We start from the raw sequence: 72,089 nt of genomic DNA on the forward strand, positions 1-72,089 counted from the left end.
GAGGCTCCGCCCCTGCCCAAGTCCACGTCCAGTCCAGGTCCTGTCTTCAGGTAGACCCGCCCCAGAGCAAGTCCACATCCAATACAGGTCCTGTCTTCAGGTAGACCCGCCCCAGAGCAAGTCCACGTCCAGTCCAGGTCCTGTCTTCAGGTAGACCCGCCCCAGAGCAAGTCTACATCCAATACAGGTCCTGTCTTCAGGTAGACCCGCCCCCAGAGCAAGTCCACGTCCAATACAGGTCCTGTCTTCCTGTAGACCCGCCCCAGAGCAAGTCCACGTCCAGTCCAGGTCCTGTCTTCAGGTAGAGCCGCCCCAGAGCAAGTCCACGTCCAGTCCAGGTCCTGTTTTCCTGTAGACCCGCCCCAGAGCAAGTCCACGTCCAGTCCAGGTCCTGTCTTCAGGTAGACCCGCCCCAGAGCAAGTCCGCGTCCAGTACATGTCCTGTCTTCATGTAGACCCGCCCCAGAGCAAGTCCAAGTCCAGTCCAGGTCCTGTCTTCGGGTTGACCCTCCCCAAGGCCCCAGCAGAAGCCCACGCCCACTTATCGGTCCTGCCTTTCAGTGACCCCAGGAGTGGCTGGCAGCTCCCTGAGGTGAATTTTGGGCACAGGTGATTTCCCTCACTGCATCGGGAATTTGCAGCCCTAGATGATCTGGTTCCTCCCTGGGTGCTGAACAGCCCACCTGGGACACACAGCCAATGGTGGGAGTGGCCGGTTTCAAGGTGGAGCAGCAGCTGCTGCCTCCAGACATGTCTCCCTCAGGTGGTCTTGTGACCCATCTTCCTCTGCCCTCTCCTCTGCCTGTCATTGTTTGTTTTCTTCTCCGTTTTGATTTCAGTCTCCCAAAACATTCATCCTTTCCTGCACACATCTGGGTTGTACTAGCACCACAAGTAACCAATGCTCTTGTATTCAACAGGGTGTAGCCCTGGAGTCATCCCTACCAAAGGCTCTGATTCCCATGGGAAGAGTATTTGTAAATTCACTCTAGGGGGTGCTCCTGAGTGGACTCAGAAGCTCAGAGTAATTCAATTCTAGGTAAACTTGTTCTGTTATCTACTATTTCTCTCCATTTTTCTGTTTTCTATTTCTTCATCTCTTCTCTCCACTCCCTGCTGCTACTCCTCCTCCCCCCTCTGTCCTGCCCCTACCCTTAACTCTTATCCCCTCCTAATCACCAGAACTTGTACTTTCTCTTTCTTTTTCTCTTATTTGGGGATCAACCACTTGAGTGACACATCATCTTCTAGATTTTGGTGCTTATTCCTGAGAAGAGTTTCTAATATCATTGCTCCAGCTCGCTTCAAGGGATGATCCTCATATCTCAGCCTCCTATCTTGGATTAGAGGTGTGAACCTCTTTACCAAGCTCTGCTCTCTTCTTGCAAAAACATTTACTCTCATCATGTGTCGTTTGGATACTTCATTCCCCTTCCCTCTTCTACTTTGTTTCTTTTTTAATTTACTATTTGGAAGGCGAAACAGTTAACAAGTAATTAAACTAGTAAATGAAGAAAGACAGAAGTAAAGGAAGGAAGAGTGGGAGTGAGGGAGGGACACAGGCCAGAAAGAAATAACTAGTGGTTCTTTTCTTTGTCATAGGCTTCTTTTTTTATATTTTTATTGTAATGTATGGAGGAGTTACAGTTACATTTGCCAGATAGTAGGCACATGACTTCTCATATTGATACGCCTTCTCATGTTTTGTCTCCATTTCCCTCCCCACCCTTCCAAATCATCTTCTTTTCCCCCCTTCTCTTTCTTATTTCAAATAATCAAATAGATGTATATACAATATTCCAGGTAACAAAATCAGATACAGTAACAATATGAGATTAACCAAAGAGCAATAAAGAGAAATAACATGGTACAGTAAGAAAAAAACAATCACACAAGATAAAGCTCTTGTTTCCATATCCTGGAGATCCTTTCATTTCACCTCATTCTATATGACATTATGTATCTAGGTTTTGCAATATTGTTAGTCTCTGCTAGGAGAGTACTAGATGTGTACTAATTATTACAAAGGAGGGGAACCATTGAGGCTATTTTCCTTTGGGTTTGGCTTACTTCACTTAGTATGATTTTTCCCTAGTTGTTCCATGTCCTTACAAATGGGACCATATCATTCTTCTGATAGCAGCAGAGAATTCCATTGTGTATAAATACCATCTCTTGTTGATCCAATCATATTCTGAGGGACATCTGGATTGGTTCCAAATCTTTGCTATGGTAAATAGTGCTTCAATGAACATTATGGAGTTAGTGGTTTTCGTATGAAACATAGAGCTCTCCTGTGAGGAAGCAATTCCACTCTTTGGCATTTACCCAAATGTCACAGGCTTCTTTACACACATTGGAAGTGAACATTTAGGAACTACCAAAACTTTCTTTACCTCTGTTATGGTGCTTAATACATGTTGTAAATTTAAAGATGGTTTAATGCTAACAATAAATTATTTACATCTATTATTAATAACATTTATTGACAATATGATGTAATAATTTAATAATAATAACCAACAGTTTAGTAAGGTTCCATTTCCCTTCATTTGTTTTGTATTCATTGCTACTCATATTCGTGAATTTGGCCAATCTTACTGGAGTGAAATGCAATGTCAGTGTTGGATTGATTTTCATTTCCTTTATGACTAGAGATGTTTAGCATTTACTCGTGTGTTTATTGACCAGTGTTATATGTGCATCACATTTGTCCATTTGTTGAGTTGGTTTGAAGGGGGTTTAGATTCTTGAGCTCATTGTGTATTCTTGATATTAGGTCCTCATTCGGTGTATAATGGGTAAACATTTTCTCCCATTCTGTGGGCTGTCTTTTGAGTAGCCATGTTTGTAGCCTTGCTCAGTGTGTCGAGGCCCTGCTGAGGAAAGGAAGTGTGAGCACGAGGTGTGAAGAGGGGTCAGATTAGTCATGCTGGCCCATGCTGGGGCAGCTCACTCTCACTTACCTGACTCCTCTGTCTGCAGGGTGAGGACAGGCGGAGATGGAGTCCCAGGCAGATGCTTCCCAGAAACAACTGCACTGCAGAGGGTTTACGGTAGCTCTGGAAAGTGCCCGACAGTGTATGAGTCAAGTTGTCCACTTTACTAAGATGAGATCCATCATGCTTTCCCTTCCCCAAATCAGGCTTAGAAGATACTGGTTCAAGGCTAGGTTCATTTCCCCGAAGCAGAGTTTTCTTCTCTCACTGTCTTGCTTGGGAACTCCCAGGATCTTCCTGTTGTTGCCCCAAGGCATCCCCTCCTCTGTGACCTCGATGGCCCTGTCCATTGATGAAGAATCAGTCCATCCATCAGGTAACTAGCTATGATCACAGTCTGTTCATCTTCCACACTACGTAGCTTTGATGCCCACCCAGGCTCCCCAGCAGTACATGGCCTCCCCAGCCCTGTTGTTCCTGTTCTTCTGCTCTTGATGGTCAGGGCTCACATACAGTTCTTCAGGTTCCTTCCTTTGCTTACTAGCTGGCGACAGGCTGCTCCTGTGAGTCCCAGCTTATGCCTCTAAACCACTTGTATTCCTAATGTTTAACCCCCACCCTTTGGCATGGTAGACAAGAATTCTTATAGGATGTCACACAACAGCCCTCCCACCTGCCCCACCCCTGCCTCACCTTTACATCTATAAACCCATAGTTCAGTGGTTGCTAGTGACTCACACCTGTAACTCTAGTTACTCAGGAAGCTGAAATTTAGGATTATTGTATGAAGCCCATCCTGGCAAGAGGATTACAAGACTGTTATTTCCAATTAATTATCTCCCTTGCCCACACCCCAAAGAAATAATCTGTTAGCTGTAGCTAAAGTTGGGGCATGCCTACACTGTGAGTTCAACCCCTCCACCAGGAATACATGCGCGCGCGCACACACACACACACACACACACACACACACACACACACACACACACACAGTTTTTTGAGTCCTTGAGCAGGCTGGAAGGAGCATGCACAATAGTTCATGAGCATATCACCATCTAGCGACAATGTCAGGTAACTGCAGGGCAGCCTGAAATGTTTAAACAATTATGGACCAGAGTGGCAACTCAGGAATTTATTGGGACCCATGACCGAGTACTTTATAGTTTTTGTTCTTTTTGAAAGTCCTGGAGCTTGAACTCTAGATCTGGGCACTATCCTTGGACACTTCTTGCTCATGTCTACTGCTCTGCCATTGAGCTACAGTACCACTTCTGGCTTTTTTATGTGTATGTGCTACAGAGGGACTGAATGCGGCCTATCTGTATTCTAGGCAAATACTCTACCACCAGGCCACTCTACCGACCCCAGAGTATTTTCTTCAGCAATAATAACATTTTAGCCAGGAAAAGATGCATTTCTTTCCTTGTACCCTTCCCCATCCCAACCCCTCAGTGTCTACTGCTTGCTACATTCTTGCTGGCTATTTGGTTTTCCACTTCATCTCAGCTACCCAATTGTTGTGATTTTTAGGCAAAATTTCCTTCTATGAGACTCCAACAGACTGGGCAGAGCTACCCAAACCATTATGTCTACTAGAGAGAGAGAGGAAAGACATACAGCCATTTGGCATGACCTCATTGAGAAAATGAGATAAATTGACCCCGTCAATTTTCCAGAAACTGACATGAACTATTTATGATTTCTACAAAAGGAAGACAAAGTACTAGGACATATGTGGTTGAGAGAGCATAAACCCTGATCAGGCCAATGGGCTGTCTGATCATTAACTCAGTTGTGGCTTTCTGGAGGTTTGGAGACACTCTCAATGCCATCACCAACTTAAGAAGGCAATCTAGTCCCCAAAACTTAACTTGAGTAATAGGATTTCTAGGGAGGGCCAAGTGCAGTTTTGCTGGGAGAGAGAACTAAGGGGAAGGAGTCTTGGTGCAGTTTGTCAAGGAGAGACGACTCAGGCAAGGGGCCATTTTCCAGGACAACCTAACATCCCAGCCTTTTGATCATTATAAAGGAGCACAGACTCTCTCTGTCTACTTCCCGCTGACAAGGGGCATCCACCTCAGGGGTAGAAGGCAGAAATGTAATCCCATCCAGAGAAGGCCACAGTAACAGTTCCTCTGTGGTGAACGCCCCTATTTGTCTCTGGATGAAATCGAAAGGACAAGGCAGGAGTCATACAGTTAGAAAAAAAAAAGACCAAGCATAATTAGCGCACTCATAAATGGCAGAAGAAAGGGGAGTCATCGATTCAGGCTAGAAAAGAATTGAATGTCTTGGCTGGTTCCTGTCTCCTATGTTGTAGGTGGTCCTGTCTTGGTAGATCATGTCCCTAACTACTCCTGACTGACATGTGGCCACTGGCTAGAGGACAGCATGGTGGACTTGGTAAGAATAACCAGTCAGAATCTGTGACTGGATTAGAATGGTAAGGGCCCGGTGGGAGGCCTTGGTCATTTTCTGGAGTAAAGAATATGGATGGTAGACTCAGTATAAATAGAACTAATAGGTAGTAGATATGTGTTCCTTCCCAGTTAAAAGACAGATAGGAATGAGTATTAGATAGGCATGCTCATGAAGTCTGTACTTTTGATATCTGGACTCTGGTTAATTTTGAAATGGGAAGCACTAACTGACTCTGTATGGAATGTAACATCCCCTCTTACCTGGCCAGTTCTCCCCAGCTTCCTCTGGGGGAAACTTGTGGCAGCAGTAGTTCTGTGGAGGGGTGTGTGGGAACTCCCTTTTCCCTCTTCTTGCACACCATCTTCACTAACTTTACTAATAAGCTCTACCTTCTCAAACCAGGACATACTCATACCAGCTGCTCCTTCCTCAACCCAGTAGTCTTCATTTCCTCCTTTCTCTCCTTGGAAACATTTTAAGCCAATTCTTACTTCCCAAATCCTTTCTTCCTTGCTTCCTTTCCCAAGGCTTCCTTTATTAACTTCCCTCCGTTTCTTTACATTCCTAATCTCCTTCCTATTTTCTTTACCATGACTTTTGAACACCTTGGTTGGTGAAGGAGAAAGATGGGAAGAAGAATGTTGGTCACAAGAATACCTACCACATGACCTTTCTCTTTTCCTAGGTGGGGAGCAGTCTCCAGGACCTGCAAAGAGGATTGGGGAAAGTGCCCTGAACAGATTTTCAAGGAAAGGAGGCAGCCCTTCTCTTACATTCTATTAGCTTACATTTTATTTCTTTTCCTGCAGCATGAAGGTACACAGAGCTGAGACTGAATGTTTGGTGCTAGGGGAATATCAATACCAAACTTCAGACTCCATTACACAGCTATAGTAATCAAAACAACATGGTATTGGTACCAGAACCGGCCAGAGGACCAATGGACTAGGACTGAAGACCCAGAAATTAACGCACATACACATGGCCCCTAATCTGTGATAAGGGAGCAAAAATATGAATGGAAGAAAGATAGCCTGTTCAACAAATGGTGCTGGCAGAATTGATTAAGCACCTGTACAAAGCCAAAATTGGATCTTTATGTATCACCCTGCACCAGAATTAATTCCCAATGGATCAAAGACCTTGAGGTAAAGGCCGACACCCTGGAAACTTTACAGGAATAAATGAGAGACACACTAGGGCTCCTCAGCACAGGTTAATAAAGGCCCAGAAATACAACATAATAAAGAATGTTTGGACAAATGGGACTGCAGTAACTGGGTTGGTTATATATGCAAAGCATATAGCTAGAAGTCAAATAAAAAGCCCAGAGAATGGGAGAATTTCACTAGCCATCCAATAGACAAGGACCTCATATCAAAAATATACTAATGGCTCAAAATATTGATTCTCTTAAAAACAAATCCTCAAAAAAAATGATTCCATTTAAAGGTGGGTCATAGACTTAAAGAGAAACTTTTCTGAAGAGGAAATAAAAATGGCCATCAGTAAAAACCTTGGGCTCTCCTAGCAGAGATTTGCAATAGAGCAAAACCTTGATACAAAAGGTCATAGAGTAGGACGCTAAATGAAAAGATCTCTAGGATATAGAAACATAAGCCATATAATGAATGATTATTGTTCTTAAGGTACTATGTTATCTCTCATCTCTTTTGGTGTCCCTTGGTTATCTCATAGTGTTACAGTATCTCACTTTGTTACCTGTTATATCAGATATATTTATATTTGGTTATTTGAAATTGGATAGGAAACGGGGGAAAACAAGATGAGGGGTGGGGATGGGGGGAGGGAAATGGGGACCAAGACGTGTGAAAGGGTATCAATGTATGGGAATTAAGGCACCATCTATCTGGCAAATATCATGTAACCCTTCTATTAATTACAATAAAAAATATATGAATAAAATGGCCAATAGACACATGAAGAAATGCTCAATATCTCTTATCAAAAAAGAAATGTAGGGCTCAGGAGATTGGCCTAGTGGTAGAGTGTTTGCCTGGCATGCATGAAGACCTTGGTTTGATTCCTCGGTACCACATACATAGAAAAAAAAAGCCGGAAGTGGTGCTGAGGCCCAAGTAGTAGAGCGCTAGACTTGAGAGATTCCAAAGGACAGTTCTCTGCCCCGAGCTCAAGCCCAAGAGTAGCAAAAAAGAAAAAAAGAAGGAAATGTAAATCCAAACAATTGAGATTCCTCCACACTCCAGTTAGAAAGGCCATTATCAAGAAATCAAATAGTAACCGTTGCCAGTAGGGATGTGGCCAGAAGTGATGTCTACTGCATTGTGAGTGGGAATGCAAACTTGTTCAACCACTCTGGAAAACAGTGTGGCAATTCCTCAAAAAACTTAATGTTCAGTTCCATTATCACCTAGCAATCCCACTCCTGGGCATTTTCCCAAATGTCCATAAAAAGGACATGTTAAACCTAGTACCATCACCATGTTCATTGCAGCATTACTTAACATACATAAGATATGGAACCAATCCAGATGTCCCTCAGTTGAAGACTGGATCAAGATATTGTGGTATATATACACAATGGAATTCTCTGCTGCCATCAGAAAGAATGACATCACCCCGTTTTTTAAGGCAATGGAAAGACTTGGAAAAAATCATATTGAGTGAAGTAAGCCAGACCCAAGGTGTGCCTCATTTGTAATCATTAGTATACGTCTAGGTTTTCCTAGCAGAGAATCACATTAGCTCAAAAGCAATGAACATATGACCATACAGGGTGAGGTTAAAGAAATGAGTGTGGTGAGGATGTGCAGGGAATCCAGTAAAGACACAGAGGGAGTCTACAAGGACATATGATTCTTGAGGTCAAAGAGGGAATGAGGAAGTGGATGGAAGGCATCCCAGTGTGCTCCAGCTCTCTCCAGCTGACTGTCAAATTCTGATTCATACATCTTCAGAGGGGGAAGAGACTAGCCAGAAGGTGTAGAGTTTCCTTGGGTGTGGCACCACGTCAAAAACAGAGACAGATGAACAGAGGGCTCAGAGTCAGGAGTTACACACCAGCAAGACATAGAGAGGAGATGATGTGGTGCATGCAGGGCCAGCATGGGAAAGGCTAGAGTCCTGAGGTATTTCTGTGTGTGCCCATGTGTCTGTATTCTTCCACTATAAATTCTTCCCTAGGGCATTGCAGATATCCTACCTTCTACCTCATGGCTGATGCATTAAATCAGGCACCATGCTTCCAGGCACCATTTTGCTGAAGAATTGGATTTGTATGCTGACACATGCCTACCCTGAGTTTCCTTCAAAATTGTTTCCCCTGGCCTCAGGCATAAGAGTAGAAACTATTTTAGATGTCAGACAGCAGGATGCTCAAGATTAAATTATGGGGAAAGCACAAAGGGGATCATTGAAGAATCAAGCACGTATGAAATAGTGACTATCTTGAGAGCATGTCTATTACAGGCCCCTGAATTGCCATCTCAGTACCCAAGAAAAACAGTGGTGGGGAGGAGGAGCTACAGATGGATATCAAGTGGCAGTGCACATACCAAACATGCTCAAGGCCATGGGTACACTACTGTGGACAATACACTATGGACAGACGTACGATTTCTTCCATAATTACTTCCAGATTCTTTTTTCATGTATGTGTTGAATTTGTTCATGGTGAAAACAGCTTGTTAGCAGCCATTGTGACTTCCTCAACTGGATATGACCATTGTTGAGTTGACTTGTCATTTGTGTTAAATCATTTTGGAATATGTAAGAATAACATAACAGCTCATAAATACCTGCATGCAAATATTTTCAGATGTCAAAATTAAATAAAGAGACTGGCTCTCCACACCATCACCTTGTTCTCTCATCCATCCTGGCACCTAGCTGGGTGATAAGAGCTTTTCATCCAGCTACAAAACCTTCAAAGTGAAACAAGCCATTTTTAGGAGAGCTTGTCTTCAGAAAATATGGAGATCTCATGCTGTTTGGCTTTAAGGAAGATTGGCTCCAGAGAATGACTGCTCCTCACCCAAATCACGTGGTTTTTGTCTTTAAAAGCTTTGTGCAAGCTGTGTGCTGGGTTGCAGGTCTTTGAGACAGAAGTCTTCCTAGAGTCACTGGCTCTCCAATGAAGACTCCCAATTGTGCCTCTCAAAATCTGGCTTCTCTGTTTTTCTCTGACTGAGTTCCCATACAACAAAAATAAATGGAAAACAACTGAAGAGGACAACGGATAAGTGCTTATGGTCTGTTGTGAAATCAACTACTAGCAAACACAATGCTTAGTAAGATTGCCACAATGGATATATGGAAGTCACAAGCCACTGAAGTGAGAAGGCCCTAAGAAAGAAAGGAGCAAACAAACCCAGGATCAACACTTAATACCAAAGAATTCTCCTCCTCTGACTGCCCCATTCAATGAGAGTTCTGCTTCTAACCTGCAGTTCCTTTTCTCTATCAGATAGGCAGGTCAGACAGGAAGCATTAGCACAGCAAGGAGTGACAAGAGGGAACATGCAAGCAGAATTTTAGAGGTAGAGCAAGGGCATAAGTTCCTACGAAGTATGTTAGCTTTCAAATGATTTAAACAAGAGGACATGAAACATTGGTTTGGTTCCCCTGGAAAGAAATATTCATCAATATAGCATAAAACTTTGCTTTTTTTAGAGTTTCATGTCTATGAAAAAAACAGGAAATATCCTTTTCCATACACATCATATAAAATGGTGCTTAGATAAACTGAAGTAAATGTGAGTGCAAAAAGCAAGTCAAATGAATTTACATGGTACTTGACTATGTATAATTTCATTCTTTAGTATGAATAATGTGGACAATTATGTGAACAACAGCTATGTCAAGAAAAATTGTTGATTATAGTTTTGTGACTGGTTATTCTATTGAAATCACATTCTCAAAGAAATTATAATGGGTGTGTGTTGAGTGCTTGTGTATATGCATGCATGCACATTGCTTTTATGGCATTATGCCCCATGACTCTGTATTCCTTGCTGATGCTTGAAGTCTGTTTGTTTGTTTGTTTGTTTGTTTTAATTTATTTATTTTTTGATATTTTTTATTGTAATTAATAAAAGGGTTACATGATATTTGCCAGATAGAAGGTGCATTAATTCACATACATTGATACCCTTTCAAATGTCTTGGTCCCCATTACCCTGCCCCCCACCCCCCATCTTATTTTCCCCCCTTAACCTATCCAATTTCAAATAACCAAATACAAATATATCCAACATATCAGATAACAGAGTGAGATAATGTAACAATATGAGATAACCAAGTGATAGCAAGAGATCTGAGAGCTAACTTAGTACCTTAGGACAACAATCATTCATTATATGGCTTTTGTTTTTATATCCTAGAGGTCCTTTCAATTAGCTTCATACTCTATGGCCTTATGTATCAAGGTTTTGCTCTATTGCAAATCTCTGCTAGGAGAGCCCAAGGTTTCTACTGATTATGACAAATGAGGGAAACCATTGAGCCTCTGTGCTTTTGAGTCTGCCTTACTTCCCTTAAAATGATTTTTCCTAAGTCTTTCCATTTCCTAACAAATGGGGCGATGACGTTCTTTCTGACAGCAGCATAGAATTCCATCGTGTACAAATACCACATCTTGTTGATCCATTCATCAACTGAGGGACATCTATGTTGGTTCCATATGTTGTTATTAGATTTCCTGATCATGGCAATTCTAACTGCAGTGAGGTCGAATCTTAGAGATGATTTCTTTTATGGCAGAGATGTCGAGCATTTCCCCATGTGTCCATAGGCCATTCTTATTTCTTCGTCAGAGAAGACTCTAAGTCTTTGACCCATCTTTTAAATGGATGGTTGTTTCTTTGGAGATTAGTTTTGGAGTGATTCAATGTTTTGAGCTGTTGATATATTTTAGATATGAGGCCTTTACCTGTTGTATGGTTAGTGAAGATCTTCTCCCACTCTGTAGGTTGTCTAGTTAATTTTCTACTTATGTCCTTTGCCATACAGAAGCTCTGCATTTTAACGCAGTCCTACTTATCTAGACTTAGAGCTCCACTATGAACCAGCAATTCCACAACTTGGCATCGACCCAATTGTCCAGAAACAAGGAAATACTAAAGCCACTAGCACAACTATGTTCATTGCAGCACTATTTACCATAGCAAAGATATGGAAAACCAGATGTCCTTCAGTTGATGAGTGGATCAACAAGATGTGGTATTTATACACAATGGAATTCTAGGCTGCTGTCAGGAAGAACAACATCACCCCATTTGGAAGGAAATGGAAACACTTAGAAAAAATCATATTAATTGGAGTAAGTCAGACTCAAAGGAACATAGGCTCTATGTTTGTCATAATCAGTAGAAACCTTGAGCTCTCCTACCAGAGATATACAATAGAACAAAACCTAGATACATAAGCCCATATAATATGATACTAAAGGAAAGGATCTCCAGGATATAGAAACAAAAGCCATATAATGAGTGATTGTTGTTCTTAATGTACTGTTACCTCTCATCGCTTTTGATGTCCCTTGGTTTTCTCATATTGTTACAGTATTTCACCTTGCTATCTGATATATTGTTTATATGTATATTTGGTTATTTGAATTCAGATAGGGAAGGGGGGAAACAAGATAATGGGCAGGGATGAGGGGAGGGAAATGGGGATCAAGACATGAGATAGGGTATCAATGTATGTGAAGTAATGCACCTTCTACATGGTGAATATAATGTAACTGTTCTGTTAATTACAATAAAAATATATGGAAAAAAAGAAATGATTGTATTACTGCATGCTACCATCCCATGATGGAATTCCAGTAGCAGAAATAGACAGCAAGATAAACTACAGAGCATATTGAAATACTTAGAAGTAGAACAAAATATTTTTGAACAGTTGGTTGCTAGTTATTGGAGAAATATGGGGGGATATGTAATCAAGTCTAGAAGATATCTGACAATGTGCTTTGTTTTCATCCTGTAGCGATATCTTGTCTGATATCACAACAAAACGTGATGAACTTAACAACAATGAAAGGTATGTTCTGAACATATATGCACCACTCACCTAGGCATACTTATAGATATTAACATGAATGTAGGTACAGACACACATAAAAGAATAGCCACAGAAAGGAAAGTGATTTAGATTAGAGAATTTTATTTGAAGTATTGATGACAATACAGGATTTTTGATATTTTTCTAAGATGCATTGGATATAATATCTGCAGGTACCTTTCTAAAACCTTAGCCATCTTAAGAAGAAATATCAAGAATTCTTCTTATTCCTAATCTATTGTAGTGGCCAAAGCCAACTCAGTGTTTTGATGGAAGCCCCAGCAGGGTAAGAAACTACTCTGCAGGTGCTCCATTATCTCCAGCTAGAGGATACAACACCAGCATTTATCCTCCTCCTCCTCCTCCTCCTCCTCCTTCTTGTTCTTCCCCCCCCTCTCTCTTTCTCTCTCCCCCTCCCTCCCTCTGTCCCTACCTCAGTCTCCTTCTCTGTCTCTCTCTCTCTCCCTCTCTCTCTCTCTCTCTCCCCCTCTCTCTCTCTCTCTCTCTCTCTCTCTCTCTCTCTCTCTCTCTCTCTCTCTCTCTCTCTCTCTCTCTCTCTCTGAAGTGAAAAGTATCTAAGAAATTCCAAACTGAGCAACAAGAGTTTCTACTGTTAAGATGTTGAAAAATCACACGTGTGTGCCTTCATACTGTAAAACAGTTGATCTTGGAAAATTGTCTTAAGCTGATGTTTTAACTCAGAAAAAAAATGACATTTAACCAAGTTTGTGTAATGACATATGGCTATGTGTTTTCCTACTTATGACAGTAAATATAAGTTGAGTGCTGGTGACCCACATCTGTAATCCAGGCTGAAAGCTGAGGATTACCACTGGAAGCCAGCTTGGACAGGAAAGTTCTTGAGATTCTTATCTCGAATAAATGACCCAGAAAAAGCCAGAAGTAGCATTTTGGCTCAAGTGAGTTTGCTAGTCTTGAGCAAAAGCAGCTCATGGACAGCACCTAGAGTACAAGGCTCAGGAACGGAAAAGGAAGAAGGAAAGACAGAAATACTGGAAGAATGAGAGGAGGGGTGTGAGGGAGAGGGAGAGGGAGATTGCGAGGGGGAGGGTGTGGGAGAGGGAGAGGGAGTGCAAGGAAGGAAGGAGGGAAGCAAGGAAGGAAGGAAAGTAGGAAAGAAGAAAACAGGGAAAAGTATGGAGGGAGTGAGGAAAGAAGGAAAGTAAAAATAAAGGAAAGAATAACAACGAAGTGTTAAACTTTTGGAAGTATAGGTTGTATTCTAATAACTCCCTTATTTATGTGATTCCTCCATTCTGGAAACACGTTCCTTAGGCTTCCACTCTACATATGAGAATAATTTTATACTGTGCCTTAGAGTACATAAAAATTAATAGTATTTTCATTTGAGTTTCAGTTCTAAAAGACTGAAATCTTCTCAATTCATTGTCATAACTACATAAACGATACAATCAACCAATGGGTAGTTTGTTTAAAATATATGATAGAAAGGCTTCAAAGCACTTAGAGTTCAATTCCATAAATATGTATGGAATTGAATTCTTTTTCATGTGTCCATAGTTGCGCAAGGAGTACCCCCAAATAAATAATCATATACATGTTAAAATCCTCAATAAAAATCTTAGGATCCAAGTGGGCATTAGTCATTTTAGGGCCTCATGCTTCCTGGACAGGCATTTTACTGACTGAACTAGACTTCTAGCCCTTCCTACTTTCTTATTTCTGAGATAAGGTTTGGCTTTTTGCTCTGACTGACCTGGACTTCAGTAGGAAGACTGAAGTTGCCTTATTGACCTGGCTGGGACAAGAGGCTCACATCATCACACGTAGCTTGTCTTGTTGAAGTGGGTTTGTGGAATTTCTTTGCTGGGGCTGGCCTTGACCTGGTATCCTCCTCAGTCTCATGAGTAGCTAATATCATAGCTATGAACCACCGCACACAGGCAGGTGGTCCTTCAAGTGCTTAGGTCAGTTATGCCTTCACTGAGCTTTAACTATTACAGTCTGACAAAGATTCAGATTGATGACTTTTTATGTGCTAAAAGAAACTGATAGATTCATCTTCAGAATTTATCAATATTTAAAGAGATTATACTGACAGACTGGTCATTTCATTTCCATTTTTGTTCTAGCTTGCAGTTATTGTGTGGTTTCTACATACCCTCCAGTATATTGTTTGGGAGCGAATGTTGTTCACTATTCAGTGCTTCTTTTGGATAAAAAACTGAACAATGTTTTTAGATAATAATGCACTAATTCTTCATACCACTGGTCACTGTAATCTTAAAAATGACATTTTAGCGTCTGACATATAGTTTAAGTAATTGTTTATCTGTGGTGACAAACTCTCTTTGTCTTTATTTATTTTAGGATTTTGAGAACACTACTGATTTTTGTTGATCTTGTTCTAATGGTCACAGATATTATACTTATGACCAGCAAACTACATATTCCATTAGAGTACAGAACAATTTCCCTTGTGATTGCTATATTTTTCCTTTTGGATGTTGTTCTACAAGTATTCGTGAAAGGGTAAGTTTTATTCTCTCTGAAGCCTAAATCTGAAGAACCCTACAGAGACTGGCTCTTCCACCAAGCAGCACTGTCCTTGGACATTTCTCAAGGCTAAAAAACTACCACTTGAGCCACAGCACCACTCCCAGTGTTTTTCTATATATGTGGTGCCAAGGAATTGCACCAGGGTCTTGGTGCATGATAGCAAACATTCTACTAGGACAAACTCCCAGCCAAATTTTTTTCAGGATACTAAATTAATTAGAAGATCAATCCAAACAAATGTGTGCCTCTTGAAAAGCATTCTTGAAGCCAAGGCCCAAACCCAGATTTTCATTGAGTAGCTTTAATTAGTTTTATATTGCTTGAGACACTCTCATGGAGTAGTTAAGAAAAGTCTTTGAACAGATAAAGCTTAAAGGGATTTACCAAAAGGGGCTAGGCAATTAATATGTCAATGTGTACGTTAAGAAGGAGAAGTATGAGTGCCAGGAGTCTGTCTTAATGGTGGAATGCCTGCCAAGCATGCAGAAAGACCCAAGTTCAATTCCTCGGTTCCACATATAGAAAAAGCCAGATGTGGTGCTGTGGCTCAAGTAGTAAACCTCTAACCTTGAGAAAGTGCAAGGACAGTGTTCAGGCCCTGAGTTGAAGCACCAGGACTTGAGAAAAAAAAAGAAGAAGAATCTGGGCCCAGTGTCTCATGCCTGTAATCCTAGCTACTCAGGAAACTGAGATCTGTGAATCACAGTTCCAAGCCAGCCCAGGTGCTAAAGTCTGTGAGATTCCTATCTCCAGTTAACTACTAGAAAACCAGAAGTGTTTCTCTGGCTCAAGTGTTGCATGGTATCTTTGAGCTAAATAGCTCAGGGACAGTACCCAGTCCCAGAGTTCAAGCCCCATGACTGTTAAAAAATAGAAGGAGAAGTATATACTTGAGGTCTATAGATCAATACTTTGATTCTGACAGGAATTTCAAGTAACGTTTGATAGTATGTGAAATACTAGATACTGCACTCTATATAGTCCTGAGTTCATTGAAAGGAAAAGTTTCAATGAAAGCATCTGCAGGTGATGTGGAGATTGCTTATCTCATTAGTGAGATGTAGCAAGAAAGAAATAGATTGCTTCCCTTTCCTGCTTGCTGGTTTCTGAAAAGTAGGATGGGTGAGGCAAGCCTTGGGGATGGGCTGCTGGGGGAGTCAGGCACTGGGTTTCCTAGACTCCCTTTCTCCAAGTCATTTCAGAAGGCAGTGTATGTTCTTTCCTGATGACTTGTTCTCCTTTTTCTCTTGAGCTAAGCAGAGTTATTCACTGCCAGGTTAGTCTGATCCTGACAGACTGCCTCAGAGTGTGAAGATGCTTTCCCTGGAGGACTAGTGCTCACCTCTGCAGGAGTCAGTGGTGGAAAGGAGTCTGGTAGATGGATGTCTGTCTTTGTCCTTTTAAGGACACAGCAGCCCCTTGGGATTCCATTGTGGGTACAAGGACAGATTATGAGGTCAGAAGCGCAGTTCATACCCATCTCATGTACTACTCACATATTTATCTGGGGATAGTAAGATGTACTGAAATTGTTGCTCAACAGAACTGTACACTTGTGTTTGTCTTCTTCCAACTCCATGGGAGAAGGCAGTGCGTGCCTCTTGTCCAATGGCTGGGGTAGATGGCTTATGCATTAAGCTTTGATTTTCATCCTGTATGCAAGTATGTAATAATACAAATTTACTACTTGAATATCTTCCACTAGTATTATATTTTCCCTTTGCCAAATCTAGTCCATGCATTTTATACAATCTGTAATAAGTATAAATGTACTACTTGAATACCTTCCACTAATATTATATTTTCCCTTTGCCAAATCTAGTCCATACATTTTATAGAATCTATTACAATACCAATTTTAATGAAGTTGAGTCAATTAATTTTTTGCTCTAAAGATTTTCCTCTAACCTCTCAGAGAAGATAACCATTTTTTCATTTTCTCTTCCAGAAAAAGCATGATATTTCAGATTTCCTTAATGTTACAGATGCTGCCATCACTGTCATTATTTTATTTATGAACATCACATGCATATCCCTTAAGGCTGAATATTTTAAAGATATCCAAAGGTAGGAAACCCATGACTTAACTGTCACACTTTCCTTTATTTTGTTCCTTAATTTGTACTTTTTCTTATTCTTGTCTTAAATTGTGTATATTGAACTGATTTCTGTTTAAGTTCTGAACCTGATATATTTTTTGAAAATAAAATATTAGGGATGATGACATGGATTGAGTGGTAAAGGCCTACTTAGCAAGTGTAAGGACCTGATTTCAAGGGACTGTAACACAAAAATGGAAGAACAAATGAAGGGAAAATGATACATTTTCATACCCTTGGGAACTAAATAAAGACAGCATTTAAGGCCAGTTACCGGTATCTTCACTAAAGTACTTCCATTGGATATAGGAACTGGAAAATCATTTTGAAATTCTCCCCTTGCTTTTCCTAATATTGCAAGTGTATTGACTTGACCATGTATGGAGTTTCAGTGGCTCTAGTTATAATTCTCTAAAAAGTAACCGATGGAAACCAGGAAATCCCGTATATGGCAACCCAGATAATGGATATTTGCAATGGCAATTGGGTAAAATGAAGAATGTTAAGGAAAAGTTAAAGCAGTAAGGGATTAGTAAGTAAATATGTATGGGTGTGGCTGTCTGTCTGTATCTTTGTCTCTGTGTCTACCCCTTCTCTACCACTTTCCATAAATGAGATAGAAAAATAGCAATGTACATTGGAAGGCTGATGTTAGGGGGCCTTTAGCAATATTCTTTAGAAGTCAAAGAAATAGATTCTTTCTTAACAAAGTTTCTCAAAGGTCCAGTGTGATCCCCAAGTAAACATTGCTTTGGCTAGGGTTTGGATCTTGAAAATAACCTCAATCCATATGGTCCTTCAATGGGCAACCTCAACACCACTTGAGACCTTGCTAGCAAGAAACGCTTGAGGTAGCAGCTACAGCAGCTGAATCAAGATGGATCGGAGTCAGAGTCGTGGTCATGGCCAGGGGTAGCAAGAAGGATGATAAGGACAAGAAAAGGATATATGAAGCACCTATACCAACTAGAGTGGGGAAAAAGAAGAAGAAAACGAAGTGACCAGATGCTGCCAGCAAACTGCCACTGGTGACACCTTACACTCAGTGTTCCTTGAAATAACTCAAGTTAGAGAGAATTAAAGATTATCTTCTCATGGAAGAAGAATTTCTTAGAAATCAGGAACAAATGAAGCTATTAGAAGCAAAGCAAGAGGAGGAAAGATGGAAGATGGATGACCTGGGGGGGACCCTGATGTCAGTAGGCATCTTGGAAGAACACTGATGACATTCGTGCCACAGTGTCCACATCTGTGGGCTCTGAGCACTGTGTCAGCATCCTTTCCTTCCTGGACAAGGATCTGCTGGAACCAGGCTGCTCAGTCCTACCTCACCCACAAGGTGCATGTGGTGATAAGGGTGCTGATGGATGACAGGGACCCCTTGGTCACAGTGATGAAGGTGGAGAAGGCTCCCCAGGAGACATATGCAGTTATGGGCAGCTTAGACAACCAAATCCAGAATATTAAGGAATCTGAGGAGTTGCCGCTCACTCATCCTGAATATTATGAACAGATGGGTATAAAACACCCATCATTCTCTATAGGCCACCAGGCACAGGTAAAACCGTTGGGTAAAGCAGTACAAATCAAACATTGGCCACTTTCTTGAGAGTGGTGGGCTCACAACTTATTCAAAAGTACCTAGGCAACGGGCCCCAACTTGTATGGGAATTGTTTCGTGTTGAGGAAGAACATGCACCATTCATTGTGTTTATTGATTAAATTGATGTCATTGGGACCAAAATGTATGATTCAAACACAGGACGTGAGAGAGAAGTTCAGAGAACCATGTTGGAGCTGTTAAACCAGTTGAATCGCTTTGAAAGTGATCATGGCCCCAAACCAGATAGAAACTTTGGATCCAGCACTGATCAGACCAGGCTGCATTGACAGGAAAATTGAGTTCCCCCTGCCAGATGAGAAAAAAAAATAAGCTCACCTTCCACATTCATAAAAGCATGACTGTCCTGGCAGACAACGTGACTAGATGACTTGATCAGGGCAAAGATGATCTCTCTGGGGCCAACAATGAGGCAATCTGTACAGAAGCTGAGCTGATGGCCTTGAGGGAACGCAGAGTGAAAGTAACAAATGAAGACTTCAAAAAATCTAAAGAAAACCTTGTTTATTAAAAACAAGAAGGCACACCTGAGGGGCTCTATCTCTAGGAACCACAACTGCCTCAGGAAAGTGATGGGAGTGTTCCTGGCTCTCCACTGGGAAGCCATGAGTGCCTGCCCAGTGGAAACCATGGGTCAGATGATTTTACTAAAAATTCCCCTTTGTCTTAGGAAATGTGGCTTATAGGTCGCGCATCTGGCAATTTCTATTTTCTCTGCTGTGCAGCAGTCTGCTTCCCAATAAAGTGTGCTTTTCACAAAGAAACAAAGAGCAAAGAAAGAACAAAAGAAAGAAAAGAAGAAAGAAAGAAAGAAAGAAAGAAAGAAAGAAAGAAAGAAAAAGAAAAAATAAGAAAGAAAGAACACTTCAGGCTCCACCCTAGACCACTGAATTGGTAGCTCTGGGATCTGCGAACCATGGTTGAAGCAGTTCTGCCAAATGAATCTTGTTGGACATGTCCACACCTTTGTGTTTCTGAATGGAGGAGAAACACCAGCCAGTATGGTTGGAAAGTATTGCAACCTGTTTCCTGCCTGATATGCATGTACTAGCTGTAGGGAGCCTCTGTTACTAAAAGGAATAACACCAATGTACAAACAATCAAAGTTCATTTGCGGGGAAGATGAAAACCAAAATAGTCTATTAATCTGAATGAACTTGTTACTGTTTCTCCAGACAGTAATTTCTCAACCGTAGCATTACTGACATTTTGAGAAGATAGTTATTACTTGGGTAGGGAAGAGAGGACAAAAACATCCTAACATTCTTCCTAGATTCATATTTACTGTAGGGTGTTTAGCAGCCGTCCTAGATGTGATTAGCACCTGCATCCATTTGGTTGTGACCACCAAGTATGTCCATATGTTACCCAGGGTCCTCTGGGATGAGGGGTATAGCTGACTGTTAGAGCACTAGAGCAGAACATGGAGGCCATGGGGGTGGTGCAGAGCAATGTGATATATGTACACAGATTTAAACGTATGTATTGATGAACTCTTCTCTTTCTGAACTAAAAGTATGTATCTATAAATTTTTACAATGATTGTATTCTTTCGGCTTCTGAGGCTGATAACACTTATGAGGATCTTTCACCTTGCAACTCAGAAAAGACATCTAGAAAAATTAATCAGAAGACTGGTAAGTGGGCAGGACATGTTTGCTTCCCATCCTGGTAAAAGTTTTAGGTAGCAATATCAAATTCTTTGTGGTTGACTTCTGTTCTACAGCTTCATCATTTTTGTTCCTCCCAGGTGTCTGGCAATAAGAGACGATATGCCAAGGATGGATTTGACCTAGATTTAACTTACATCACTGGTTTGTGAAACTTAACTGTTGATTGACTTCTCTTAATTATAGTACTGTTTTTTGAAACTTGTCATGTGATTGACTTATGTTTAATCCACATTTTCCTTTGAAGTAAGAATATTCTCTTTGATTTTCCCAAACTACAATATTTTGTGTCTAAGGCACATTGGTTTGTGCTTTTTGTTTTTGATTTGTTACTACGTTGGCTTCTTTGGTGGTTCTGGGAAAAGAACTCAGTCTCTTGCTTGCTTGGGAGGCTCTCCTACTTCTGCCACACCACTAGTACTTTTTATGTAATTGTTATTTTCAAGGTAGGCTCTTACTTTCTGTCCCAGCTTTTCTGAGCTACATTACTTCTACTTGTATGCCATTGTACCAAGCCATTTATTTAGATGAAGTCTTTCCATGTTCCTCAGATCTTTGCCTCCTGAATAGCTGATTTCCAAGATTGAGCCAAAAATGCCTAGCTTTTTTGCTTTCTCTCTCTTCTTTTTTGTTTCTCTTCTTTCTTCCTTTCTTTGTCTCACTTACCTTCTCTTCTTTCTTCTTTCCTTCCTTCCTTTCCATACTCTCAAAGTATTTTTCTCAATGATTTCATAGGCTACTGTGTTATGGTAATAGATTGGTAGATTACATCTGGGCACAGATAATCTCATTCATTTCAAACCAAGACTCCCTGGTGGTTAGACAGTAAATGCGATGCAATTTCAAGTGGCTCCATTAAAATTTCACTTATTATTTATTCAGTTTTGTTAGCTATCTAAGCATCCAAGAGAAAGAGACCTTAATCTTCTAAAATCCCAGAGAACAAGTTCATTATCCATGAGGTCAGGTTTGCTAAGGGAAGAGGGCTTCAAACACTAAGTTCCTGTTGAGCCTAAGGATATTATGATATTGCATAGCTTATTTATTTACTTTTGTATTGTATTGTCAGTCCTGGGGCTTGAACTCAGAACTTGGTAACTGTTCTTGAGCTTCTTTTGCTCAAGGCTAGCACTTTACCAGTAGAGCCACACTGCCACTTCTGGTGTTTTCTGTTTATGTTGTCCTGAGGAATCCAACTCAGAGTGTTTTTGCATGCAAGTCAAACGCTCTGCCACAAAATCACTCCTTAGACCTCTATTGCTTCATCTTAATGCATCATCTTCGTTATGTCATTATCATATCAACTCTTCTTGTACTCTGAGAAAAGAACCTGGATAGATGTACAAATAATTTTTGTTGTTATTGTTGTTCCCATCTGTACTGACTTTCCTAATAGGGATTCTTTTGCTTTCCAGACCGTCTTGTTGCCATGTCATTTCCATCCTCTGGGATACATACATTCTATAGGAATCCAATGCAGGTAAGCATATGTGGTGCAGCACAGAGTTAACTCTATAGACTCAAGAGCTTAGTGTTGACCCAGGCAAAGCAGTGTTCTACCATTTTATTCTTTCTGGTGAAAAATCATAAAAGCATGGTATCAACTTGCTTTTGTTTATGCGAAGCCCTGGAGGTCCTACTGATTAGTAAGAGCACCCATTTATTTATCTCAAGATAGAGTGGTTTGAACATTTGGATGGGGCTTAATGGAGTGGTTCCAATGATTAGATACAGGACTGGCTACTTCACTGGGCTGATCTGGGCATCTCTGATGAGTTGCCGCTCATCTGAGGACTAGCTAATCTGAATTGGCTTTTCTGATTGCCTCTCTGTTATTATGTCTCTTCTCCCAGACAGCTAGATCTTGGGGACCATTGAAATGGACTCAGAAAAAGCAAGCAAATGAATGTAATTACATTAAGAATAAGTCTTCAAGTGAGCATGGGTGGCCTTTAATTCATTCACTGAGACAAAATGAATTACAAAAGCTGTCTGGATTCAAGGATCAGAAAATAGGCTCCATCACATGATGAGGGGAATTGTGTCCCCATATGTAGTCTTTCAGGGAGAAGAAAGCCATGTCTAAAAATATATATGTTCTTTCACATAGATTCCCTGATATTTAAATAAGGGAAATCCCAATTTGGGTCTGTAAGTGACTAACTGAATTTTAAGCTCCTTGAAGCTCCTTACTAAGAAAGTACATAAAATTTTGGGTTAGGGATGTATGTATATTTGTATTCGCATACAGTGAATTCCTGTAGTAATTCTCACTGTTTTTCCTTAATGAAATGTAATTGGTATCTGTGTATGGGTGCATATATAATGTGTTTGCATTCAGTAGTCAGTGACAGGAATTGCTTGATGGGTGATCACTCAGTGTGTGAACATCAATGAATGTACTTGAAGTAAGTTCCTGGAATTCTCAGCAGCTTCATCCCATAAGAGTACTGTTGTGTAAGCTGGGAATCAGTTATCCAAACAGCCTCATGACTAAAGGTCTCTTTCCCCACACAAGTCAAATAATAAATGCTCCACAACTCTTATGAGACAAGCAAGAAAGGCCTAGTAGTAGAGTGCTTTCCTAGCATGCATGAAGCCCTTGGTTCCATTCCTTGGTATCACATTCACAGAAAAATCCAGAAGTGGTGCTGTAGCACAAGTGGTAGAGCACTAGCCTTGAGAAAACCCAAGGACAGTTCCTGGCACTGAACTCAAGCCCCAGGATTGGTTAAAAAAAAAAACATAGTGTAAGAGAAAATATGGAACCTCACGCATCATCAGAAAAAGGCAGGTGGAAACCACAATGTGATAGCACTGCAACATTCCAACAAGCATGGCAGTTACTGAATAGATAAGAGGTAACACATGCTAGTAAACCTGTGGAGAAAGATGGCCCGTGACATGCTATTGATGGGGATATCAATTAGCATAGCCATTCTAGAAAACTGTGTGAAGATTCTCAAACAAATCAGACTTCAGTGATCCTGGGATCCAATCATACCTCGAGTGGGTATTGATGCGACTTAAAGAGATCATTATGTGGCAGAGACATATGCACCCCTGGTTAATAGCTCACTGCTCAGCAGTGAATAGCCAAGGAATGAAATCCACCTCTTAAGTGTCCATCCAAAGTGAATGGTGTGGCACCTCTACATGGTAGTGCATTGTTTACTCCTGCAAACAACAATCTTTGTCAACAACACAAAAGGAGAAGTTAAATGTTAAAAAAATAAGCCAAATGGCAAGTATGGAATATGCGAAATAGCAAAGCATTGATTTCAAAGAAGGTGAGCCTACACTAGTGAATACCAGAAACTTGGGTGAGTCAGAAGGAGGAAGGTTTGGAAAAAGGTTGATCAATGAGCAAGAGATTGTAATGACATAAGAGGTAACTTTTCACTCAGCTGTTGCACAGTAGATTAATTACACACAACAGCATTGTGTTATATATTAATAAAGAAGAAAGGATTTTAAAGTTTCACTATGATGTTATCTAATGCTTGACATAATAGTTGTATTTAACCTGATTTATGTACATGTATGTGTGTGTTTTTGTGTGTGTATATGTATATACATGTGTGTGTCTCAAAATCTCATGTGGTACTTATTAATATGCATGACATTTTTTCTTCTGTACGTATCAATAAATAACAATACGGTACCACATACCTAGAAAAAAGGCGGAAGTGGTAGTGAGGCTGAACTGGTAGAGCTCTAGCCTTGAGAAAGTACTAAGACAGTGCTCAGTCCCTGAGCTCAATCCCAGGACTGGCAAAAAACAACAACAACAAGAACAAAATAATGGGTGCCTAATTGAAAAACCATCATTATGTAATGCATGCTTATATAATAAACCTTTACTGATGCAGACTCCACATTGCCCTCATCTTACATTTTTCTGTTAACGCAATTATGTATGAGGGCATGCAATGAACACCACTATCAAATTGTTGACAATGTTCTGGCATTTATAATCACTTTCCAAACACTGAAAGTGTTCTTTTGAGTATTGATTACCATAGACCAGTTTTAATGTTTCTTGAGTTCTCATAGTAGAATCATATGGTAGCTCTTTTGTAACTGTGTTTCTATCAGCAAAATAAATTCTAGGTTTGTGCCCTGGTTGTTCTATTAAAAATAGGATTAATATTTATGGATCTGTGGAAAATGCACACACAGAAAATATAGTGTTATATACTGCCCCAAAGTGTCATGAAATGCATTATATTCTGCAAATCCATTTGGTAGAAAGGAAAATATGATAAAATAAACCAAGAGGAAGTGTAAATTTGGCAGCTGGAAGTTTTTCAGTGGCTATTTTATAGCTCATATGACTTTATATATTTGAGTTTGAAAACAATGAGGGTAAACATTGTACTTTGTGTTGATGTGTACATCATGAACATAACACTGAACAAACTTAATTCCTGAGGAGGCTAAGCAGGTCATATGCTCCTGCTTGTCCTTCAAAGGGAAGAAGGTTTCAGCATTGTATTTTGCACAACACTGAATATAGAAAAAGGGTCAGAGTGCAGATGCGTGGGACACAGCCACAGTTACTGGAGAAACAAACACAGTGAGGAAGCATCAACAAGTCTGGCCACTTCTGTATGCAGTCAGGCCATGTCCCTTTGCCCCTAAGCCAAGTAAAAGCTACTTTTGCTGGAAAATACAATGTGTTCTTGATCTTAGCCATGCTCCCTTGCAGTCACTTCATAGATATCTAGGGATCCAGGAAGAACAGGATTTATAAAACTGCAAAAGGCAGACTGCTTTCCAAACACAATGCCTTTTCTTGTCATCTTGAAGAGAAAAATCCAGAACTATAAACACTGGCCAGGCCTCCAGAGACAAAGGCTAAGGGCAGGTCATTCAGACTGAGACTTGGACAGATTTAACATGCCTACCTTAATGCCTCTAGCACCTTCCTGTTTAATATGAGGGTCTATATGGAGATAGACAAGAATTAGAAGGCATGAATGCTTGGCTGCTTTGTCCATCAGAACAAGGGGGGAGTTAGTGTATACTCTTAGGTCAAAAGAAGCATTTCGCAGACTTGAAGAAGAAGAAAATCAGAAGATTAAAGCTGTGACAAAAGCGTTTTCAAAAGTAGACAGCATGTTTTAGTAGTATCTTTAAGTAGTTGTACAAAGGAGCCACCTTCAACAATATAGTTTATGAATGTATTTATCTTTTTTAGGAAGTGGCTCGTTTCTTCAACACCAGACATCCTGAGCATTATTTTGTATACAACCTTTGTAGTATGTATATCACTTTAATATATTTGCTACTGTAGATATGTAAGAAAGTCACCTTGGGTATCTTTCATTTAATTGTAAATATTACGTAGTAAGAAGTCAGATCAGAAATCTCTGTAATGCGCTGTTGCTGTGTGGTAGGAAAAGTGAGCTTGGCAGCACAACATTCCCTAAGAGAGAGATGGGCCACTGAGACCGAAGAGGCAGACTTGCAGAGGAAGTGCTCAGGAAAGATCTGATCGTGCTCTTATGCTCAATCAACTCTTCCTGCCTTTCATGCCAGATTGTATCACAGACAATTCAGCAAGTATGTTTTATGATCCACCAGAAAGGGTTGGTGATGAGAACAAGGCGCGTGATGAGAAACAACAAAAGAAAACAGAAGAGAAGAATGTGCCCCCAGTTTCTCTGCTGTGTCTGTCTTCAGTTTTTCTCCTGTCTAGACATTAACAGCTGTCTAGATTTTTTTATGGTGGTGTGGGGTTTTTTTTGTACTTTATTTAGGGTTAATGTATAGAGGGGTTACAGTTAGATTTTTTTAGGTAATGGTTACATTACTTCTCAAACCGTGATACCCCTTCTCATGTTTTTGTCTCCCTTTCACTGTCCCCTGATTTCCCAATCATGATTTTTATGTACATTTTTATTGCATTTTATTGTCAGAATAAACATTTAATAATATTTTCACGGACTGAGCATTTAGACAGCACCATTAACCTCTGCTTAGTGGTACCTATGTACCACTAAGTAGTATGATAGAATAAGCAGTCTAGAAGATAGAATAAGCAGAATGCAGGATGATAGGATACACAGTCTAGAAAATAGAATTAGCACTCTGTTAGAAGGTTAAAGGTAAGGAATATGAAGCATGAGCTGATTTTAGATTACTTGGGATGAAAAAGTCTTTAAGGACAAGAATCTGTCCCTAACGTCCTTCATGTCTCTTTGGCTCTTTGGTCCACTGGTCTCCCTGTGTTCCTCTCAGGACCTTTGTGCTGGTGATATTAAAAATCCTTTTACAACAATGGAAAGGAGATAAGAATTCCTATCAGAAAATTTAAACTTCATTCCTAACTTTCATGTCAGTAGGCATACAACCCTGATATCTATCTCATTTTTCCAGGCAAATGGCCTTATGACCCCAAGTATTTTCATCACCGAGTACATAGAATAATGATAGATGATCACAATGTCCCCACTCTTGAGTAAGTCTGATGCCACACTGATGGTCAGAAAAGCACTAAATTCACTGGGCTTGAAATTTGGGAATGAATTTTAATTAACTAAAAATCCTTATTAAACCAGAGAGATGGTTTCATTCTCTAAAGAAGTCATTGCCTGGTTATCCAAGGCTCCTGCCAACATCATTGTAATTCACTGCAAAGGTGGGAAAGGTAATGATGCTTTCCTTTCTGTCTCCTTTGTAAAAAGATAGTTGAAAATAAATATTGAAGGACTGTAGGAAGATACCTACTGCTCTTCCTCAGATAAGGAATTCCTATAGATTCATCATTGCTAACATATTAATCTTGTGTTTAAAGGATGAAAGAAGCAAAGAATAGTACAAGGAAATTAGAGAATGGGAGGGAAGAACAAATGAAAAACCCTGCCTAGGAATCCTAATACTATGTTAAAGAGAAGTGGAGAGAGTGGGCATCCGTGTCTCATGCCTGAATTAAGTGGAAATGACTTTAGGTTTTCACCACTAAGTATAATGTTAGCTGTGGGTTTGTCATACACAGCCTTTATTATACTGAGGAATGTTCCATGGATTCCTACTTTCTCCAGAGCTTTTAGCATAAAGGGGTGTTATGTCTTGTCAAATGCCTTTTCTGCATCTGTTGAGATAATCATGTGATTCTTGTCCTTGCTCCTGTTGATGTGTTGAATCTTATTGACCTGCATCTATTGAACCAGCTTTGCAACCCTGAGATGAATCCTGTTTGGTCATAGTGTATAATTTTTTTTTCATAGTGTATAAGTTTTTGAGGAGTTGCTGAAGATGGTTGGCCAGTATTTGTTGAGCAGTTTTGCATCAATATTCATCAAAGAGATGAGTCTATAGTTTTCTTTCTTTGATGAGTCCCTATCTGGTTTTGGGATGAGGGTTATGGTAGCTCTGTACAATGAGTTTGGTAGAAGAATGTTCACTTTCAATTTCATTGAAGAGCTTGAGAAGTATTGGTATGAGTTCTGCTCTGATGGCCTCATAGTATTCAGCTGTGAATTCATCTGGCTCTGGACTTTTCTTGGATGGGAAGTCTTTTATTGCCATTTCTATTTCAGGACTTGAAATAGGTCTGTTTATTTGGATTAGTTCTTCTTGGTTCTGCTTAGTTATGTTAATATTGGCTAGAAATTCATCCATCTCTTCTAGATCCTCAAATTTGTTGGCATAAAGTTCGAAATGTATTCCTTTATGATGTTCTGTATCTTGGTAATTTCTGCTGTGATATTTCCATATTTGTCCATGGTTTTTTTTGGGGGGGTTGGGGAGGGACGTGCTCTCTTCTTTTTTTTTGGTAAGGTTTTCTAAGAACCTATTATTTTTATTCAAAGAACCAACTCCTTGTTTTGATGATTCTTCCCATGGTTTTTTTTGGACTCCAATTCATTTAATTCTGCTTTGACTTTAATAATTTGCTTCCTTCTACTGGAATTGGGATTTATTTGTTGTTCTTTTTTCCATATATTTTTATTGCAATTGTAATTAATACAAGTGTTACATTATAGTCACCAGATAGAAGGTGCATTACTCCACGAACATTGATACCCTTTCTCGTGTCTTGGTCCCCATTTCTCTTCGCACTCCCACCCGTCATGTTCTTCTTTTACTAGGAGTTTAATGTGAGCCATTAAATCGTTAGTTTGTGATTTTTCCAATTTGTTAATGTAGGCACTCAGAGCTATAAATTTTCCACTGGGTACTGCCTTTGCTCTGTCCCAAAGGTGCTGGTATTTTGTGTGCTCCTTTTTGTAAATTTCCACACACTGTTGAAATTCTGTTCTGAAATCCATGACACAGTCATGACTCAACAATGTGTTTTTCAATCTCCATGAGTTACAGGGCTTTCTTTGGTGGAGATTGGTGTTCAGTTCCAATTTGATGCCCTTGTGGTCTGAGAGAATGCAGGGAATAATTTCAGTGTTTCTGAATCTGCACAGGTGTGCTTTATGCCCTAAAATGTGGTCTATTTTAGAAAAATTTCCAGGTGTTGCTGAAAAATTGTATATTCTCTTGTTTCTGGGTGAAATAATATGCAGATGTCTGTTAAGTCTAATGCTTCTATACTGTTGTTCAATTCAGATGATTATCTATTTTTCTGTGAAGAAGCATTTTGCATTCCTCTAATGTCATGTATTTATTGTTTTACTTTACTGACTGTATTTTTGTAGTTCTAGTCACAAATTATTTGCCCAAAGCAGTGTTACAATTCCTTTTCTTTTTGAGTGACACTATATTGGTTAAATCTCTAGCCTTTTGAAGTTGTTGGGTACTGGGTGAGGGTGAGGGAGATAGGTTTCATTTTCATCCTTGTTATCATGATTGTTCATGATATTGATGAGTATGGCACTGAATTTGTGGATGGCCCTTGGCAGGATTGCCATTTTCATGATGTTTATTCTTCCAATTCACAGGCATGGGAGATTTTTCATTTCCTTATTTCTGCTTTGATTTCCTTCTTCAGGATTTTAAAGGTCCCCGTTTTATCCTAAAGCTCCTTTATATCTTTAGTTAATTGCTAAATATTTTATTTTCCTTGAAGCTATTGCAAAAGGAGTTTCTTTCCTGATTTCTGCCTCTGTCTTCTACTTGTTGCCATACAAGAAAGCCATTGCTTTTAAGGGTTAATTTGATAACCTGCTACTTTGCCAAAGTTTTGAATCAGCACAAGTAACTTAGGAGTGGCAATTATAGGATTCTTTAAGTACAGAATCATGTCATCTGCAAAATGCCTCATATCTAAAATATATCAACTGCTCAAACAATTGAATCACTCCACAACTAATCTAAAAAGAAACAACCATCCCATTAAAAGCTGGGCCAAAGATTAAAAGAGAGTCTTCTCTGAAGAAGAAATAAGAATGGGCTATAGACACATGAAGAAATGCTCCACATCTCTGCTCATAAAAGAAATGCAAATCAAAAGAATTCTAAGATTCCACCTCACTCCAGTTATAATGGCCAGGATCAAGAAATCTAACAACAACCAATGCTAGGAGGGATCACTACTACACTATTATTGGGAGTGCAAACTTGTTGAAACACTATGGAAAGCAGTTTGGCAGTTCCTCAAAAGAGTAAACATAGATCACCCCATGATCCAGCAATTCTACTTGGCATTTACCCAATTGGCCAGAAACAAGGGCATACTAAATCCTCTAGCACAATGATATTCATTGCAGCACTATTTACCATAGCAAAGATATGGAACCAATCCAGATGACACTCAGGTGATGAGTGGATCAACAAGATGTGGTCTTTATACACAATGGAATTCTATGCTGCAGTCAGAAAGAATGACATTGTCCCACTTGTAAGGAAATGGAAAGACTTAGAAAAAAATCATATTAAGTGAAGTAAGCTAGACTCAAAGGAACATATGCTCAACGGTTTCCCTCATTTATCATAATCATATGCTCATTTGCTCATAATCAGTAGAAACCTTGGGCTCTTCTAGCAGAGATTTACAATAGAACAAAATCTAGTAACCACCTCCAGGTTATAGAAACAAAAGCCATATAATGATTGTTGTCCTTAATGTACCATATTATCTCTTATCTCTTTTGCTGTCCCTTGGTTATCTCATATTATTACAATATTTCGCCTTGTTATCTGATATATTTCATATATGCTTAATTGGTTATTTGAAATTGGATAGGGAAGGGAGGATGAACAGGGGGGAAGGGGGAGGGAAATGGGGACTATGACATGAGAAAAGTATCAAAGTTTGTGAAGTAATGCACCTTCTATCTGGTGAATATTATGCAACCCTTCTATTAATTACAATTAAATATGTATGGAAAAAAGAATCATGTCATCTGCAAAGAGAGAAAGTTTCATTTCCTCCTTCCCTATTTCAACTTTCTTTATGTTTGGCTCATGCCTTATAGTTCTATCTAGGAAATCTAATACTATATTGAATAGGAGTGGAGAAAGTGGGCATCCTTGTATCATTCCTGATTTCAGAGGAAATGGCTTTACCTTTTCCCCATTTACTTTAATGCTAGTTGTAGGGTTGTCGTGTACAATCTTTATTATACTGAAGAATGTTCCATGATTCCTACTTTCTCCAGAACTTTTTGCATCAAGGGGTGTTGGATCTTGTTAAATGCCTTGTCTACATCTATTCAGATGATCATGTGATTGTTGTCCTTGCTACTTTTGATGTGATGAATTATATTAACCCACTTGCATGTATTGAACCAGCTTTGGATCCCGGTGATCAGTCCTGTTTGATCACAGTGTATAATTTTTTGATGAGTTGTTGAAGTTGATCGGCCAATATTTTGTTGAGCAGTTTTGCATCAATATTCATTAAAGTACTAGGTCTCTGGTTCTCTTTCTTTGATGAGTTCCTGTCTCATTTTGGCATGTGGGTTAATCTGGTTTCATAGAATGAGTTTGGTAGAGAGCCTTCAATTTAACTTCATTGAAGAGTTTGGGGAGTATTGGTGTGAGCTCTTCTTTGAAGGCCTTGTAGATTTCAGCTGTGAATCCTTCAGGTCCTGGGCTTTTCTTGGATGAGAGGTCTCTTATTGCCTTTTCTATTTCATTGCTTGAAGTGGGTCTGTTTAGTAGGCTTAGATCTTCATGGTTCAGTTTGGTTATTTCAATATTTACTGGATATTCATACATCTCTCCTAGATTTTCAAATTTGTTAACATGCAGGTTTGAAAAGTAATCCCATGGGATGCTGTGGATCTTGATAATTTCTTCTGTGATAGTGCCCTTCTTGTCTATGATTTTGCTTATTTGGGTGTTCTCCCTTCCTCTTTTGATCTGATTTGTTAAGGGTCTGTCAGTTTTGTTAATTTTTGCCAAGAACCAACTCCTTGTTTTGTTAATTCTGGTTTTTTTTGGATTCTTAATTCATTTGATTCTGCTTTAATTTTAATAATGTGTTTCCTTCTACTAGATTTTGCTTAGGTTTGGTACTCTTTTTCCAGCATCTTAAGTTGTACCATTAAATTATTGGTTTAAGATTTTTCCATAGTAAACCGTATGAAACACACACACACACACACACACACACACACACATACATACACACACACACACACACACACAGGCAGCTCACCACATCCAAAATCACAAACAAGATATTCTATAAAATGAGAAGTTACCTTGTAAATTATGAGACCTATAAAACTGACAAGTAAATCTACGATTAGTGTTTTGAAGAAAACACTCTATACTGATTTCCGTAGTGGATATACTAATTTCAAACCCAACCAAAAGGGCCTGGAATTTGGCCTAGTGGAGGAGTGCTTGCCTAGCATGCACGGAGACTCGGGTTCGATTTCTTGGTACCACTATTTAGATAAAGCCAGAAGTGGTGCTGAGGCTCAAGTGGTAGAGTTCTAGCCTTGAGAAAACTCCAAGGACAGTCCTCTGGCCCTGAGCTTAAGCCTAGGACTGGCAAAAAAAACCCTAAAAACAGTATACTAATATAGTTCATTCTCATCTTTCTGCTCCATCTTTCCAGCCTTTGCTGTTGTTTTCTTAATGACTTCCATTCTGCCTTGGTCAGCACGGATTCTATTTGTATTTTCTTTATCATTAAAGAAGTTCAAAATTTCTTTATGTATCAATTAGCCAGTTGCATATCTTCTGATAACCAGGCCTCAACATGAATGACTTCTCACTTGGCATTTAAAATACTTTGTGTTTGACTATGTGAAAGTTTCACCCAGGCATATACTCACATATACTCACGATGAGATCCATCCTCACTGGGGAGGCAACGTCCTCAGTCCAAAATCTGTGACTCAAATTGGCAAGCTGGAAAAGGCAAAGGCTAAGCAACTGGCTACTAAGCTGGGTTACATGTGCAATGTTCATTTCTCTGTACGTGAAGATAATAAAACTGTTCTTCTTCCAGTTGAAAAAATGTTTAAAGAATAGATGAAAAACATGTCTTTTTTCTGGTGAAACGGTATGTTAAAAATTAGATTATAAGGATAAATATAGTAAGAGAAAACGTATTTTCAAACTTAAATTTTTTAGGACAAAACTAAGATATAAATGGAAGGTAACAGAAGAGACTTAGAGGATGCGTGATTTGAAGCAGGAAGAAGTCAAGGATTTGCTATAGTTGTCAAATATTTGCTACAAAACACTATGACACATACACACACACTAACACACACACAGGCAGGGGCAAAGAGAGAGGGAGAAGAGAGAAAAGTAGGCATGCAAGCTGAGGTAGAAAGTAAGCAAGAACACTACAGCAAAATACTTAGAATTACATAATCTGAGGAATAGAAATATGCATATTCATTATGCTTGTCTCTCTACATTTTTATTTTTGCAAATGTTCACAATACAATTCAAATAATACAATTACATAGGGACTACAAGTTCTAATTGGTAATGTGGGTTCCTGCTTGCATTTGCATTCAGCACCTGACACGTGCTTGGCAAGCATTCTCCCACTTCAGGTATATGCCCAGCTCTGTTTTGCCCCTAAGATTTTTTTAGATACAGTATCCTGCATTTTCCTGAGCTGCCATCTGTCTGAAACCCTCTTCTATGTCTCCCACACAATGAGGGTTGTAGATGTGAAGCACCCGGCCCATCTTGCTGGTTGAGAATAGGGTCCTGCTTATTTTGCCTAAGCTGGTTGGAATCACAACCATCCTGATCTTCCCACCTGGGAATCTGGGATTATACATGAGGACCAGCATGCATGGCCCTATTTATTATTTTCATTACATTAATGAAAAAGAAAGTCTTAACATTTCTCAAATGGCAATTTTGAGACAGCAACACTTCAGAAGAAACAGTACCAATACCAAATGAGTATTTGTGAGTGTATTTTTACACTGGAACAAAGGTTTCTTGAACTCATTTCTCCTCTTTTCTAGGACACACAGGGACAGTGACCTGTGTCTGTCTTCTTGTAACTGGCACATTTTTGACTGCAAAGGTAGGAACAAGGTTATGATACCTAGTCTTTTATATGTATTGATTTTGCCGGTTCTGAAACATTCATGGTAAAATATTAAGGAAATGCTTAGCTCATGGTGATTAAGTGAAAATGAAAGCCTGGCTTAATACAGCCTTGTTTAATGTACAGTTATTTACTGGCCTTGTAACCTTGTATTCTTGTTCTGGGCCAAGCCTATAGTGAGAGCAGGGAGACACAAATGGGTGGGAATGCCCAAATTCAGAATTACTATGATGAACAGCATTTTAAGTTCTATTTTTACTATCTGTAAGTCGTTGCCATTCAAAAAGGCAGTTTGAGAATTCAGTGCATTGTGAGTAAGGTCACACTTTCAACATTCTCCTCCCTCCGTGCCAACCCACTCCTACCTTCCTTCCATTTCCTTAATGTTGTAGGATATAGGCACGAGTGTGTAACTCTGTATTTAAGAAATAAGAATCAATATTTTCAAAAAGCTCTATCCTTCTGACTTATGTAATTGTACCTCTCTGTACAACACCTTTATAATGAGTTTTTAAAAATAATAATAAAATAATTTTAAAGGAATCTAAGGAAAGGTGGGCATTGTGGAGGCATGCCTGTAATCTCAGCTACTTGAAAATCTGAGATGTAAGAAAGTTCCCGGCCAGATATGCACTGTGATTGTATTAACCCCTTCCCTTTTCTGTAGGATAGCCTGAATTACTTCGGAGAATGAGGAACTGATACAAATTTGAGCAATAAATTTCAAGGAGTAGAAAGTCCTCCCAAGTAAATTTTCTCTTGTCACAAAAAGTTATTTATGGGGAGATGTTAGTGGCACATTTAGCCTGGTTGCATCTGTAACCCTTCTTTAACAATCAATGATGGCAGAGGACTTGTGACTCCTAACCATTTCCTGATCTTTGGAGGCCCACATCTGTAGCCTCATAGGCTATTGGCTTGGTTCTCAGCAGAGCATGACACATTCCATTTCGTATTCTTTATTCCCTACAGCTTCTGGAATTGAGTCTACTCCCCAAAAGGAAGGTCAAATATCTGAGGTTTTCTGATGCCTGAAGATGATCTCTGGCTGGTAGATGATCTACTAGCCATAGATTTCCCTAGAAAGAGGAATTGGAGTCTTCACCAACTTTCACTAAGGCAATGAGCAATTCAAGGTCTCTAGAACATTGCCAGAATGGTTTCGTGATGACCCTCATGTAGGGGAAAGAGGAGTTCAGAGAAGAGAAAGAATGAGATATTCTAAGACCAAGAATGAGAGATAAAGACACACAGAAGAAAACAGAATGAACTGGGATAATAAGTACTTTATGAATCTTGTTCCAGCAGACATTATCATATACTTACTCTCATTCCATATTCTTAACGTTCTTTAAACTATCTACTGTATGAAAAATCCCAATTATATTGGATTGGAGTGTTGATCACTATAAAAAAGGTACCTGACCAAAGAACTTCAAGTGGGGAAAGATTAATTTGGCCTCACAGTTTCAGGCTTTACATCATGGCCATTTGATCCCATTTCTTTGGTCCTACAGTGACACTGAACAATTATGTCAAGGAGGCGGGTGTTGTGGAGAAGACTGCTCACCTCAAGGTACCCAGGAAGCTGAGGAGAAGGAAGGGTCAGTGACTTCTTTGGTTTCATGAGTCCACAACTCCTAACATTTTCCCCACCTCCTACTAATGCTTTAAATTTAGGAAGCCCTCAAAGAATGAATCTGTGGATAAAGTCAAAAGCCTCATAATATAATTACTTCCCCATACCCACCTCTGAACGCTGCTGGTATACTGGGGATCAAGCCTTCCACCTATGAGCCTTTTAAGTGCACATTTCATATCCAGACTCTAACACACAAAGATGGAACCATACAGTGCATGGTTCAGCCCAACCTACAGTCATGCTTTGTTTATTCCTTCCCCACTCTTCTCAAACCCTGGGTCACCCTTCCTACTCTTCTTTCCTCAACCAGGAAGGAAATTCTATTCATCAGGTCCTTTTACCTCACAAGAAGTTTGGCATGACACCCAACATATGCACTCTTAAAAAAATCCCATCTAGCCCAACACTGGTGACTGGCACCCGTCTGTATTTCTAGATATGGGCTGCGATTGGAGAATGGTGTTTCAAAGCCAGCCCTGGCAGGAAATCCTTTCATTCTTAGCTCTAACTAAGAACCAAAACAGCCTGAGTTGGAGATGTGAAGTGGTACAGCACTGCCCTATTGCATCTTGCATTGCCCTATTGCATTTTCAGGCATCTTTCTCACTATTGCCCTTTCATTGTTTGCCCATCCTGGGGCTTAAACTCAGTGGCCTGGTGCTCAGTAGGCTTGAACTCTTCACAAGTGGCACTTTACCAGGTGAGCTAGATCTCTAGCTCAACTTCTGGCTAAGTATATAGAATGGATTATCTCAAAGTTTTCAGCCCTGGCTGGCATTATTCTTCAGTCCTCTCAGCTTCTGCCTCCTGAGTAGCTTGGATTACAGATATCAGCCACTCGCATGCAGTACAAGTGCTTTTGCTAATTGGAAATGTGGCAGTTCACTTTATGAGCTCTTCTCAGTTGGTTCATCATCAGACATCTGGAGTTTCTCAAAGAGAATTCTAAGAAATCCTGTTTGAGCAACTTGCTAGGAGCCAAACAGTATTGAAAGGTTCCCTTACCAAAAAAAAAAAAAACATATTGGAGAAAAAGGCAGATAAAGAATCTCTTCTCTGTAGAGGACCCCTCACTAATGGTACAGAATCATCTAGTGCAGCTATCTGGAGATGTCATTCCTCCTGATGAGGAACTATCTCCCAAACCACAGTCCTTTCTCTAGTGCATGACAACAGATTGTGTCATCGCTGTTTCAGCACCTTCACTGTTCTCATGGTCATAAGCAAGCCTAGAAGCAAGGGCTTGTTCTTTCCATGTTACTGTCTGCAAGTCTCAGCTGGGCTCTTTTTCCATGGTAAGTAATTAGTCACAATGAGGAAAATACCAAAGAATTTTGATAATGTAAGGACTCATTCTAAATGTTGCCTTCATTTCTTACTGCTGTTAAGAAGCTAAAAAAAGAGAAAGAGATTAGGATACTGACTATACATCTGTCATCCCCCCTAAAGTGGAGGCTTTTGTTGCTTTACAGAGTCTCCATGTTGGCTATTTTGAAATAGTGAAAAATGTGTTTAACTGAGAAATAACAGTTAAGAAAACTCAAAATTATGAAGATTGTCATTTGCTCCATCCAAACCCTTAGGAACTCTTACCAAAAAAGAAGGGAGGGACTAGGAGTTTGGCCTAGTGTTAGAGTGCTTGCCTAGCATGCACGAAGACCCAGGTTCAATTCCTCAGAACCACATACATAGAAAAAAACCTGGAAGTGGTGCTGAGGCTCAAGTGGTAGAGGTCTAGCCTTGAGAAAGTGCAAGGACAGTGCTCAGGCCCTAAGCTCATGCCCAGGACTGGCAAAAAATAAAGAAGAAGAAGAAGAAGAAGAAGGAAGCATACTGAAATAAACAAAATCACAGACGAAAATGGTGATATCATGACTGAAATTACCAAGATCCAGAGTATCATGAGGGAATTCTTCTCAAACCTTTACGTCAACAAATTTGAGAATCTAGAAGAAATGGATGAATTCCTAGCCAATATTAACATACCCACACTGAACCAAGAAGAACTAACCCAAGTAAACAGGGCTATTTCAAGCACTGAAATAGAAATGGGAATAAGAGACCTTCCACCTAAGAGAAACCCAGGGCCAGATGGATTCACAACTGAATTCGATAAAGTCTTCAAAACAGAGCTCACACCAATACTCCTCAAGCTCTTCAACGAAATTGAAAATGAAGGTTCTTTACCAAACTCATTCTATGAAGCCAGTATAACCGTCATCCCCAAACCAGACAGAGATTCATCAAAGAAAGAGAACTGTAGACCTATTTCTTTGATGAACATCGATGCAAAACTTCTCAACAAAATACCGGCCAACCATCGACAACAACTCATCAAAAAATTATACACTATGATCAAACAGGATTCATCACAGAAAGGCAAAGCTGGTTCAACATACGCAAACCAATTAATATAATTCAACACATCAGCAGGAGCAGGGGCAAAAATCACATGATTGTCTCAATAGATGCAGAAAAGGCATTTGACAAGATCCAACACCCCTTTATTTTGTTAAAAGCTCTGGAGAAACTAGGAATCCATGGAACATTCCTCAATATAATAAAGGCTGTGTATGACAAACCCACAGCTAGTACTATACTTAATGGCGAAAAGCTAAAGCCATTCCCTCTAAAATCAGGAATGAGACAAGGATGCCCATTCTCTCCACTCCTCTTTAACATAGTATTAGAATTCCTAGCCAGTGCAATAAGGCAAGAAGCAAGCATAAAGGGGATCCAAATAGGGAAAGAGGAAGTAAAACTATCCCTTTTTGCAGATGACATGATTCTATATTTAAAGAATCCTAGAGACTCTACTCCCAAGCTCCTTGAGCTGATTCAAAACTTTGGAAGGGTAGCAGGGTATAAAATTAATCCTCAAAAATCAACTGCCTTCCTCTACGCCAACAGTGAGAAGAATGAGGCAACAATCAGGAAAGCAACTCCTCAATGAAAATAAAGTACCTAGGAATTACCTTAACTAAGAACGTAAAGGATCTTTTTGATGAAAACTTTAAAACCCTGAAAAAGGAAATTAATGCTTGAAGTCTTGAACTGTATCCCACATAGCAAGTGAACTAGAAAATAACCCACAAAACCACAGGAAACACTGGTGTAGATTCATAAGGCATGAACTCTTGTTCATCCTTTCATAAAACCTTTGTTTAGCAGAGGTGAACACTTAAATGAAGCAAGAAAACTCATTTCTAGGAAAAGGCAGGAAATACAGCCTTGTAGAGTCAGTTTTTGGTGAATTATAGGTATTTGGGAAGGACAAGTAGGTGTAGAAATTCACATAGTATTTGACTGTGTAGAATTCAACAATTCAGTGCTGATAATAAGGAGCAGAGTACACATACATCCAGAGGAGTCAGCCAAAAAAGTTCAGACACCCGAATATAGATAGAATGTGTATAAAGATGTACTGAAAACAAGCACTAAGTTTGTGAGGAACTAGTTTGAAGGCCACAGCAGTGCAGCTTTTGTCTGTGCCATTCTGCCCTTTGACAAGTTGGGTGAATGACTGAGACACCAGTGAGGAGATGCAGTTCTTCTTCTACTGAGCAGAGAAGAGAACTCTTAAAAAATCCTCATCAAACCACCTGTGTATGAAACCCAATTCGAGGGGTTGTATGCATTTTCTAGAGTACAAGAACAAATAATCACCAAGTAAGAGCCTATGCACTAACAATTTACATCACAGCACTGGGGGATACGGGTCTCCAAGGAGTAATGTCCTCAGTTGGTGTCTGGACCTAAACACCTGATGAGTCCATGTCCTTGTCATCTGAGTGCTTTAGAATATTGTGACAATACCAGTATACAAGACAGAGTATTGGTATCACTATGTCCTCGTGTTCTATTTTGAAACTTAATTGGAAAGTTCAAGGCTCTGAGTTCATATCTCACCACCGGAGAGAAGTGGTAGAGGGGAAACCTAAGCTGGAGATGTAGCTCAACTGGCAGACCACATGCCAACATGCACAAGGCCATGCTTTCAATACCCAGCACTGTAGACAAAAAGTGTGATTTCTCTGATATTGTCCAAATTAACGTTTTGTGTATTTGCAATGTTGAAAATGTGGACAATATACTAACAAATATTATCATATACTGGACTGCCCAGCCAAATACCTGGCATATCCATGTACTTGTCCTCTGAGTGTTAAGCCATTCTGGAATATAACAATACATAGTATACTCGAAAGCCTGTCCATATCTTGCTCAGGGATGCAATTATGTTCAATTTTGAAATGAAACAGAAACAGTAGACAAAGTCAAAGACATTTTCCGTTGTGATGTCAAGTACTTGCAACCACAATGCTTAGTCAGATAATCACAGTCTGTGTACGCCACTCACAATAAGTCCTGGGACGTGACAAAGATTTCAGATGAGGAAGAGCTATTTGACCTTGCGTCAATCCCTCATACCCCAGGACTCTGCAGCTTGAAATGCTAAGCATCACTTTGGATGGAGTCCTGCATTCCACCTGCAGATGCTTTTATCCATCAGAGCGGCAGGACAGACAGCCAACACTAGAGCAAACAAGAAATAGAGAAGACATAGAAGCAGAAATTTAGATGTTATATCATATTGAACTCCAATTAGTACATGAAATACAAAATACATGAAACAACAAAAGCACAATGAACACTGAATTAGGTTAGCTAGGAAAGTAATGTCTCAATCTTGCATAAAAGCTTTGTTATGGAGAGTTTACATTTTAACTTTTGCTAGAAGAAGCTTCATTTGTAGACAAAAGCAGGAAATACCTTTTGCATTTACAGTATGTGAAGTTGGTATTAGGTGAATTATTGCTAACATCAATGAAAAACTAAGTCTATGAATTCACATGGTCCTTGACTGAGTATAGTTTAATCATTTAGCACAGACAAAAATGAACAGCCGGGCACTGATGGCTCATGACTGCACTCCTATCTACTCAGGAGCCTAAGCTCTGAGGATCAGAGTTCAAAGCAACCCAGGCAAGAAATCTGAGAGACTCTTTTCTCCAGTAAACCATCAGAAAACTTAAAATGATGCTGAGGTTCAAAGCAATAGAGTACTATCCTTGAGCTGATGAACTGAGACAACACCCAGGCCATGAGTTCAAGGCCCATGACTTAATCAAACAAAAATGAACCATACTTGTGAAGTCTTCCATCAAAGGCTAGATATCTGCATATAAATACACATGTGTATAAAGATATGTAGAGACCAAGGAGCTATTTTCAAAGTCATAGCAGTGCAGCTGTTGTGAATGAATGAGAAACAGTGAGCAGACACTTCTCAGAGGAAGAGGTAAGAATGACAAAGAAACAGAGGACGTGCAATCCACCATCCCTAGCCATAAAGCAAATGCAAATCAAAATGTCTCTAAGATTCCATCTTATTCCAGTTACATTGCCCAACATTAGGAGTTAGAACAACAAATGCTGGGGGGATTTGAGGGAAAAGGAATCCTATTTCACTGTAAACTAATACAACCACTTTGGACAGCAGTCTAGAGGTTCCTCAAAAAATCCCTTAACTGTGACCTAGCCATATCATTTCAGGGCATCTATCCAGAAAAACACAAGCCAGAACCCTGTAAATACAGTTGCGCCTCTATGTTCATTTCTGTAATATTCATAATAGCCCAGTTATAGGAACAGTCCAGATGGCCTACAGTGGTGAGTGGATCCAAGTGATGCAATACTGATACACAATGTAGTTTTACACTGCCATTAAAAATTATGTAATTTGGGGTCGGGTGTTTGGCCTAGTGGTAGAATGCTTGCCCAGGACGCACAAAGACCTGGGTTCAATTCCTTGGTACTACATATATGGAAAAGCCAGAAGTGGTGCTATGGCTCAAGTGGTAGAGCACTATCTTTGATTAAAAAGCCAAAGGACAATGCTCAGGCCCTGCGTTCAAACCCAGGACTGACCAAAAAATAAAATAAAAGAATGTAATTTGGGAGCCTGGAGTGTGGCCTAGTGGTAGAGTGTTCACCTACCATGTACGAAGCCCTGAGTTCAATTCCTTAGTATCTCATATTGGAAAAAAGCTGGAAGTGGTGCTGTGGCTCTAGTGGTAGCGTGCTAGCCTCAAAAATCCCAAGGACACTGCCCAGGCTCTGAACTGAAGCTCCAGGAATGGCAAAAAAAAAAAAAATCTGTCATTTGCGAGTTAATGGATGGGCCCAGAACAAATCATATTAAGTGAAGATAAGTCAAGTTCAGAAAGACAAATGACACATAGGCAGAGAATAAATCTAAAATACATGGTGACATGATAAGTCATAGAGGACTCTGGTCAATCATACATCGTTAGACCAAAGCAGGCACTCTTGGAGGGGGAACAAAGAGCCTCTCTGCTTCTGTCTATGGGGAGGATAAGGGAGGTACACAAAAGTGGAAGGACAGAGAGTGAACAAATGAAGTAGTGATATTCAGTAGAAATCATGTAGAAAATGAACTACATAACTCGTGGAAGGGAACAGGGGTGAAATATGGGAGAGAATAAAGGAGGGGATGTCATTATCTAAAGACAAATATATTCATTACCTGACTGGTGATATGGTAACCCCTCTGTATATCACCTATATAATAAAAAGAAAATTGCAGAAGCAGCAAGAAAGCACAACACAAAAAGCTGCCACTCTAAACACTTAAACAGAAAGGTTCCATTGTTGAACTGATGTTGCAAAACTAAATGGGTCTATCACAAATCTGTCAAACTCAAAGACATAGAAAAATGATGAAAAAATTATAAGCAACTACTTTATATGAGAACAAATCGCACTAATCATTTAGCTGTAGAGAAATACTAACCAGAATGTATGATCTAGGAAGTCATATAATGTCAAGAGTCATATGTACTTTTTAATTACATAACAATATTGCATTCTTATATTTTTGAATGGGATAGATTGGATAGTAATATTCACAAAAGACATGTGGAAAATAATGATGGGCAAGTAGAAATCCATACTACCTGTAAAGAGGCTTGTGTGTGTATATGCATATGTACATGCACATGTGTATATATGTATATATGTATGTATATATACGTATATATGTGTATATATGTAGGCAAGTATGTCTGTGGCCCACTGAATACACACAAAGAAAGCCAGAAGTTGGCATGTAGGAAGATCATAATGAGGACTAATCTTACACAGAGTGTCACTGTCTATATTTCTGCATAGTCATATTGTAGTATATGCTTGCACTATTGTATCTTTAGGAGTTCTCTGAAAAAAAGTGTAAAAGGTTATTAGTCAAATCTTTACTTTTCCCAGTAAAATGAAAGGTTGGAGATAAATGAGCACCTAATATGCATAGATACAAGGGGATAAATACTAATTTGTTGTAATCACATATATATGAAATATGTGTGGACATATGTATCTTGGTGTTTTTCTTTGGATATGTATGTACATTTTCATACATGAACCTCTATCTATGTATATATTATACATATTATACCCACAACACAGATTACAGTATTATATAAGATATGCTATATGTAATACCTAATATAAACCAGATTTACTATATATACAGTACATATAAGCATATATAGTATATATTCACACACAAAATACTCAGAATGTGGAATTTGCATTGAGGAAGTTCATATATAAAAACTGCAGTACAGATATCACTGTCACCATTTTTGCATGTTCATTGTAGCATGAGATGTACCTTTCTGATTTATTTGGATAAATGTATAACATGTTAAAAGAGAGCATTATCTTTCTTCTAGTTTTTTAGCTACATTATGCTTTTTGACCATTGCAAATTAAGTGTAGTGATCTGAATGTATCGTTGGCATTTCTATGTGAGCTTAGTCACATGTCACTGATTGCTATTAAAAAAACATTCAGAATTATACCTACTTTCTGTTTCAAAATTATCTGATTAGTTCAAATAAGTTGCCTTACTTCTACTTCATTATTTTGTGGAAGCTGCTTTAAAGCATTAAGGGCTATTGCATCTGACGCAGCTTCCACAGAAAGTTAAAATATTTCAATTTCCAATATACTTATGGGGTCAAGAAACACAAAAATGTATCTTTTCTCATTGTACCTTTGTGCTTATATTAGCACTATTCAAAAGAGCTGAAGCTGGGCACTGGTGACTCACACCTACCATGCTAGCTACTCAGGAGACTGAGATCTGAGGATCACGATGCAAAGCCAGCCTAGGCAGGAAATCCATGAGACTCTGATCTCCAATTAATCACCAGAAAAACGGAAGTGGCACTGAAACTCAAAGTGCTAGAGCCCTAGCCTTGAGCAGAACAGCTCAGGGAAAGAGCCCAGGCCCAGAGTTAAAACCCCATGACCCACAAAAAAACAAAAGCTACCTATTCACCAATGAGTACATATAAAACTGCTGTGTGTGGACAAAATGAGGAACGAGTCTGCTCTAAAAATGGAATGATATCATTATCAGGAAAATGGATAGGAGATCTCAGCACGCTAAGCCAAATACATCACACTGAGAGCTAAATGTCACATTTTTCTCTCCATTTGTAAATTTAGATTTAAAGATGAATAATGGGAAAGCACAAGAGGACCTTTTGGGGGAAGGACAGCAGTGGGGAGTGAGGACATGACAGGAGAAGGTATGGGACATATATAAAATGCTCTTCAGTATACTATCTGATAAAGTCAGAGCAACGGTTGAAATTATTCCGAGAGTGGAGAGCACATGTATGGAGGATACTGGAAGCACCACTGTAAACAACAAAGGTATTCCAATAAAAACAACCCCAAATCTGTAGACATTCAGAATGAGAGCTTGAAGTTTAAAAAAAATACCCAGATCTCCAATTCTATTATGAACACTGAATGATAGCAATATTAACTGAACACAAGGCAGTCAAACAAGTCAGGATGTCAAAAAATGAAGCGTAATCATTCAAACTTTGCAAACCAGTGGAACATATTGAAATGCAACTGACCCTGCTCAGGTACTACTGGTCCAGGCTCTCAACTGAAGTGTATGCATTTGAGGAAGAAGTCACATGGTTTTCTCCAGGAGGGAAACTTCCCTTCAATTCTGCATCATGTGGAAGACCCCTCGCTGGTAGGATTTGTGACAGGAGTATGGGCAAGAGACTGAGAGTGTGCAATCAACAAGGAAATTCCTTCAATGGCCTCCTTCACGCTGTCCACAGTCCTGTGAAGTTTGCCAAGGACAAATACCAGCATTTTCTTAGTCAATAAAGAACTCCTTAGATGTATTCAGTGGTATTTTCCATGAAGAAATGCTCATCATGAGGCAAGGCAGACTCCTCTGAGACCAATTCAGACAACTGAGAGAAGACATTAGAATCATCTGCTCCATTTATTTGGTGTGTGATCTATAAATTAAATAACAGTATTTCAAAATGTATATGTATTTCAGAAAATACCTTCAATCCCATACATCAAATATACAAATGAGATAATTATTCATTACCACACCTGGAGTTCTTTTTGCTTCTTAAAGGTTAGAGGAAAAATTTAAAAGCAAATGCATAAGATAAAGATGTAAAGATCCTATTTCAGCTATAATTCATGGCTACTATTCCTTAATTAGTATTCAAAATTAATTAAGTAAAAATGTTTGAATTCGTAAAAAATTAACTTTGTTGTTTTCAGTGTCTTTATCACTGAGCTCTTTTCTTCTGATTTTCACGTGAAACCACTGTTGTTGCGGCCATGGTTGTTGTCAGGTCATTGTTCATGTCATTCAAGCATGTGACTATAGAAAAACCTTACAGATATACAGAAGTACGGCTGGTGAGAATATTTCAGCAAGCAATTAACTCAAGAACACAGAAAGCAACCTTGCACATCCCATAGGCTTTGGAGGACAGGATATCAAATACATATTTTTTAAAGTACTAATATTTTCACTAGGAGAGTAATAAAATACAGAAACACTTTCCAGGAGAGAATTTGCTTATTTTTCAAAAGATGATATTTGTATGATAAGAAGGATCCTAATACTGAATTAAGCAAAAGAAAAGGTAATGGTCGGCTGGGCTCTACTAGCTTGCATCTGTAATCTTAACTTCTCAGGAGGCTGAGATCTCAGAATCCATATTTGAAATCTGCTTAGGAATCAAAGTCTAACAGACTTATCTCTAATAAACCTTCAAATATACAGTAGTGGAGCTGTGGCTCAAATGGGTGAGTGGTAACCAAGAGCAAAAACACCTCAGTGGGCCGGAAGCATGGCCTAGTGGTAGAGTGTTTGTCCAGCATGCACGAAACCCTGGGTTCAATTCCTAGGTACCACATACATAGAAAAAGCTGAAAGTGGTGCTGTACCTTAAGTGGTAGAGCACTAGCCTGTGGAAATGCAAGGACAATGCCTCTTTCTTTCTTTCTTTCTTTCTTTCTTTCTTTCTTTCTTTCTATCTTTCTTTATTTCTCTCTCTTTTTTTTTTTTTTGCTAGTCTTGGGGCCTGAGCTCGGGGCCCCAGTTATGAATACAAGCCTTGGAACTGGCACAGAAAAAAAGAAAGAAGAAAAAAAAAAAAAAGAAAAACATCTCAGTGCCCAGGCCCTCAATTGAAATCCTAGGATCAACAGCAATAGAAAAAGAAAGAGTATTTTCCTTGATGCACAAGGACACAAGAGCATATCGATCTATGCGTTAAGAAAAAGCATTCACTAACAAGAAAACTCAATGGAATTATATTCAGTGTGTTAGTTTTAAATACTGAAAGTTTTACCACAATGTAAAATTCTCCTTAGGAAGAAAAAAGTATAATAAGCTTAAAGAAATTAAAAGGACAATTTCTTACTGCTTGTGCGCTCCCCCCCCTCTCTCTCTCGATTTCAGATTCTGACCATGTCAACTTTTAAACTTAGGGCTTCTCTTCACTCTTGCTCAACTTTCTACACCATGTCTGGCTTCGACCTCATCTCATAAGGCACACTGCCTGCCTCCTTTAATGCTACTTATTGTGAACAGGGAGTCTCCCAGAATTTCGTGATGGGTTGGCTTTGAACATGGACCTACCAAATCCCAGGCTTCTGATTACCTAAAGGAGAAGTTTCTGGTAAGAAGAGCTATTTGTTTTTTTCATATACTTTTATTGTAATTATTAGAAATGTTACATTTTATTCACCAGATAGAAGATGCATTACTTCACAAACATTGATACCCTTTCTTATGTCTTGGTCCCCATTTCCCTCCCTCTGCTCTGCCCCTCATCTTGTTTTTCCCCCTTTCCTAGCAGTAATGGGACAGGAAAATGTGAGAAACATGTATATGACATGAAAGATCATGAATACAGGGGCTGATACACGACTTGTATGGCCAGTATGTCTTTTTAAGATGTAGAGCCATTGACCAGGAATCCAAACTCCTATGTCCAGTCACAACTTCCTGACACACAGAGTGATAGCTAGGGTGCATAGTTCCACCAGGATTTTATTGGGAATAAAAGCAGGAGGACAAGTCCTGAGTTCAAGCCCCAATTCCAATACCAGGAAGTACATAAATGACAGATAGAAAAGACAGACTTATAGATGATAGATTGTATAATCATATCTGCACATAGGTACTTGTATTCAGGGAGGAATTATCTGAACATATTAATATTCAAAGACATCAGCAAACTAAATGGTTATGGAAGTCTAGGAGATAATTTTGAAACTTTTTGTGTGGTGACGGTTTCTATGACTAGTTTTTATCTTTATATTCATCACTATTCATCACTTCAGAATTTTTCTGTGAAATGCTGTGTAACAATTAAAAGAAAAAATAAATAGTTGACCTTTCTAACCCAGAGTCTATAAAACTAGCCTCATGTATCTTCAGCTAATCACAGTCTTTTTACTTATGATATTCAAATATCTATTGCTGAAGAAAGCACATAATCCTACATTCCTATACATGTTCTTTCTTATGATCTTTCCTTTTGTTCCAATTAATAGCACTGCTGAGAATTAGTCTCTTCACTAATAACACTTTTCTATGTTTTTAAATCTGCTTACTTAAGGCGAAAAAGCAGATTACATTGAAATGCAAACTGGCCTTCTCCTGTTTTCTAACACAGTACTAGAGCTTAAACATAGGGCCTAAATGTTATCCTTTCCCTTTTTTCAATCAAGGCTAACATTCTACCACTTGAGTCATAGCTCCACTTCTGATTCTTTGCTGCCACTACTGGCTTCAATCTGATCCTCAGATCTCAGCTTCCTGAGTAGCTAGGATTCCAGGCTGAGTCCCTGGTGCCTAGCTCAAAGAAAATCTTTATACATATGTCTTGCCATTGAGCAAAAGATCAACACAGAAAAAAAAAAACAACTAGACTGAGCTTTTTACCTCAGTATCATAGTCCCAGTAATGTTCATAAATGTATTAGATGGTGTGATTACATCTCTGGTGCCAAGGGCATTTTGTGCACCATCTGCACCTGTGGAAAAAAATGGCAATGTAAACGTATTATTGGTATAAAAATGCTATTTTTCTTTTTGTCTTTAATTTGACGCTGAGACCTGAAGGCAAAGGCTTCATACACACTATGTACATGATGAAGCTACATTTCTTTTGTCAAGGAGTAATCCTTAATTCAAATGCTATATCATTTACAATCTTTTGGACAGACTAATTCCCTGCTCCTACCTAGGAAAGCATTCTGCTCTCTGGATTTACCAGTTCTGAATATTTCATAATTTTTCGTTTCAGATTTTATGAACAAACTACTAACCCAATAGCTCCATGTAATATTCATAATATAATTACTATATATACAGGGCTTCATATGACTTGAATTTTGATGAAGCCCCGGAGGAAGTGTAGAATAAATATACATCATCAACAATTAAAATGAAAGGCCAAAACCACTACACTGTTAGCCTGAGAAATTAAATTTAAGAAGTCCAAAACACATGGGATCATCAAGGATACAGAACAATTTTTACACTTCTACATTATTTTAGATACATTATTGCGGAAAAAAATCTGACATTTTCATGAAATTTACACTCACGTTTTATGAGCTAGCACTTATATTCCAGACATTTCCCTCAGAAAAATAAATGCATCTGAAGAAAGACTACCATAGAATGTGTAGCCCAGGCTCAGTGGCTCACACCTCTAATTCTAGAGACTCAGGAGACTGGAATTGACAATATCATTGTCCAGGGCCAGACTAAGCCAAGTACTCACAATCCCTCACCTCAACAATAAAAAGCTGGACGTGGTGATTCATGCTGTCACCCAGTTCTGTGAGAAGCATATATAGGGGGATAGAAGTCCAGAATGGCCTGGGATAAAGGAAGGCCCTATCAGACAATCACAAGCACAAAGCTAACAAGAGGTATGGCTCAATGGTTAAAATAAAATCAACCCCAAACCACCTGGCAAGCACAAGCCTCTGAGTTCAAACTTCTCTAAGTGTAACAAGGAAAAAAATAAAAACCAAGAAAAAAATGCAGAGTGTTTATGTAATTAATGTAAGTATCTCAGAACGAAACAAATTTTATATGAAATGGTGCGTTCTGCAGTGTTCCTAAAAAATGTCAAAACTATACTATGTAGGAAACAATAATATGTCAGCTATGGTGAAGCTTATGTGTAATAACAGCTCCCAGAGAGCTGAGACAGAAAGATCTGGAATTCCAGGCCAACTAGGCTCTCCTTGTCTCAGACCTTGTCCCAAAAGAAGCAGCACAGTAAACGGAAGGAAGGAAGGAGGACAAGAAGGAGAAACGGAGTGTGATGGTCCATGCTTTTAATCTCAGCTGCTCTGGAGGCAGAAGGATCACGAGTGTGACATTCCTGTAGTAAGCAGATGCCACACAATGTGTATTTTATGGTGGCCTTTTTGGGGACTGCACTGGCACAGACACAACCTCAGTCCCTAAGTGCGGCCTTGTAGCTTTTAGCTTAAAGGTTGTGCTCTACCATTTGAGCCACTCTCCTCCACTTTTCACTTTTCACTGGTTAACTATGGACGGTCCTGCGTGGCCTGGCTTCAAACCACCATCCTCAGCTCTTAGTCCACTGACTAGCTAGAATTACACAGCTTAGATGCAAATGTTAATATTCTATACCTAAAACTGTAACACACAAGGCTTGACTATCTTGAAAACCTGAATAAATTTTCATCTTATCCAGCAATTTTAAACTTTTATGAGAGAAAAAGGTGATATATAAATTTCAGTGGTGACCTCTTCATCAAGTTAACTTACAATTGCCAGATCAATATTCTCTGTACTTCCTAACAACTTTTTCTAAGTTATTATTTGAATGAAACTGGAATATATGGAAAATGACAATGTTATTATTAAGAAAACTTTTAGTTGGTTGTTAGTGGCAAACATCTTTCACCGTAGCTACTCAGCAGGCTGAGATCTCAGGATGACCGTTTGGAGCCAACCTAGACAGGGAAGTCCAGGAGACTCTTATCTCCAATTTACCACCAGAAAGCCATAAGTAGTGTGGCTCCAATGGTACAGCACTAACCGTGCGCAAGAAACCCAGACCTTTCCCCAACCCAGTTCAGGACCCACTCCCCACGAAATAAACGAACAACTTCTTAATGATAAGCAAACTACATATAAATAAACATCTACATTATAACTGCAGTACTATTTTAAGGTAAAGTCAATGTACGAGCAAACTCCAGATGCTCCTTTCGTAGGTCTACCAAGAGCCCTGTCCGTTGGCCTCCAACTGTGCTTTCCACAGGGATTCCAGGCAAGCAGCTCCCATGGTGCTCTGGGCAGGAGGGGCGTGTCTAAGCGCGGGTGGGTGGGGCCGGGGGCGGGGCTTGGATGGACTGCAGTCCACCTGCAGGCTGCCAGCCCAGCTGCTAGGGGCGTCCTCACTGACCTCACTGAGGGAAGGTCAGTGGAGCAAGAGCCAGCCGAACTCTGCTAAACCATCGGGAAGAAGATGGGCGAAAACCAGCTGGTTGCCACGAAACAGCTCCTGCAGCTGCAGCGCTGATCTCTCACACGTGGCCAGGATTTCTGTTCTTTTTGGTTCTTTCCATCTTCTTGTTAACTGAAGATAAGAGCTTCATACCCTTTGCAATCCAAGCTCAATTTGCACTGCAATCCTCAGTTCTCAGCCTTCTGGGCAGCTAGAATTACAAGACAGAGCCAACAATGCCCTGCTAATGAACCTTTCTGATTTAGACGTTCATTCTCAGGTTTTTGTTTCATGAGTGGAAAATGGACTCAACACATCTAGCATTAGAACACCATGTGTTGACCTAGTAAGACATGTATCCAGCACTAAAAAGCTTTCACAGATTTGCCTAGCCAATTCCAATAAACTAGTGACTGCCTATCACCTATTTATCTTGTCCTAATACTTGTGCATGTGTGCCAGTGCTGAGACTTGAACTCAGGCCCTGGGCATTGTCCATGAGCTTTTTGCACAAGGCTAGTACATGATCACTTTAGCCATTGTTCACATCCAGCTCTTAGAGAGTTACTTGCAGATAAGAGTCTCTCAGACTTTCTTGCCCTTATGGCTTTGAACCATTGATGCACAGATCTCAGTTTCCTGAGTAGCTAGGATAACAAGCCTGACCTACTAGCACACAGCTAGTAGTTTTGAACCTAAAGGCTAAAAGCAAATTATCCTCAAAATGCAGAATGTGATTTTATTTTTCTATTTCAAACAAATGAGATCAGACACATTCTTTGGGTTAATGATGACCAGTAATAGTTTATGATCGTTTTTGGACAAAGTAGGACTATAATTAACTCTCAGTTAATTATAAAACACAATCATTTATAGCGTTGTAGAGCCTCACAACTGTAATCCTAAATACTCTGGAGACTGAGTTCTGAGGATAGTAGTTCAAAGCCAACCTCAGCAGAAAAAGGTAGCAGATTCCCGAATCCAAGTACAAAAAAACAGAATTGAGGAGGGTCCTCAAGGGGTGGACAACCAATATTGAGTGAAAAAGCCAAACAAAAGGCCAAGGCCCTAAATTGATGCTATGATAAATAATTAGAAGAGAAGGATGGAGAAAGCAGAAGGAGGAAGAGGAATGGGAGGAGAAGAGGAGAAAAGAAAGGAGAGAGAGAAAGAGGCTGCTTTACCTAAATCTCCTTTCATGCTGAAATATTTCAGAAAAAGAGCAAGAGGCCTCTGCTGTGACTCAGCATTGTCCAGAGAAACAGTCCTTGCCATCTTCATGGACTTTGGATACAATCTTTATATTCTCACTTGTATTTTGGTGCAGTCCTGGGATGAAGGCAGGGCCTTGGCACTGTCCCTGAGCCACTTCACTTTCAAGGCTAGGGCTCTACCACTTGAGCCACGGTGTCTTTGTGAGTTTGTCTGAGCAGTTTTTTGGACATAAGATTTCAAAGTGACTATTTTGCCCAAGCTGGCTTTGAACAATAATCCTCAAACTATCCTGCAACCTGCTCATATGTGTAAAGTTTTTCACTTGTATTTTGCACATTTAGTGGTAAATTTGATCATATCTAAAAAAAGACACTACTATAAAGTGTCTAAATGCCAGTCTCACATCTATTTAAACTAGTAAACTATGCACACTAAGGAGATATAATTAACTTGTAAAATACAAAGAGGATTGGGTGTTACAAGCTGTACCCCTACAATTAGACACTCTAAAGGCAGCATATGTAGGCAAAGACAGTTGTCTCTAAAGAATATCTATAGTGAAATTGGGACTGTGGCACAAGGGAAAGGGCAGTAACCTTGACCTGAAGAGCTCAGGGACAACACCCAAGCTCAGAGTTCAAGCTCCCTGACCTACCAAGAAAATGTCTATAGTAAGGGAAGAACTCATTGAAGTCCAGGCATCACATTATACATTTCATAACAGGTAAGTAGCCATATATATAGTAATGATAACTAAGAGCTATTTAAGTAGTGTGTGTGTGTATGTGTGTGTGTGTTCCATGCTAGAGTTCAGAGCAAGTCCTCATACTTGCTTACACGTGGATATACCTAGATTTCTCCTCATGAGTTATTTTGGGAGGTGGCTGTGCTGGCGCTTGAACTCAGGGCCTTTCCCTCGTTCTTGCCTGTTTTGCTCAAGGCTGGCACACTCTAAGCGCAGCACACCTCCATTTCCAGCTTCTTTTCTGATTAATTGAAGAGAAGGATGGGATTCCTGCCTGGGCTGACTTCCATGCATGATACACAGAAGTCAGCCTCCTGAGTAGCTAGGATTACAGGCCTGAGCACCAGTACCTGACCACTTAATGCATTTCCTGAAGGAAATAAAAATACCATATGCAGCACAAATGATACCCCCAACTGAAAACAAAACTTAAAAATCAAGAGGGAGGGATCCAAGTTCCGAGCAGAAAAGGAGGTAAAAAGTAAAAGGGAAGAAAATGTGACCCGGTGTGACTATCGTGTAGTGAGTTCTTACTGGAAGAGGTCTGATTGGGGCGCTTCTTTTGTGTCTGAGACACAGAAGCTTTGTCTTTGCATCATGTCACTGAAGTATAAACATCAGTACCTGCTGGCTTCATGAATGAATAAACGAGACACCAGAAGTTTGTTTCTCATCTTTATGAAGTATAGAAAATTTAAAGTTTAGCCCAGTAGCTCATGCCTGCCATCTCAGCTCCATGAGAAACTGAGATTGAGAGGATGGTTGTAGACCATAGGCCATGCAAGTTACTGAGGCTCCATCTCAACAGAGAAATCCAGCCGTGGCGCCATGCTCCTATCATCTGTGGCACAGTATGAAATAGGAGAGTCATTGTCCACATACACCTCGGGCAAAAACCAAAACCCTGTCTTAAAATAACTGGTGCAATTAAATACATGTAGCAGTAGAAAATAAAGTACAAAATACAACTGAAATTTCAGTGAATGATAGAACAATATGTATAATATATATTAGATTTTAAAATACATGCTTTCTGCAAAAATTTAGAAATTCTAACATTTCCTCATTAGAAAAAATTATTTTCTTTTCTTTTTGTTGTGCATTGTGGGTCATGGAGCTTGAAGTTGGCTTGGGCACTGTCCCTGAGCTCTTCAGCTCAAGGCTACCGCCCTACCCTTGGGCCTAGCCTCACTTCCCCTTATCTAGAAGTTAATTTGAGATAGAGTCTTAGGTCCTTTTGTGCCCAGGCTGGCTTTGAACCAGATCCTCAGATCTCAGCCTCCTGACTAGCTAGTATTCCAGCCATGAGCCACTCTGTCTGGCTTAGAAAACTTTTCTGAAGTTCAGGATGATCTTTTGGGAATGCTCTTTCCAATTTCATTTGTCTACCTACTGTTCAAAGAAAATAAAATAGAGATAAATTGAGCATCAGACATGCACACTTTAATTCCATTTCTGCTCTCATACCAACTCTCCATTCTTTGAATTATATTCAGTTTGAAAGTATCATTATTTTCATTCATGTAGATTGAATACTTTTTCTGTACTTTTGTTTTTTAATTCCTCAATGTGGTAAATATTAGCATTTTCTTCACACTCCATCTACCTCAAAAGGGGCTGAGATTAAAAGCATGTGCCAACATACCCAACTAACTTCCTTCCTTCCTTCCTCCATCTCTCACTACCTCTCTTTCTTCTTTCCTTCCCTCCTGTTCACCTTCCTTCCTCTTCCCCTCCACCTTCCCTCCCCTACTCTCTGTTTCATCTTTCTTCTTTTGAGACCAGGTCTGAGGGATAGCCTAGTTGGCCTTGAATTCTAGATCCTTCTGTCTCATCCTCCTAGGAGCTGCTGACAGATAAGCTTCACCATACCGGAGCTATACTTACTCTTTCCTACCATAGTTTAGTTTTATTCCTTTTTCTAGAACTTCATATAAATGTAACAATGCACAAAGCACTGTTCCATATGAAACTTCTTTCATTCTGAAAGAATACATTTAAACTATTACATGAACCCTTTGCATTCTTTGTGTCTTTTGGAATAGTACCTCATTACATTTTATTCATTCATTCTATTCATTGACATCAGGTGTGTCTGTACTTTTGGGCTGTGAAACCTACAACTGTTACAGATATTCTCTCTTTTTCATGTTTACGGTTGTGTCTTCTTTTTGGTATGCTTAGAGTGAGTGAACTCAGAGGCTTGTGCTTGCCAAGGAAGGTATGGGGTTGATTAATTTTTAACCAGCTGAAACATACCTCTGACTAGCTTTGGTTATTGTTCAGGTAGGTCCTTCCTTTATCCCAGGCCATCCTGGACCTCTAGCCCCCTACTTTGGCTTCTTCCAGTACTGGGATGACAGGCATGAGTCACCATGCCCAGCTATTTATTTTTGAGATGGGGCTTGCAAGCACTTGGCTTGGTCTGGACCTGGACAGAGATACTCTCAATTCCAGCCTCCTGAGTAGCTAGAATTAGAGGTGTGAGCCACTGAGCCTGGGCTACACATTCCATAGAAGTCTTGGTTTAGAATAATACTTGCATTTTATCAGGTAAATACTCTGGAAAATCATTACTAGCTCATAACACATAAATGTTAATTTTATGAAAATGTCAGATTTTCCCAACATTATATCCAAAGTGATGTATGATGTTCCAGTTTGCTCTATTCCTTGGTGATCCCATGTGGTTTTGGCTTTTTAAATTTTATCTCTCCTACTAGAAGTATAGTGATTTGGGTATCACATTTTAATTGATGATGGCATACATTTATTTTACACTTAATACTGAGCTTCATCAAAATGGAGGCAATCCAATGAAGCCCAGTACATATAGCATATACAGTATGAATATGATATAAAGCTAATTAGGCTTAGTAGTGTGGGGAATCTGGTAACATCTGTATGTGTGTGTCTGTGTAGAGTAAGGCTAGAAATCTGAGGCTCAAATGCTTGGCATTTGATTAGGACTGGTTTTGTATCACTGCACTTGAGCCTCCACTTTCTTGCTTTTTACTGGTTAAGTATTTACCTGTCTCAGGTAGCTATGAACCCTAAACCTCTGAGTCTCCTGTGTATCTAGGATTATACCTATGAGCTACTGGCATCCAGGTCTATCCGCATGTGATTTCTTTCTTTTATTAAGTTCACCCCAATGTCAAAGGAAAATGTATCCCTTACAGTTAGGACTACTCAGATAAGACACAGGAGGTTAACACATGGGTAACTTTAGTAATTCTTATCAACCTTCTCTATGATTTATATCATTTATATGAGTACTACATAATTTGCTCCTTTTAGCTCTAATTGTGGAAACATTTTAGTCACTTATAAACAAATTGATTCCTACTCTTAGGATTTGTGTTTCTTTATTTTGTTTGGCTTTGCTGTTTTGTTTTTTGTTTTTGTTTTTGTTTTTTGCCAGTCATGGGGCTTGAACATGATGGCTTTCTCAAAGCTGTCTCTCCACCACTTAAGCCACAATACCACTTCTGGCTTTTACTATGTATGTGGTACCTATGAATCAAACCCAGGCCTTTGTGCGTGGCGGGCAAGCACTCTACCACTAGGCCAAACTTCCAGATCTCTTTCTCTTGGTTTTATAAATTGTTAGCTATTTCAGGACAGGGTTTATTGAGGGTTAATTCTCCCCTGCTTATGGAAAACCTTTCTGATGTCCTCTGTTTTGTAAGGTTATCACTCGCCTGCAGTATGTGTGAATAACATGTAGTTTCCTGTCGTGTCTTCGTGTATTTCTACCTCAATGCCAAGCCCTTTTCTGAACACATTTGAGTCCACATATGCTAGGCATAAATTGGTAAACTACCCTAGGCAGCTGGTCCTTTAAAGAATGAGCAAATGCCAGTGCTACAGCTGAAGGACCTTAAGAATGAGTTCCTCCTGAAAATGTAAGTTGGGTTCCTTCCCTTCCTCACTGCCTCTCTATCCACTACCCACGTGGGATATGCATCTGTCCTCATTGGATACACAGCCTTGGGCTGTGACCCTGCAGCCTCCACAACCATATGACAGACTTTTACTTTTCAAATACAGTTTTCTCACTCAGGTCTACTATTATAGCAATGCAATTATCAAGACAACCACCATTTCCCCTCATGTTCCCACTATTCCCTAGCTCAGTAAATTCAACTGAGTGGAACAAGTGGAGAATTACCATTTTGAAAAATGCAAGTATAATATTCATTTGATTTTCAACAGTCTGAATGAGTCTGTAATATGACAATCTGATATTTAGAGGAAACTATCTTAAACACCACGTAATAATACAATTTTACTAATGGTTCTTTAGATCATCATTTGGGACTTAGTGACAGTTATTTTTTATTGTAATTAATAGAAGGGTTACTGGAGAAAGTAATGTAACTATTAGATACTTTTTGAGATTATTTCCAATAGTCTAAATTGAATAAGTTCATATTTTGTCCAATTCTTTAGTTGACCTTCTATGATAGCAGAAATGTTCTATACTGTACACCCTAGAAGTTTCATGTGACTTTGGGTTCTAGGAATGTGGCTAGTGGTAATTTTTCATTTGTTCGCATCTGAACCAATTGAAATGTACTATGACACAGATATCTGTGTCTGGTGGCTATCATGTTAAATAACACAGATTGTTCCCTTTTCTGCATCTACCCAGGTAGCTCTTATTATCTCTTATGTATTTGTGACATGTCTTTGACAAACGAATGTGTAGAAAGATGGATGTTGGAGAGATGGATGAATGGCTGAGTGACATGGAAGGATAGGTGGAGGGATGGTTATGTGGGATGGATGGATGGATGAACAGATGAATGAACATGTTCATTAACCTCAAATATACTTAACAAAATAGTAAGTGCCGAAATTAACATACAGTTTGCCTTTGGTTTTTTAGTTCCGTTTTTATTTTCATTTTTATCGTATAGAGGGGTTACATAGTGCCATTTTTGGCAGTGCTGAGGATATACCAGGGCCTGTGTATGCTGGGTGGTCTTTACCACACATCTCTGCCTCAGCCCATAGCACTGCTTCTTACCATGCACAATATCTCATTGCAATTGAACAATTTGGGAATTCCTGCCTTATGGTGATTTGGGGTGCCGACCAACAGAACTTACTCTGCATTGGGAAAGACCTATCTGTTCATTCCAAACTACATGTTGGGCCTTACTGATTCTACGCTCTGGGACACACCCACACAGCACAGGGCAGGGTGGGAGATAAGGCCTTGGGTTCCTTGACTGGAAACCTCCTTGCTCTGCTCTCTGGGTAGTGGATGCGCTTGGGAGCTTTGGGAGGATGCCCTGTCTTCTCTGTCACGCTGCTCCCTTCTACACAAGGTAGGACCAGGCAAAGTTCAGTTCCTCAGGGCCCCTCAGGCCTACGGCCTTCCTTGTCCTATGTGAGGTACAGAACCCCACATGGGTCCCCCTGGACCTGGCCCCGGAATGGGGGCCGTGGTAGCCAGGGTACTGCTCTACCACCTGAGCTCCCGCTTGCCTGCTTTCCTTCCTTCTTGCTTGCTCATCTTTCTTAATTTTTCTCCAAAGACTAGGTCACAGGTCTTGAGTTTAAGGACCAATAATCACACACACAAACACAGACAGACACACAAACACAGTGGCCAGGAGCATGCTGGACTCCTGTGATGTCTCAGATGTCCAGAACATGTGGCCCAGGAAGCATGGCACCTCCTCATCATAGAGGACCAATTTGTCTGTGCCTGACTCCTAACCTGGCTGGACCCCTCTGGTCACCTTGGACTCCTGTTCCGATTTTGGCCATCACCATGTGCTCACTCATGTCCCCAGGTGAGTCCTAGGTTTCCCCTAAAAAAAGGCTAAAATACCAAATGTATAGGCTTGGAGGTCTGAAGATTACAATTAATAAACAGGCAGCAAATGCACCTGTAATCCTTGCTTCTTGAAAAGCTGAGATCTGAGCACTGGAATTCCAAGTCAACCTTGGCAATTATGTCAATAAAAACTCATCTCTCCGATTACCCATCAGAAAACAGTAAGTGGTGCTGTGACAGAAACTGGTACAGCACTAGCCTTGTTTGAAAAAGCTCAGGAACAGGGTCCAGGCCTTGAGTTCAAGGCTGTTTTGACCATAAAGATAGGAAGGTAGAACAGGGGGTAATAATGTGAAAATACTAACATAATGAATCTGATGGGAAAATACTAGAATAATGAAAATACTAGATGAATATGATGTGAAAATACTAATATAATGAATATGATTAGAATGAAAAAACAATGGGATGAAATAGAGCTAAACTACTTCTAGAAGTATATTGTTAATGCCAACTTGTATCTAAAGGCATATGGCCATAAGAGATAAAACCACTAGAACAGGGCATGGGGCAGTAACGATGGAAACTGCCAGCATCCAGGCACACGGGATAGAGTAATTGCAAATGGCTAAGAACCAGACACCTTGCCATAGGAGAAAATGTAAGAACCCAGCACACCCCTGGGCACAACTAATTGAAAAGAGACTTTTCTGGGCCCTAACCAAGCAAAATAAACAAGAAGGAGTTTGGGCCAGAGAGGAATAGCCAATGCCCAATATAACCAAAAGACCAAAATGAGGGTCAGCAATTCTTCTGGCCTTAACCAAGACTGTGGTTTGAGGATCTTTGCTCTACAGGAGCTACTCTTGAACTGAGAGGACTGATGAGGACTGATGGGGCCCCAGAGCTCACACCATGACAGGACTGGGAACTGCATCTACCAACTGACTGGCAGGCCCTTAGAAACTAAGAGATGTCAGAGTGGTGGGTCCAGCATGTGCACTGGATAGGCAGGCTAGAATTAGGCAAGTTAGGACTAGAATACAGGAACTGTGTTAATTCTGCTAAGCTATGTGAAATCAATAAACTGTTGGTGAATTATGTCCCCTTCTCAAGAGAAAGGCCCATAAAAAAACAGAAACAAAAACAGAAAATCATCAGAAGATGGTTGCTCGGGCCTGTAGTCGTAGCTACTCAGTAGGCTGAAGACTGGGATTGCAATTTGAGGCAGGCCAAGCAAAAAAGCCTCTGAGACTCTGATATCCAATTGACCAGAAACAAAGCAGGAAATTGCTGTGGGTCAGGGTGTAGAGTGGCAGCCTTGAGTGTAAATAGGTAAGGGAGAACATGAGGCCCTTAGTTCAAATACCAGGCCTTGGGCAAAAAATAAAATAGAATACAAAACAGCCTTTTAATTGCCTATAATATCTACCTTACTGTTGTCTCTGGGTTCCTTCCTTTACTGCTCAGCCACTAGTAGTCCAGTTTGCTTGTAGTAGCTTTAGGGTATGGTGTTGAGAAGATGGTACCTTACCCATTATTTCTTAGCTTCAGATGCTCCCAACTTTGCCCTGTTGCTTGGTGCTCAGAGAGCCCTCCTCCAATCCAGGGCCTAGGAGAGACCTAGACCACAAGACCATAACCGCAAACATTAAACACAGCTTCCCTGGGTTAATAAACAAGACTAGGTTGGCCCAGGGAACTCTGGGTGCTCTGGCCCAGAGCCATTTGTGAGCACAGGTATCTCTGAGCTAGCCAGACCCAGGCCTCTCAGGAGACAGAGACTTGGACTAGAAACAATGGGGCCCAAGGATTCTGGCAGATTTTAAAGCTCTGGAGGGGGAAGGGAAAAGAAAACCCTCTTCTACTGAGGGAAGCTGAGTGATGGGGGAGGGAATGCAGAGAGGTCATAAAGCTACACGTTATAGGCAATTGAACAGATATAAATTTTTAAAATTTAATTTACATTCTTTTATTTTTCTTACTGATTATAGAAAGATGATATGCAGAGGGATTATGTCAACAGTCAGGTCATGTGTATATTGATGTTGAAACAGTGGCATCCATTTCCTCATTATCTCCCAGTTTTTTCCTCTATCCCCACCCACAAGTTTTTGGTTTTTGCCAGTCCTGAGGCTTGCCCTCAGGGTCTGAGCTTTGTCCCTGAGCCTCTCTGTGCTCAAGGCTAGTATTCTACACTTGAGCCACAGCATCACTTCCAGCTTTTCCTGAATTGTTATTGGAGATAAGAGTTCACAGACTTTCTTGCCAGTGATGGCTTTGAATCCTGATCCTCAGATCTCAGCCTCCTGAGAAGCCAGGATTATAGTTTAGAACCACTGGTGCCCAGCTCCCACCTACAAGTTTTAGAGATTATTTTCAATATAATATCCAGAGAATACCACTGCTGCATTTCTCCCATCATTCCTCCCCTCATTCTTCCAAGGATATAGAATGAGAACACCAGATGAAAAGAAAGGTGAATAAAAAATGTGAGAGGCCAGTAGTTCACGCCAGTTATCTCAGCTGCACAGGAGACTGAGGACTGCAGTTCCAAGTCTGCTCAAGCTGGAAAACCTTTCAGTTTCTAACATCCAATTAAACACTGGAAAATTGGAAGTAGCATTATGACTCAAAGTGGTGGGATGCCTGCCTTGAATGAAAAGCTTAGACAGAGGGCCCAGGCCTTGAGGTCAAGCATGCTGACATACGAGAAAAAAAGAAAGGAAAAAAAAAACAGCCTCTTGTCTCTTTTTTTCCTGGTGATCAGTTTGCTATTATTTTTTATCAGATCTTTGTGTGTGCTGTGTGCGTGTGTGTGTGTGTCTGTGTGTGTGTGTGTCTGTGTGTGTGTGTGTGCCGCCATATGTGCATATGTTCATGACTGTGTGTGTTCATACTAGGGTTTTAAGCAGAGCCTAATGCTCTCCCTTAACTATTTCTACTTGAGGCAGAAAACTTATAAGCCAAAGCTCCACTTCTGTCTTTTTTTCTGGAAGACTGGAGATAAGGTTCTCTTGGATTTGATTGCCCAGGCTGGCTCTGGATCTTGATTCTCACATCTCAGCTTCCTGTGTAGCTAAATTACAGGCGTGAGACACCTTGTGCTGGACTAATTGAAAGTCCTTGTTATCTTCTTGGTTAACGAGAGGAAGAACCATATGGGCCCAGGTTTGAAATCAGAAACCCAGTCTGAAACTGTCTGCACCATTATTGTACCTGAAACTGGGACTTTAGACTCCAGCCATCAAATCAAGGAGTCCTACCCACAATAGGTCCAGCCACTCTCCTAGAGAAGCCAAATAAAGTGATATGGTGAAATGTGGGTAAAGGATATTTAGTTTATAGCAGGCTTAGGAAGATAGCACTACTTCTTCAGCTGTCTTCAGAGGTACAGATATGGATTTTAGGTTAAATAGGGAGGCTTAGGGGAAGGCAGGGAGAAGAGCTTGCATACAAAAAATAGTCCCAAATCCCACGGTGGCCTGGTTGACCACTAGTGAGCTCAGACATTGTCCCTAGAAGAATTCCAAAGAAGTTGTTATCACTTGATTACAGGAACAAAACAGGGACCAAATTATCTCCTGAGATTTGGGCCATTGGTTTTCAGCTGCTAAGACGCATCTTAAGACTGTTGTTTGTTTCCACACAGGATGCTTCTCAGGGAGTCTTTATTTCCTCCTGGTGCCCAAAGGTGATTGTGAAAGAATGCAGCACAGAATAGTTCAGATCCAGATAGGAGGCCATTCAGTGAATTCACAAAGCCTGGCAAAAACATCTAAAAGGTTGCATCTTACATACCAAGATCTGCTTTAGATCTAGTAAATCTGTTCTCTGTTCACTTGGATTTAGTTTGTGACTGAGTGGCACTGGGGACAACTGAGAGCACATGGAGGCTAGGACAGCTATTGGCCCACAGGCTCTGGAACAGAGAGGGACAGCAGCCACCACATCCAATCCCAAGAATCACACACATGCTCCCTGCAGTGTCTCTAGAACCTTCCAAAGACAGACCTTCAATACCTAGCATTTTGCCCGATGCTAAGGGGGTCCCCCTCTACTTTGGGCAAAGAAAACACAGCAACTGAGCACCACACAGGGATCTGCCAGACCCACACACAGCTGACCTCTGCCTCCTGTCACTACCCTCCTCTCCATCATCTTTTTAGAGAGCATTTATAAAAATTTTTATTGCTTTTATAAAGCTGAGATACAAAGGTGTTAAGTTGCAAAAGTAGCTAGGATTATAGGCAAGACACATAGTACCTGTCTTGCTCTCTCCCTATTTATGATTTTGCTAATACTGAGGCTTGAACTCAGGCCTTTGGCATTGTTCTTTTGCTTTATTTTTCAAGGGGAGTGTGCTTTAGTACTTGTGCCACAGTTCTACATGTGGTTTTTTGTGGTTGATTACATATAAGTCTCATGGACTGGTGTTTCTACCTGGATTGGCTTCCAACCACAATCCTCAGATCTCAGCCCCCTGTGTAATTAGGATTATTGATCCCTGGCACCCGGGAGAGCAAATATTGTCAGTGTAGCATGGATGAGCAGAAGGGAGAGCACCTCTTTCTCCCCTGGGCTGTTGTGTGGCCACCCCAGGAAGGTAGGCTAATGTGTGGTGTTCACCCGATGCCAGGGCAGCGCACTGCCCTGACTGCAGAAGCAGGGGGGCTTCTAGACAGTACATTTTGGCTACTGCACGTGGGATTAGGTACTTCTGGCATGAAGAAGGTGGTGGCCCTGGCTGACGTTGCACACACAGTGGGGCTCATGAGGAACATCCCAGAGGATGATCCCACCCCAGTGTCCTCAGTGTTCAGGGGACACCCCACAAGAGGGTGTGCAGCAACACAAACCCATAGCTCAATCAAGAGCCTGGTCAGGAAGCCACAGAGACAGGACTTCAGAGAAGCAAAGCTGTGAGTGCCTATGTGGCAGTGCCACGTGGGTTGGAACTTCCCTCCTCTGAGCCTCAGTTTCCAAATGTCCAATATGGATTTCCCAGTTGCCACATTGTAGTCTTTCTGAGGAAAACTACACGAGGTAGTCCTTGTTAAAACTTCAGACAGCCAGGTCGTTGTGTCTCTTGCCACTAATCCTAGCTACTCAGGAGGCTGAGATATGACGACTGTGATTGAAAGCTGGTACTGAGTCAGTGAGACTCTTATCTCCAAGAAACAACCAAAAATCTACAAGTGGATTTGTGGCTCTAGGCACAAAGAACAAAACTTGAACCAAAAAAAGTATAAGTTTAATGCCCGCGCCCTGAGTTCAAGTCCCAGGACAGTCTCACAGGCAAATACAAACACACACACACACACACACACACACACACACACACACACACACACCCCAAAACACAACAAAAATTAAATAAAGCACAACACTCCCCACTGCTATAATTGCCTACCACTAGTCCTCCTGCTATCCAGCTCCTCTGACTTTGGCCTCTCTCCAACCCCAATACCTGTGACAGGAGCTCCCATTCCAACTGCCAACTTTGGCTCTTTGCAGCTGGCCAGACAGGCAAGACCATGGGAGATGAGTAACATAAGAAGATTGTGTTAACAGCACAGTAATCAAAGTATGTCTAGTTCTTGGAATTAGCACATGAATCAAATCTTATTCTATCAATTGCATGCATTCTATGCAATTTTGTGTGAATAAACTGGTGGTTTGTGGTGCCTGTGTGCGAGAGTGTGTGTGTGTGTGTGTGTGTGTGTGTGTGTGTGTGTGTGTGTGTGTGATGATACTGGGTTTGAACTCACGGATTGCGTGCTGTTGCTTAGCTATTTTGTGCAAGGCTGATGCTCTAGCACTTAAGCACAGGTCTACTTTTGATTTTTTTTTATGTGGTTTACTGCAGAAAAAAGTTTGATGGATTTCCCTGCCTTGATTGGCTTTGAACCTTGACCCTCTCAGCTCCACATACTAAGTAGCCAGGATTGTAGGTGTCAGGTACTGGGGCTCAGATTTGGTCAGATGTGAGTAAATGCCAATCATGACTTTACCAAAGGCCAGTAGGAGTCTAAACGTGATACTTTTGGGAAGGTTGTCTGAAAAGGACATTTCCAAGAAGTATTTGTGTGTGTATGTGTGCCTGGTGCTGGGGATCAAACCTAAGACCCAGCACTTGCTAAGCAGAGGCTGTGTCAGTGTACCACTGGGAAGCCTAAGTGAATATTGAAGTTGTATGAACTTTAGCAAAAAGGTATTTTTTAACAGGCCCCACCGGAAGGTCACTCTGAACTAACTCTAAACCAGCAGAGATAGCAGTTTCAAAGAAAGTAATAAATTACAGCCTACTCCCAGTGATTTGAGGCCCCAGGATAAAATAACCATCGAAACATCCTGTGATAACCATTGAGATACCCTGGCCAGCTGCCCTTCAGCTGCCCTGCAGCTCGGCACATATCCCCTAGCACTAGCCAATCAATTAATAATACATCAACCCTGTGAGCTAACCCTATAGAAACCGTGTACAACAGGAAGTCAGGACTCTCAATTCAGACCTGCTGTGTCAGTGTCGGTCTTGAGTCCAGGCTCGAGCTTGCAATAAGGACTCTTGTGCTCTTACATTGGATTCAGCTCCTTGGAGGAGACCCTGAAATCTGGACCGTGTCTTCAGAACGAACAATTCAATTTTCAACAGAATTAACTTAGGTTTGGTCTATAGTCTAGACAGTAGCCATAAACCTAGAGTATCTTGCTATCTAATAGCTTCACTTGTGTCTAAGTATACTGTGCAAATAGGAACAGCAGCTAACATAACGAGCACCTGCTCGAGCCAACAGTTTCAAGGGCCTTGCAAATGGAATAGGATCTGTTACTGTCAACTGTTTATAGGAGAATTAGGGGCCCAGTGAATTTGACTGAGAGAGGCCAGCAGGGAAGACTGAGATCAAACATGGCAGTCTAGTTCCAGATCACAGGCTATTAACCACCACCCTGGTTTACTTCTAGGTATATTTTCAATTTTAAGTTTTTGTGTGTGTTTGTGCTGGTACTGGATGAATGTATTTTCCTTTAGCTGTTTTTGCTCAATGCTGGTGCTGTACGACGTGAGTCACAGCTTTCCTATCGCCCTTTCATGGTTTATTGGCAGTCAGGCTGTCAGGGTCGTCTCTCCGGGCTGGCTATCCACTGTGGTCTTCATAGCTGAGCCCGCTGAGCAGCTGCCAGGAATCATGATATATTCTCGTGTCCCTCAGCTCAGTTCTTTGGGCTGCTGTATAAATTACTATTGTTGTCTTTTCACCTAACGAGAAACTTGTACAAAATTTAATTTTAAACAACAAATTTTCCCTCCTGAGTCCAGGTGCATCAGCTCCGGCGGCGGGTTAGCGTTTCAGATAGACATGGCCACGTCCAAGAACCACACTGCACACAACAGTCCAGGAAATGGCACAGAAATGGCGTCAGGACACCCAGATCACAAAGATACGCATCTCTGAAGTGGAGGACCCCAAGTTCCTGAGGAACATGCGTGTTGCTAAGAAGCACAACAAGAAGGGCTTTAAGAAGATGAAGGCCAACGATGCCAAGGCCATGAGAATGTGGCCCAAGGCCATCAGACCCTGGAGAAGCCCAAAGCAACAAACACAAGTTCCACAGCAGGCTACCAACAAGCTCCAGCAACTTGCCTACATCGCCCACCCCAAGCTTGGGAATCACATCCATTCCTACATTTCCAAAGGTCTTAGGCTCACCTGGCCCAAGGCCAGGGCCCAGGCCTTGGCTAGGGCACAATCCAAGGCCCAGACTCCAGCTGCAATGCCAGCTAAGGCCCAGGCCCCAGCTCCTAAGGGTGCTCAGGCCACAGCCTCCTAAGGGTGCGCTGACTCCAGCCTCTAAGCTGGAGGGCTCTGTGAAGGCCCCACAGAGAAGACCTTTGACTGCCAGTGTGATGACAGGTGAACTGCTGTGGCTCCCTGGCTGCCATCTAGAGGGTGGGGTGTGGCCTGTGTCAATTCTACCAATAAACCTGAGGCAGGAAGACAAAAGTAAATCAATGAATAAATAAATAAATGTTTTTTTGCCAGTCCTGTGGCTTGAACTTAGTGCCTGAGCACTGTCTCTGAGCTTCTTTTTACTCAAGGTTAGCTCTCTGCAACTTCCCAGCTTTTTGCATGTATGTGTGACACTGGGAATTCCAACCCAGGGCTTTACATGCTAGGCAAGCAATCTACAACTAAGCCACCTTCCCAGCCCACAATTTTAATTTCATACTGTAGTCCATGGCAACAATTTAGAAATAAAAGTATGTTTTTTATTTATGTCATTTAAGTTCCTTTCTGCAGTTAGCAACAGAAGACAAATTTAAACACACACACACACACACACACACACACACACACAATTTCTTAAGATACTTAGCAGAAATGGAGGAAGACATTTCTAGTGGAAATTTATGTGAAAAATTCAATAATATCATTTCTGATTTGCCTGTTTGATTCTCTTGGTTTTTGCTCCACAGCTGTCCATCATTATGATACCAAGTGAATAAGAAAAAATAGAGAAAGCTATTCCATTACTGGCGTGCTATTCAAGGTATTAGATTACTATGTTGGGTGTAAATCCTGAATTTGCTACTTTACTAATTTTTTGATATATGTAAGTGTCCAAACTTCTAATTTCCCAGGAAAATAGAAGTAATGATAGCACTTGAATTATGAGGACTAAATGAATTTACTATTGAAGAGCTTCTAGGCAGTGCGATTTATTATGATTGGGCTCTATAAATGTTACTATTTTTAGAATTATCATGAATAACTCTCTAAAGTAGCTACCGAAGTATACTAATAACTTTGCTCTTCTATGATATTGAAAAGTCTATTTTCCTTTTTAAAATTTGTGTGCACGTGTGCATATGTATGTATGTGTGTGTGTGTGAGAGAGAGAGAGCAAAAAGAGAGAGAGAGAGGGAGAGAGAGAGAGAGAGAGAGGGAGGGAGAGAGAGGGGGAGAGCCCATACATGCGGGAATGTAACTGGGTATCTGTGCCCATTATGTGCTTGAACTCAGGGCCGGGGCACTGTCATGAGCTTTTTGGCTCTAGTGTAGTGTTCTACCAATTAATCCACTTCTTACCTTTTTGGGGACGTGACTAACTGGACATCTGAATCACATACATTCCTGACCAGGCAGTCTTTGAACTGTGATCCTCAAATCTTAGCCTTCTGAGTAGCTAGGATTACAGGCATGAGGCAATATCTCCCAGTTGAAACATCTTTGGAAAATCTTTTTTGCATTACATTTAATTAGTACATTATATTTAATTAGTGGTTTCAATTGAACATGTCACTTTCTGAGTGCAATGCATGTTGATCCATGCCACGCCTTCAATCATTTTTCCCAATTTCTCCCAATCTTTTCCATTTCTCAAGTTACCTAGGTCCGTTTTGATATAAAATTCCTCACCCTTCCTCTCTCTCTGGATCAATCTGATGTAGGGCACTGAGCTGTTTCCTTAACATGGTTGTATAGTAATTAGTGCATCAATGAACATGGAGATATATATATATATATATATATATATATATATATATATATCTTTATTGTATACTGACTTTCAGTCTTTTGGATAAATTCCCAAGAGGGTTACTGCTGGAACATAAGTAGTTCTAAATACCTATCTTACCTGAAAACTCTTTTTAAAATTTAAAGAGCTTGTAACATAGTGTATTGGAAATAAATTATTTTCACTATAGATAGACTATTAGAGGGAGAATGATGTAAATTATATGCATATTTTTCTAGCAGTACTTTTTTTTTTTCTCCTGGTCATGGGGTTTGAACTCTGGGTCTGGGCACTATCCCTTTGCTCTTCAGCTCAAGGCTATTGCCCTGGCCCTTGAGCCAGGGGCCACTTCCGGTTTTCCTAGTGGTTAAATTGGAGATAAGAGTCTCATGGTCTTTAGTACCCTGGCTGGCTTTGAACCCAGATCCTCAGATCTCATCCTCTTGTGTAGCTAGGATTACAGGAGTGAGCCACCACTCCTGGCTTTTTTGTAGCAATTCTGAAAAATGGATACACAGGGAAGAAAGAAAATGAGTTGAGAGAAGAAGGCCAGTAGTTGTGGAGACATACAATTGGTAAATTCATAAACTAGCCAATTCAAGATTATGATGTATGTACATATGTATACATGCATTGATGAGTTCATAGAAACATACACACTCTGAAGAGAGGTTACTATTACCAATATATAATTTATTTAATAAACATACAGAAAAGTTAAACTATGATGGGTATAAATATAGTGTGTTTCTCACTGAAAGACTTCTTCAAAGAATATATCTACAGCAAAGTCTGGACGATATATGTTCCATGTCTTTTCTTTATGTGGATTGTCCAGGTCAGCTCGTGTTAAATAAAGTCTAAGGACAGGAAGAAAAGTCATTACATTTTCTTTTAGGGCTTACAGTATGTGATTGTAGTTCTTAATGTACTATGTTATTTCTCTTCTTGTTTTTTTGCCCTTATGGTTTTTCTCATGTTGTTACTGTGTGTGAGTTGTTACCTGGTATATTGTGTACACATTTATTTGTTTATTTGAAACAGGGAAGGGAAGGGGGGAAAAGAGAGGACTGGGAGGTAGAGGAGGGGACAGAAGCATGAGAAGGGGTACAATTATATGAGAAGTAATGCACCTACTACCTGACGAATATAACTGTAATCCATCTTTACATTCTCCCGACATTAAAAAAAGAACAATAAAACCAAAAATGAAGAGTCATCCAATAGCACACCCTTGTTTACAAAGAGACTTGCTGGCTGCAACCAGGATTTAAGTCCTACTTGTCTTCACTACTTAGCCCATTCTGCCTCTTTGGAATGACATAAAAGACCTTAATCTTCAGAAACAAATTGATCAGTCACAACGTGCCTGTTAGAGAATTACTGACACCCACTTTGAGCATATTATCTAAGTGTTTTGTAAAACTTTTTAAATTTCATTTGTCAGGTAGTAGGAGGTGCAGGTCTTCTCACACATTAATACACCTTCTCATGTGTTTCTCCCTGTTTCCCTCCACCCACCCCCTTCCAATCATGTTGTTTCCCCCCTTTCCCTACTTCAAATAAACAAACAAACATATATTCTAAGTGTTTCTAATTGACAAAAGTTACCAAGGGGCTGGGAGTTTGCCCTAGTGTAAGAGTGCTTGCCTAGCGTGCATGAAGACCCAGGTTCAATGACTCAGTACCACATACATAGGAAAAGCTGACAGTGGTGCTGTGGATCAAGTGGTAGGACTCTAGCCTTGAGAAGGCCAAAGAACAGTGCAGAAGCCATGAGTTCAAGCCCCAGGACTGTCACAATAATTACCAAGACATAATTGGGTGTATAATGAAACCTAGTAGTTAAATAGTGTTCTGGGTTTTTTTTTTGTATTTATCTTTGTTTTCGTTAATGTCAGTAGTGGGGTTTCTACTCACGACCTTGAGTTCTCAATAAACTTTCTCTGCTCAAGCTGACCCTCTCTTACTTGAGCTCCAGTTGCATTTCTGATTTTTCAAGGACTCATTGGAGATAAGTGTGACATAGACATGCCTGCCCAGGCTAGCTTCAAACTGTGTTCCTCAGATCTCAGCCTCCTGTATAGCTAGAATGACAGGTCACTGAGCCACCAGTGCCCAGCTATATTGCCCTGAATCGGTGAAATGATGTTTTTGTCTAAGCCACAATCTCATCAGTGTAAAAAAGATTTATCAAGCAAGGAAAAAATGATACCAATTTTCCAGAAATGACTACAAAAAGGAGGATCCAATGTTCTTATAATCTCCAATGAGATGATGGTGGTGGAAAGGACAAAGCTATCCTTTAGCAAGAACCAGTTTGACAAGAAGCAACAAGTAAACACCCTGCCTCTGTCGAGGACTTTGCTCAAGAGACAGCTGGACACGTAGGAAAATTGACAGAATTTTTCCTTTAAATGCAGAGTTTACTCTTTCCAAAATCAAATTGTATGTGAGTTACAAATCTGTAGAAATGAGGCTTCCTTGCTGCTGTCTTAATAGATTTGGGGTATTATCAGGCCCAGTTCAGATTTCAAGAGAAGTCTGGCACTGGATGTAACCAATACTATCCAGCACCACTTCTGGCTTTTTCTATGTATGTGGTACCAAGGAATCAAACCTGGGTCTTTGTGCATGTTAGACAAGCACTCTACCACTAGGACAAACTCATGGCCCAAGGTCTTCATTCTCCTCTCTCTCTCTCTCCCTCCCTCCCTCCCTCCCTCCCTCCCTCCCTCCCTCCCTCCCTCCCTCTCTCTCTCTCTCTCTCTCTCTCTCTCTCTCTCTCTCTCTCTCTCTCTCTCTCTCTCTCTCTCTCTCTCTCTCCCTTTTGGTGGGTCATGGGGCCTGAGTGTTGTCCCTGAGCTCTACAACCCAAGAATAACACCCTACCCTTAACCCAACCCCTATTTCCCTTTTCTAGAGGTTAATTGGAGATAAGAGTCTCAGGTCATTTAGTGCCCAGGGTGGCTTTGAGCCTTCATCTTCAGATCAGGCTCTTGAGTAGCTAGGATAATAGGCCTGAGCCACCTCCCCCAGCTCCAAGGTCTTCATATCAATCCTCACACTTTTATGATGACATGGCAACAGTCATTTCTGCCTTGATGTGAATGATCTAGAAAGTGTTTTTCTTTTTACCACCACAGGTCAATACTCCTGAAAACTGAGTCTTTGTAGGTTCAGGAATGAGTTTCTAGATAAAGTAGTAGGTTCTTAGCAATAATACATCATTCAGTCATGAGGAAACCTTTTCAAAGGGGAGGTTAACCGAACAATGCTTTTGAAATTGTTAATACTTCTCAGGCCTTAAAACTTCTGTCCTACATGGAAATGTGCCTACAGCAGAAGAAAGCCAGCTAAAGCCTCCCTAGACTAATCCCACCAATCATGACCCAATAAAGTGACATCCACCTAGACCTTTCTATATTCCAGGAACCGGGTAGATGTACACTTCGTGAAAGAACTTGATCATTACTATGATCTGGGTAATTGCCTCTTCACTGACACATTGCCTTATGGTAGGGGATAGGAAATGTTTGCTTAGGCAATTCTTTATTTTTGTAGAAAATGAGCTTAGTATAGTAGGCAAAGGAATTGCCAATCTGTCTTACAATCTGTCCTTACCTGTTTTTCTCTATGAAAGATGTATGGAACCACATGAAGAATGCACAGTCATCATAATAGTTAGGAAGCTTCTAAAAACACATGATTAAAGAAAGAGGTGATTTGTATAATAAAATGGATACCAAAAACTAATAATTGCATTGGGGTTGACGTTCCTTCCTTCTGCCTTTTTGTGTACATCAATTGCAACATCCTATCTATTACAATGTACTCAGAGGCTTGAAGAGAATACTTTTTCATTAAAAATATAAAGGATCAAAATTACTACAATGAAATAGAAAACAAGTGTTCAGTTGGATTTCATTAAAAGACATAATCAGGGTGAAAAAATGTAGCACCAAAATAGAGGGAAACATAGGCATATTTTGTATCTGGATGGGATCTTGTATTCACAATATTTTTAATTCAAAAACTAATGTCTGAAAAACAAAAGCAGATGCAACAAACACCAAGGGTTTGAGCATATACTTCAGTTAGTCAGAGAGTATACCCCAAAGGTGGCAAACACATGCAGAGCAGAACTGGACTTCTACTCTCACCCACTAGGATCACCAACAAAATTCAGCAAAACCACAGACCACTGGAGTCCTCAGACCTTGCTGACACAAATGCCAAATGGGAAAGCAATGGTAGAAAAGGGTCTGTGGGTTTCTCAATAAGTTAAACATAGAATGACCATTTGGCACCAATTCAACTTCAGGGATGTTTTTATATGATAAATATAGACAATGATCTCTCAATCTGATTAGAACACCACTAAAGAATCAACTAAAGACCTATGTTTACACACACACACACACACACACACACACACACACACACACACACCAAACATACTGTGGTGAATTCTTCATCCTTTCTGTTTGTTCTGCTTTCATTTTGACTATGTTAGG

The 72,089-nt window shown here is 40.2% G+C and overlaps 1 long non-coding RNA gene and 1 pseudogene across 1 annotated transcript; one reads left to right on the forward strand and one right to left on the reverse strand.

Moving 5' to 3' along the window:
* Positions 1 to 3,197: 3,197 nt before the first annotated feature.
* Positions 3,198 to 44,483, reverse strand: LOC150057197 (uncharacterized). Its single transcript, XR_016537151.1, has 3 exons — positions 44,376 to 44,483; positions 39,553 to 39,954; positions 3,198 to 3,281 (listed from the first exon to the last, which is right to left on the reverse strand). It is a non-coding gene; the product is annotated as an uncharacterized LOC150057197 (long non-coding RNA).
* LOC150057198 (26S proteasome regulatory subunit 4 pseudogene) lies at positions 17,925 to 19,215 on the forward strand (annotated as a pseudogene).
* Positions 44,484 to 72,089: the final 27,606 nt, after the last annotated feature.

This window comes from Megascapheus bottae, chromosome 11 (assembly GCF_031878675.1).
Source record: "Megascapheus bottae isolate mThoBot1 chromosome 11, mThoBot2.hap1, whole genome shotgun sequence".
NCBI lineage: Eukaryota > Metazoa > Chordata > Mammalia > Rodentia > Geomyidae > Megascapheus > Megascapheus bottae.